General features: G+C 34.2%; 1 protein-coding gene across 1 annotated transcript; it reads left to right on the top strand.

Moving 5' to 3' along the window:
• The first annotated feature begins 8,251 nt into the window (after nt 1-8,251).
• UBB (ubiquitin B) lies at nt 8,252-47,881 on the top strand. The gene is made up of 3 exons (XM_031968598.1): nt 8,252-8,419; nt 41,591-41,652; nt 46,869-47,881. The coding sequence occupies exons 1-3, from the start codon at nt 8,252-8,254 to the stop codon at nt 47,791-47,793; spliced, it is 1,155 nt and encodes a 384-aa protein (XP_031824458.1). The 3' UTR covers nt 47,794-47,881.
• The last annotated feature ends 24,208 nt before the right edge of the window (nt 47,882-72,089 follow it).

Below are 72,089 nucleotides of genomic sequence, written 5' to 3' on the forward strand. Positions count from 1 at the left end.
ATATTCTTTGAGACAGAAAAAAGAAAAAAACTTAAGGTTAAAATATTTCTTTCACTGGATATCATCACCCCAGACACCTCATAGAAAGATTTTATTCTTTCATTGATACTTTCTTTTCTTCAATATGGCTAAAAGGAAAATCCAAAATTTATCATTTTTATCTCAATTAATTGAGCTTGACTTAATACATTCTGTGCTTTAATGCTCCTGACAAAACCATGACATGTTATTTATTCTTATTCCATTACTCGACAATCCTTCCACATTTTATGCCTGTATTTTTCTTTATTAAATGCTTATTTTCAATTCCAAAGTCTCTCTTTCTTCCACCTTCTTTCTCTACCATCTATAAAATAATAAACCCATCATGCATATAAAGTCATGGAAAACATAATTGCACATTAACCATGTTATGAGAAAAAAGGCAAACAGATGTACATGTATTTTAAAGCCTTTATTGATTTTTCAGCTCCTTGTTTTCCTACATTAGTCTCTTTTTTTTTTTTTAGAAACTAACTTTTCTCCCCATTAAAACTATTTATTTTCATGTCTTTCCATTTTCATTTCTTTGAATTAGAGAAATTTAATCCATGGAATACAACTTACCATACTTATAAATATTGATATATTCTCTCTCCAAATTAAACCCTAATTGAGACTCTGTACAATTTTATCTTCCTAATCCGTCTACTTGACTACTATTTCTAAGGATGCTTTGTTGCATATTCATCCATTTCTTTCCTTCTAATTGTGAAGGGCTCAACTTTTTTTTTATACATTTGCATTTAGTGGGTCAGTCTGCAACTTTGAATCAATCATCAATTGCATGTACATATGTATCAGTGAGACAGTAGAAAAAGAAATGGTTTTCCAGTCCTACCTCTGACATATTCTGATTATGTGATCCCTGTTAAGTCTCTTAACCTCCCAATGCTCTAGACAATTCTTCAGTGCTATAAGTTGTAGAAAAGGAACATTGGTAAAGGTAGGTTCCTCACATGGGAATTTCCATTCAAAGTCATAAGGCTAGTCCATGATTTCCAAATCTCTTTATGCAACCGTTGTATGTCTCATGATCTCTGTCCCATGCCATCAACTGCTTATTGGAAATTTCAAAATTTCATTTGCAGTTACAATTGAACATACACAAAAATAACTCATGTTGTTATCCTAAGTCCTCCCCATTCACTCATTCCTAATACTTTTGAGGCAGTCACTACCTTTTCTGTCATTCAAGTTTATAATCTTTGGAATGGTGTGGCCTCTAAAAGAAAGAAGGTGGTTTAAAGAGTGACTGGCTTAATTTTTCCTGGTAATCAAAATTATATTGGTGCTCCTTTAACTCTAAAAATCAAAATCATTTAAATCCTCCTTACAAGGAGATAACTAAAAAAAGTACTCATAGCAGCCTATGCATGAATTATCTTCAAATGGTTATTGGGGAGGACTTAGCAGATCCTATGCCCAGCATGTGCCTCTCATTATCCCAAAGGAGTAATTCAATGTACCTTTGAAATCTCTAGTTGAAGTACGATGAAAGTTGTTCTAGGCAAAATAGGTGTGATAAATGCTATTTGACCAGCTGTTGATTGCAAATGAAGATATCCTGTGCACATTCTAAAGTTTATAGAAAGTATTAGGAAGCAACAATGTAAGGTAATTTTGATTCTGTTCCAGTTTCTGGAGATCCCCTCCAGCTAAAGATTATGCATATTTATGACTCAGTTCAGGAATTCTAATTCTCTTTCTACTTCTATACTTTAAGTATATTTGCTTTTATCAGTGTGTGAATGCTCATTTTATAGATGTAGATTATAAATTCTCTACACATTAAGGACCATCTCCCTGAACATCTAAGACCAAAAGAATTCATCAACCTTCCAGTAACTGTGTAATAATGAGCCTTTCCACCCTTAACTAAGCTGGTAGTTCCCAGTTAATAGAGAATGCATACCAGCACTGTAATTGAAGCTTTTCCATTTTGGTAAGTCTTGCCAGAAACTCAGTTCTATTGATCACTATAATGAGTTATTGCAATAAGTCTGTAGCATGAATGTTTTCATTCACAGTTCTTATTGGACATTTACTATATGTGAGTCATTAAGATAAGTACTGTGGAGGGTACAAAGACAAATAAAACACACTGCCTACTATCAAGTAGATTAACCTCATGGGAGAGTCAGTACATGAGTGTAACTAATTATGAGGCAGAATGGAATATGAAAGGAAAATAATGAAGTATATGAAAAGTTATATGAAAGTTCAGGTGAAAGATTATGAAGAGAAACAGAGAATAATTCATAGAAGACATGGCATTTGAGTTTGGCCTTACAAGGTAAGTCATAATTAGACTAGAGTGGGGGAAGAATATTTTAGATTCAATTAGCAGCTTGAACAAAGCTGAATAGGTGGGGAGGGAGGAGGATGTATTCATGGTATTCATTTTACAATAAATCTCTCTCCAAGGAAACTATGCAGGATAGCGATAGAATAAACTGGACTCTTTTTTAAAAAAAGATTTCTACTAATTCTGAATCATAGTTCTGTCTGAAGTCACAGAATGTCTATGAGTACTTTAGATCTTCATATTGGAGCTAGACATAGATCAGGAAAATAAAAGTGAGAGAAAATGAATGCCCTAGAATCACCCTGGCTTAAGCATTAGTACCCAATAATGTATGGGTGAATAGTCAACAATCTAACCATAAAAATCAGGGGTCTATATAGTTCACAATTAATTCAACATATAAGCCATTAGTGTCAAAAAGTTGCCCTCTAATACCTCATCATGGCATGAAGTTAACTTTAAGCTATCAAAGGCTAAGCGAATAAAACATAAATCCTCCTACAATGAAAAATAGTTGATTTTGCCACATGTCCAGACACAAGAAGCAATATATTATTGGATGTCCAGTCATCTTCCCATGCAACATTTGTGGGTAAAGCAAAAACAGAAAGATTACCATGAAGATGATTGCAACTTATGTGATATTTGATGTAAAGCTAAAGAAATAGATAAATTCTTAGACATCATTTGTTGATGTCAGTCATATCTGACTCTTCATGACCTCATAAACCACAGAATTCCAGATGCTTTTATCCTCCACTATCTCCCAAAGTCTGTCTAAGTTCATGTTCATTGCTTTCATGACATTATCTACCCATTTTATTTTCTACCATCCCCTATACTTTTGTCTTCAATCTTTTCCAACATAATGGTCTTTTCTTTTTTTTCTTTTTTTAAAGATAGTAATTAAGTTTTTTATTTTCTTAAATAACTTTTTATTGAAAGAACCCATGCCAGGGTAATTTTTTACAACATTATCCCTTGCACTCACTTCTGTTCATAACGGTCTTTTCTAATTAGTTGGGTTTTTTTCTGGATTATGTGGTCACATTATTTAAGGTTCAGGTTCACTATTTTTTCTTCCAATAAGTAGTCTGAATTAACTTAGTTAAGTACTAATTGATTTGATCACCTTGTTGTCTAAGGGACTTTCAAGTTTTGTTTTGTTTTTCCAGTACTATAATTCAAAATATCAATGTATTGGTGCTAAACTTTCCTTATAGAACAATCCTCATAGCCATGCATTACTATTGGACAAAAGCATAGATTTCATTATATGGAGCTTTCTTGGCAAGGTGATATCTCTTCTTATTAGTAGACTGTCAAGATTTTCCATAGATTTCCTCTCAAGCAGTGCTTTTTCTTTTAATTTTATGGTTACAGTCATTGTCTTCAATGATTTTTTAGCTCAGGAATGTAAAATATGACACTGCTTCCATTTCTTCTCCCTCTATTTTTCAGGAAGTTATAGGACTGGCTAGTTTTATTTTTTGTAATGGGCTGAGGTTTGAAATGATGCACTGAGGTCCCAAGTACATGAGGCTAAATAGTAATTGGACTATACTCTATTAATATACATGAGTGGATAAAGAATGGTCCCTGCCCACTCTCCGTGCAAATCCTGATGTGTTGTATAGGAAATGATGATTTTGGTGGGTGGAGGCAGAGGGAGACAGGAAGAGAGGCTGGAAGAGATTGGGCCTGGGTTCGATACTCCTAGCTGCTGGTCGTGTGGCTGCTGGTCTAGCTAGCTTCTTGACTCACCTGCACACATTGCTATTGCCGATTCTCTTCCACCTCCGATCCTTCTTCACTGAGAATAAAGACTGACGATTTTCCCCTAACCTGAATTCCTGACTCCGACTGATTTTAAAGTACACAATCTTCACAATTTTTAATGTTAAGCTTCAAACCAGATTTCATACTCCCCTCTTTCACCCTCATCAAGAGACTTCTTAATTCCTCTCCATTTTCTGCCATCAAAGTGGTATCATTTGTTTATCTGAATTGTTGATATTTCTCTTTGCAAACTTAATTTTGACTTTTGATTCATCCAAATTGGCATTCCCTGTAATGTAGTTTTCATTTAATTAAATAATAAGGCGAAAGTAGTCCTCATAATCATTAACAAAGGGAAAATAGAAATCCTGGAGTATAATCTCAAGAATGACAGAATGGTATCTTTTCAAGTCTAAGACAGACAATTCCACATTAGAGTAATGGCAGTCTTTACTATAACCTCTGATGCTGAAGAGCCAAAATTGATGAGTTCTATGAAGACTTGTAACATCTTCTAGAAATAACTTTCCCCTAGGAATAAAATGTTATCATACACATCATACTGAATTGAGATACTAAAGTAGGAAATCCAAAGACAATTGGATTAACATGCAATTTTGACCTTGGAGTACAAAATGAGGTAGGACAGAGATTAGCAGAATTTTGCAAGACAGCTAGCTGGTAAGGGGCAGAGCCAAATTGGTGGAGAAAGCACACATGACTTTCTAAGCTACTCTCATAACCTCATGACCAATTATTAAATTCAGCCTCAAAAAGAGCACTTGATTGGTAAAACCCATGAGGATTGGAAGTACAACAACTCACCAGCAGAAGATAATCTCGAAGATCAGCAGGAAAGGTTTGTCCTGAGGGGTGGGAACAGACCAGCACAGGCAGGGAAGTAGGAGAGGTTAGCAAACAGAGCGGACAGGAAAGGGGGTGGCCTCTGTGGTTAGAAAATTACAGAGGTGACTCTGGCATACGCTGATTGCTCTGCCTTGGTTGCAAAACAGCAGATCAGCAGAGAAATTAAAGTCAAAGGCAGAAAGTATGGTAAAAAAAAAATGCCAGAACCTAACAGAATTTGGCTATACCCACCCAAAACTGGAAGTGAGGCATTCAGTGCAGACCGTAACACAGCTCAGCAGCCACATTCTGCAATACAGGGCTTGCTCAGGACAGTTACAAATCTGCATGGCAAGTGGGCACAGCCCAGGGCAGCCTCTAATCTGCACAGTGTAAGGCTCAGCCTGGGACAATAGAACTTCCCCAGCACTACTGTGCTTCCCAGGGCAGAGACATTTCCGGTCCATGCAGGACTATTCGCTGGTCAGTTGGTAATACCCATACCTCAACACTGGGCTTTGGCTTGGGATAGTGACACTTTCGCTACTCAGTCTCTAGCCCCAGGGCAGTAGCTAATCCACACAGCAGGGGTTTTCACTGGGCACTTCCACAGCTCAGGCCTGCGCTAACCAGGTCTGAATCACTTCCAGTGGGGACCGTTTTCCCAGAGCACTCCTATACCTCACTGCTCTTTGAAGCCTCTTTATACTTATCCCTGCTTTGCAGAGGAAGCTGGTAACTTTCTTGCCTTAAAGGCAGAACCTAAAGGCTTTAAAAAATGAGTAAAAAAATCAAAAGGATAATCAATAGCTTCTATTCAGAAAGAGAGCAGTTTTGCAACCACAAGGAGACTAATAGCATACAGTCTCCAGATAATATCCCAAAAGGGAATGTTACTGACCCCCATGACATAACACTCTCCTAGAAGAAACCATTAAAAGTCTTAAAAGAGAGTTAGAAGAAAAATGGAGAAAGGAAAGAGAAGTTATGCAAGAAAGTAACAACTTCCAGAAATGTGAATTGGAAAAGGCAAAGAATTCCCAAGAAGTGCAGGGAAACAGAATTTGTGAATTAGAAAAGGCAAAAAAAAATCCCAGGAAAGTACGATTTGTGAATTGGAAAAAGAAAATAACTCAAAAAAAAAAAATTAGTGAAATGGAAAAAAATTCCATAGAGCAAAACAACTCATTTAAAAACTCAATAGGACATATACAAAAAAAAGTTTTGAAAAAGTTAATGAAGAAAATAATTCATTAAAAAGCAGAATTGAACAAATAGAAACAAATAATTCATTGAGAAATCAAGAATCAGTCAAGCAAAACAAAAAAAAATGAAAAATTAGAAAAATGCATTAAATATCTACTTGGAAAAATGAGAAACCTGGAAAATAGATCTAGGAGAGATAATCTAAGGATTATTGGACTTCCTGAAAATTATGATGAAAAAAAGAGCCTAGATACAATTTTACAGGAAATTATCAAAGAGAACTGTCCAGATGTAATAGCATAAGAAAGTAAAATAGGCATTGAAAGAATTCATCAAACACCTTCTGAAAAAGACCCTAAAATAAAAATTCCAAGGAATATTGTGGCCAAATTTCAGAATTATCGGATTAAAAAAATATTACATGCAGCCAGAAAAAAACAATTCAAACACCGAGGTGCCACAATAAATATCACCCAGGATCTGGCTGCCTCCACATTAAAGGATGGAAGGGCCTAGAATCTGATATTCTGAAAGGCAAAAGAACTTGGAATGCAGACGAGAATAAATACCCAGCCAAGCTGAGCACTTTCTTCCAGGGAAGAAAATCACATTTAATGAAACAGAAGAATTCTATTTGATTCTAAGGACAAAGCCAGAACTAGACAAAAATTTGATCTCCAACCATAGGACTCAAGAGAAGCAGAAAAGGTACAAGGAACTCTTGAGTATTGTATGTCAGTTGTGAATATACATAAAGACTACATGTATAATTTGATTTTACTGATAAAACATAAAAAACAGAAGTAGAAATGAAAAGGAGATAGTATCACAAAAAAGGAAAAGAGGGAAACTACATCCCATAAAGAGACAAAGAAAACCTATAATATCTGATTTTAGAATTTAGAGTCTAAATAATAGTATCTAGGAATTTAGAGAGGGGGAGGAACATTGTGTGAATATTATTCTCATCAGAATTGGCTCAAAGAGAAAACAATTGACATATTTGGTTTACAAAAAAATTTATCTCACTTCATTAAAAAGTGGAAGAGGAAACGGGAAAAGGAAAAGAGTAATAAAGGAAAGGTACAAGAAAAGGGAAGAAATTCAAAAGGGGTGGGAGGGATTCTAAAAAGGGAGAGCTCTGCAAGGCAAGTAAGTGGTGGCTATAAGTTTAATACTGAGAAAGGGGGTAAGGTTGAGCAAGAAAAAGAAAAGCATAATCTGGGGATAATAAGATAGCAGGAAATACAGAATTAGTAATTTTAACCTTAAATGTGAATGAGATGAACTCTCCCATTAAGTGGAGGTGGAAAGCAGACTAGATCAAAAGTCAGAACCCTGCAATACGTTGTTTACAGGAAAAACATTTAAAGCAGGAAGATACATGCAGAGTAAAGGTAAAAGGTTGGAGCAGAATCTATTATGCTTCAGGTGAAGTCAAAAAAGCAAGGGTAGCCATCCTTATCTCAGATGAAGCAAAAACAAAAATTAATCTAATTAAAAGAGATAAAAGTGTGTAAATTTGCCCCGTTGAGAGGTAATTAGTATATGTAATGAGTAGAGGGCTGTGATGACTGTGTTAATACCTAATAGGACAAGTGAAAAGTTAGATCAGGAGAATGAAGTTATAATTACCATGAGTTCTCCTAGAAGGTTGATGGAAGGAGGTTGGGCTAGGTTAGCTAGACTTGCTAATAGTCATCAGGTGCATATTAGTGGAAGAATTATTTGGAGACCTCAAGTTAGGATAAGGATTCGGTTGTGGATGTGTTCTTGTTTGTGTTGGCTAGATAGAAAAGTATTGAGGAGGTGAGACCATGGGTGATTATTAGCACAGTGGCACCTATGAAGCCTATAGGAGATTGTATAAGGGCCACAATGATTACTAATCCTATGTGGCTGACAGAGGAGTATGTGATGAGTGATTTAAGATCTGTTTGTCATAAGCAAATAGAACTTGTTATAATTATGCCTCAGAGAGATAGGATTATAAATGGGTAATATAAACTTGATGTGGTTGGTTCTGTGAAGGCTGTGATTCGTATAATACCATAATCACCTAACTTTAGTAAAATGGCAGCTAAAACTATAGAGCCCGGCACTGGGGCCTCCACATGTACTTTAGACAGTCAAAGGTGGAGGCCATATAGTGGTATTTTTACTATGAATGCTGTTATGCAGGCATATCATAGTAAGGAGGTTGATATAGAGGTGTCTAGTGTAGATGATACTAGTGCTATGGTAAGTATGTGAAGGGAGCCTAGATTGTTGTGTAGGTAAAGTAATGCTACTAGAAGAGGGAGGGAGCCTACTAGTGTGTAAAAAAGGAAATAAAGTCCTGCATTGAGTCATTCGTTTTGGCTATCTCAGCGTGTGATGATGATGAGGGTAGGGATTAGGGTAGTTTCGAATAAGATATAGAATATAATTAGTTCAGATGAGGTGAAGGCTATAGGAAACTATCTTGATAAAGGGTAGCATAGATAATGAAGCAATATCAATACTAAACATATATGCAATAAATGGTATAGCATCTAACTTCCTAAAGGAGAAGTTAAGAGAGTTGCAAGAAGAAATAGACAGCAAAACTATAATAGTGGGAGATCTCAACCTTGCACTCTCAGATTTAGATAAATCAAACCACAAAACAAATAAGAAAGAAACTAAAGAGGTAAATAGAATGTTAGAAAAATTAGGTATGATAGATCTTTGGAGACAACTAAATGGAGACAGAAAGGAATATACTTTCTTCTCAGAAGTTCATAGAACTATACAAAAATTGCCCATATATTAGGAAATAAAGACCTCAAATTTAGATGCAGGATGGCAGAGATAGTAAATGCTTTCTTTTCAGGTCATGATGCAATAAAAACTACATTCAGCAAAAAGTTAGGGGGAAATAGACCAAAAAGTAGGAAATTAAACAATCTCATCTTAAAGAATGATTGGATGAAACAGCAAATTATAGACACAATTAATAATTTCACTCAAGATAATGACAATGATGAGACATTATACCAAAATTTGTAGGATGCAGCCAAAGCAATAATAAGAGGAAATTTTATATCCTTAGAGGCTTACTTGAATAAAACAGAGAAAGAGAAAATCAATGAGTTGGGCTTGCAATGTAAAAAGCTAGAAAAAGACCAAATTAAAAAACCCCAATCAAATACTAAACTTGAAATTCTAAAATTAAAAGGAGAATTAATGATATTGAAAGTAAAAATTAAAAAACTATTGAACTAATAAATAAAACTAAGAGTTGATTTTATGAAAAAAACCAATAAAATAGATAAGCCTTTGTTAAATCTGATTAGAAAAAGGAGAGAGGAAAATCAAATTGGTAGTCTTAAAAATGAACAGGGAGAACTTTCCACCAGGAAATTAAAGAAATAATAAGGAGTTACTTTGCCCAACTTTGTTGGGCATACTGATAAATTTGATAATGAAGTGAAATAGATGACTATCTCCAAAAAATAGGCTTTCCAGATTAACAGAGGAGGAAGTAAATTGCTTAAATAGTCCCATTTCAGAAAAAGAAATAGAAAAAGCTATTAATCGATTCCCTAAGAAAAAATCCCTAGGATCAGATGGATTTACATGTGAATTCTACCAAACATTTAAAGAACAATTAGCCCCAATGATATATAAACTATTTTTAAAAATAGGGAATGAAGGAATCCTACCAAATAACTTTTATAACACAGACATGGTACTGATACCTAAACCAGGTAGGTTGAAAACAAGAGAAAGAAAAGTATAGACCAATGTCCCTAATGAACATTGATGTTAAAATCTTAAATAAGATATTAGCAGAAAGACAACAGAAAATCGTCCCCAGGATAATAGACCATGATCAAGTAGGATTTATACCAGGAATTCAGGGCTGGTTAATATTAGAAAAACTATCAGTATAATTGGCCATATTAATAACCAAATTAACAAAAATCATATGATCATCTCAATAGATGCAGAAAAAACATTTGATAAAATCCAACATCCATTCCTATTAAAAACACTTGAGAGTATAGGAATAAATGGACTTTTCCTTAAAATAATCAGTAGCATCTATTTAAAACCATCAGTAAGCATCATAGGTAACGGGAACAAACTGCAACCATTCCCAATAGGATTGGGAGTGAAACAAGGTTGTCCACTATCACCATTATTATTCAATATTGTATTAGAAATGTGAGCTTTGGCAATAAGAGTCAAGAAAGAGATTAAAGGAAATAGAGTAGGCAAATGAGGAAACTAAATTTTGCTGATGATAGGGTGGTATACTTAAAGAACCCCAAAGATTCTACTAAAAAGTTATTAGTAATAATCCACACCTTTAGCAAAGTTGCAGGATACAAAATAAACCCACAAAAGTCAACAGCATTCCTATATATCACTAACAAAATCCAACAGTTAGAGTTACAAAGAGAAATTCCATTTAAAGTAACTACTGATAGTATAAAATATTTAGGAATCTATCTGCCAAGGGAAAATCAGAAACTTTATGAACAAAACTACAAAACACTTTCCACACAAATTAAGTCTGATCTAACCAACTGGAAAAATATTAAATACTCTTGGATAAGGTGAGCGAATATAATAAAGATGTCAATACTCCCTAAACTAATCTATTTATTTAGTGCTATACTAATCAGATTCCCCCAAAATTATTTAATGACCTAGAAAAAATAACAACGAAGTCCATATGGAAGAACAAAGGGTCAAGAATTTCAAGGGAATTAATGAAAAAAAAATCAAATGAAGGTGGTCTAGGTGTACCAGATCTAAAATTACATTATAAAGCAGCAGTTACCAAAACCATTTGGCATTGGCTAAGAAATAGACTAGTTGATCAGTGGGATAGGTTAGATTCAAAGGACAAAACAATCGATAACTTTAATACTCTAGTGTTTGACAAACCCAAAGACCCCAGCTTTGGGGATAAGAACTCACTGTTTGACAAAAATTGCTGGGAAAATTGGAAACTAGTACAGCAGAAACTAGTCATTGACCCATACTTAACACCATACACCAAGATAAGTTCAAAATGGGTTCATGACCTAGGCATAAAGAATCAGATTATAAATAAATTAGAGGAACATAGGATAGTTTACCTCTCAGACCTGTGGAAGAAGAAGGAATTTATGACCAAAGAAGAACTAGAGGTCATTATTAATCACAAAATAGAAAATCTTGATCATATCAAATTGAAAAGTTTTTGTACAAACAAAACTAATGCAGACAAGATTAGAAGGGAAGCAATAAACTGGGAAAACATTTTTACAGTCAAAGGTCTGATAAAGGACTCATTTCCAAAATATATATATAGAGAAGTGACTCTAATTTATAAGAAATCAAGCCATTCTCCAATTGATAAATGGTCAAAGGATATGAACAGACAATTCTCAGATGAAGAAATTGAAACTATTTCTAGCCATATGAAAAGATGCTCCAAGTCATTATTAATGAGAGAAATACAAATTAAGACAATTCTGAGGTACCATTACACACCTGTCAGACTGGCTAGAATGACAGGGAAAGATAATGAGGAATGTTGGAGGGGATGTAGGAAAACAGGGACACTGATACATTGTTGGTGGAGTTGTGAATACATCCAGCCATTCTGAAGAGCAATTTGGAACCATACTCAAAAAGTTATCAAACTGTGCATACTCTTTCATCCACAGTGTTACTACTGGGCTTATATCACAAAGAGATTTTAAAGAAGGGAATAGGACCTGCATGTGCAAGAATGTTTGTGGCAGCCCTCTTTGTAGTGGCCAGAAACTGGAATCCTGAGTGAATGCCCATCAATTGAGGATGGCTGAATAAATTCTGGTATATGAATATTGTGGAATATTATTGATCAATAAGAAATGACCAACAGGATGATTTCAGAAAGGCCTGGAGAGTCTTACATGAACTGATGCTGAGTGAAATGAATAGGACTAGGAGATCATTATATACTTCAACAACAATAGTATATGATGATCAATTCTGAAGGTCGTGGCCATCTTCAGGATTGAAATGAACCAAATCAGTTCCAATGGAGCAGTAATGAATTGAACCACCTATACCCAGGAAAAGAACTCTGGCAGATGACTATGAACCACTACATAAAATTCCCAATCCCTATATTTTTGTCCATCTGTATTTTTTATTTCCTTCACAGGCTAATTGTACACTATCTCAAAGTCCAATTCTTTTTGTATAGCAAAATAACTGTTTGTACATGTATACTTGTATTGTATTTAATTTATATTTTAACATATTTAACATGTATTGGTCAATCTGCCATCTGGGGAAGGAGGTGGGGAGAAGGAGGGGAAAAATTGGAACAAAAGGTTTGGCAATTGTCAATGTTGTAAAATTGCCCATGCATATAACTTGTAAATAAAAAGCTTTAATAATAAATTTTAAAAACGATACCTAGGTGGTCATAGTGAATGCTCTTCTCAAAAATCCAAATGATGACTCTATACATAAACATTACTGGATGATCAATATTGAAATCAGATTGATTCCATAGTTTTTATATAATTTTACTTTAAGACCTGTAAACTCCACATATGTGGTTGATATATATATATATATACATGTGTGTGAAATAAAATTATTTATCAATATGCTATTCATTTTTCTGAATCAATTGTCTAATAGAAGCAGATGCCATGAAACATAGCACATAATAGCTACTTAATAAATCTTAGTTAACATGGGAGCAGTTATGTGGTATAGTGGATAGAGCACCAGCCCTGAAGTCAGGAGGACCTGAGTTCAAATCTGGCCTCAGACACTTAACATTTCCTAGTGACTCTTGGGCAATTTACTTAACCCCAATTGTCTAAGAAAAAGATAAATACATAAATAAGTGAATGAATAAATGGATGAATGAATAAATAATTCTTAGTTAACTGATTTGATCTCTGATATTACATCAGCAAATTATTAGAGAACATATCAAAATCACCACAAAGTTAGAAGAAAAGATACATTAAGATAGCTCAATCTCATCCTGTTTAGACAATACATTGATGCAGAAAATTTTTAAATGTTAAAAGGAATAGTCATTAAGATAAAACTATTTCCATAGATTTACTGGGGTATAATTATCATCATAATAAAATACTTAGAAATTGTATTAGCCAAGAAGCATTTGCTCTCATTTATAAACAGAGAAATAACTTAATTAAAGAGAATATCAATTTAGATATAAAGTCTTCAAAAAACCTTCAACAAGATCACCCTCCTCAAAAAAAAAAAAAAAAAAGGAAAAATAAAGGTGGCTTGATGATGATACTGATGTTCAAAAAAAAACAAACAAGTATAGAATGGCACAGACAAGATTAGAGAGCACTTCATCTTTAAAATAATATCTAGGAACATCTAGGACTTTTCATGGTCTTTGAGCTTAATATAATCATTAATAAGATAGCCCCATCACTCCCTCAAAAAGAAAACTTTTTCCACTAGAAATGCCTTTTTGCCTGAGAAATATTTTATGTGACCCTGGGCATATAGGTATATTAAACAGGTATGTGAATCAAACATGATTGACAATAAATCATAATTTTGTGATTCCCTTTCATTCAGTTAAAAAAATTCATATGAAGTTATGGCCAACAGTTTAAGAAGCTGAAACCTACAGCATGAAATGCTATGTTACAAAGATCTCAAGAAGGGTAAAGTTTGAGAAACAATCATTAGATTTGGCAATTAAGAGGTCTTTGATAACTTTGGGGAGAGAAGTGCCATTTGAATGAAGAAGTTTAGAAGACAAGTTACAATGGGTTGAGAAGTGAATAAAAGAAAGGCAGTTGAGACAAAAAGCATAGATGCCATGTTCTAGAAACTTTCCTAAAGAAAGTGCTGAGATATATGAAGATCACATGAGCAAAGATAGAAAAAACCCGGATGTGTCAGGGGCAGTGAAAGTACCTATGAAAAGATTGAAGAATAAAGAAAAAAGGGATGATTGTGGAAGCAATCTGGCAGAGGATATAAAAGTGATTGTTTTCAGGTGTATAAGAATAGAGATTGACCTTAGTCAGGAAGGCTACCTCCCCTTTCTACTTGAAGTGATATAAAATAACAACTGCAAAATAAAATAAATGAGCAAGCAAAATTAGAAATAATAACATTTACCAAATGAAAGCCCTGTGCATAACAGATATACTAGACAACTACATATGGAGTTTCACAGTATTATGGAACATGTGGACATTTCAGAGTCCACAGCTACAAAACATTTAAAACTGGGACTTCACTCAGCATGTACAACCAAGCCAACAGTGACTTCTCAGAACCCACCATCAATGAAACCATACTTTATTATGACATCTGACTGTATAATTTATAGCAAAATTCATGTGATATTCAGTAACAAGAGGAAACTGTCCTTTTACATTGTTGCGTTTGTAATTAGAAAATACATAAAACACAAAAAAATTTCCATATATCAGAGTGTACATTGAAAACTAATATCATATTCACTGAGTTGCTGTGATGATCAAATGAAATAATATTTAAAATATTTTGCTAACCCTAAACCACTATATAAATGCCAGCAATTATTACAAGTATCACTTTGCTATTAGACATTTTTGAATTGTTTTTTCTATTCCAAAAAATCATATTACTTGGCAGAAAAAAAAACCAAAATATATTTGAGTGGTTGAAATAAATATACATATATATATATATATATATATATATATATATATATGTACATACAAGCGCGCGCACACACACACATATATATTTACTGAGGCAATTGGAATTAAGTGACTTGCCCAGGATCACACAGCTATGAAGAGTTAAGTAGTTGAGGTCAAATTTGAACTCAGGTCTTCCTTATTTCAGGGTGGTGCTCTATCCACTGTGCCACTTAGCTGCCCAAGTGAAATATTTTGAAAACAAAATATTACTATGAAGGTTTTACATTTATATAGTTCTTTTCTTCCCAAGATAAAAGTAACTTAAGACATTGGTTGACTCAATATCAATTAAGTGTACAATGCATAGCAGTCTGGGAATACATATTATTTTCTACTTCTCCCTACACTTCACAACTAACTTTAGATTGTCTTAGCCACCTTCTCCCTAAATTATTGACTTAATTGACCCATGTGAGTGTTATCTATAAGAATCAAACTCATTTTAAAATAAACCAAGGATAAATAAATTTGCTCATTGTATCTTCCCGACAAACTGTGGTCATCTGGATATATGACTCACATAATGTATGTTGAGAACATAAATTAATGTTCAGAAAGGTTGAGGTTCAGTTTTCTTCATTTGCTTTTAGTTATCTCCTTCCTCACTACCACAAAAGGTAAGCTTCATCTACAGAAAAAAACTGAGGTAATTTTCTCAGTAAATAAGCAAAGAGAGACAACATCAGTCATGTTCATAGCAATCATACAATCATACAAAGTATGTGCAGAATTTTAAATGGACTAGATTGAGAAAATGACATAAAAAAATAAAATAATGGGCCAAGTATTCTGTACTGTAGGAGAGGGGAGACAAAGTATGTGTTCTCCACAATTCCTGTACAATTGCTCTGCCTTCCTGCCAGGTGATCATTAAGAGAGAATAGTTAAAAGGGGAAAATGTAATGAGTTACATTACAAATTTATAAATCAACTTTAGCCATTGTAAAAATAAGAAGGTATCTATTAATGCTTTCCATTCAGAAGCTTATGACCATAAACTATATATTAATATAGAGACAGAAAAACAAAAAGAAATGAGACAGAGACAGATAGAGACAGAGATATACACAAAGGCAGAGAGAGTTCCTTTTGACTCTCCCTGATTTATAGGTAATGTACTAAATCACAAAGAGGTAAATATATTTTCCTGTGGTCATTTGAAAAAAAAAAAAAGAATTAGAATGCCATGACTGGATTCAAGGTTTCCTAAGTTCAGACCCTAGTAAGTCACATGATTTTCTAATAATAGTAAGACAGAAAATGTTTTCAGATATATAATTGAAGGTGCATATATGCACTGAAATAAGTGGTATATCTTTGCAATACAATAAGGAAACCCAGAGTGGAAAAAATGTTTTTCCTTCAATTACTTCTGCTCTGTCTGAATTTTCAGTCATGAGACAAAAAAAAAAAAAAAGAAAAAGAAAAAACCCTAGAATTTTTATCAGATAATATGATCATCTCAGCAAAGACATTTCCACCATTTTACTGACATATCTTGGTCTTGTCCATATTTTCTATCTGCAAAAAAATGTATATAAATCCCTGAAATAAAATTGTCTCGAAAATGACATTATTTGTAAACATAACCTGACACTTCTGAATCCATATCCCATTATGTTACTTATAGTACCACATATTTTGAGATCTCCTTCAGGTTTATCCCTACATTTACAAAATAAATGAAAAATGTAGGCCTTTTTTGGTGCAGAAAGGTGACATGCACGTAACCCATCTATCTTTAAGGGAATTTCACCAGTCATTCCTTCCTGTCTGTTGCTTCTATATCTCTCTGCCTTGCCATATATTGAATTAGCCTCTAAGCAAGGAACTGCTGATTGTTGAATTAAAATCTGGGGTGGGAGAGAAGTAAATTTGTGTGTGGTTTACACAGCAATATATTCAGCAGCATACTGTAAGACATTATGACTTAAAATAATGCTGGGGATGTGAGCCACAAAGAATTTAAAGCAGACTCAGAGGAAACTCATAATCATAAAGTCATCCTTAGACAAGGATAATAAAAACACCGTTACAGTAAACAGACTTAGTTCTCAACAACACAGGATAAATCACAAGGTAAAAAAATGGAAAGAGTAGACTACAGACATCATTCATGCAAGATGCAGAGGGATATTCTAGCAATGAGGTTATAGAAATGTTGCAATATGAGAATCAGTGTTCTTTACAAATCCTTATAAAATCCTTTTCTCTTGAACATTAAATAAACTTTAGGGAAGGAAAGCAAAACACTATATTTATATTGTGTCTTAAACGAAAAAATGCTCTTAGAAAAATTTATCCTTCTGATCATCTGGTTGAAGACAAAGTTTGTTTATCTTTAAACTCTTGGATTTAATCCATTTGTAACATGCAATCCATACAATATTAAGGTCCAGTGTCCTGCTCAAAAACTTTTAGTGATTGCCTATTGCCACTTATATAAAGTCCCAACTCCAAAACCTGGAGTTCATGGATCTTTACAAGTTGACATCTATCTCTCTAAATAGTTTTCTCACATCATTTCCTTCCCCTGTTTCTGCTCAAATATAACAACTTTTTATAGGAAGGCCATGTCCCTTTCTCATTCACGGGTAGGTCTGTGAAATTGCCAGGACCTCAAAAGGAGAGTAGTTTTGAACTCTATAGAGCATGCTGGAGTTAGTACTTTTGATTTACGTAGGTAGTCAACAAGTTTTACCAAAAGTAAAGTGAGACAGAAGATTGAGGTGGTTCTGTTCTAGAACTGAACTTATATAGAATGGGAAATAGTGGCTATAGAGGAATACAGGTGGTAAAGATATTTTCTTAGGCATGTAAATAACATAAGTGAGTGCCTTGAGGGAAGGCCTAGTAATATTTTGCTTGATTCAAGCTATTCTGGGGAAAATCTATATGTGCCCATCCATGTTTAATAACTATTTGGAGAGTTGAATTGAATTAAGCTATATTCTGAAATAGGAACCATCTATTTGATGAATGGTGTTGTAAATTTTTTTTTAAAAAATACAAATTGATTGTAGAAGATAAATATGATATTGCCTTGTTGTCCAAATGCAACAACTACGACAACAACAAAATGACACTCCAAGATGTTATTCCTATGAATGAATGCTCTTGCCAAATAATATTTACTTTGTTATTTCTGTTTACAAAGAAATCAGAAATTTCCTCCCTGAAGTTTTATTTTAGGACATCCACCCTCCTCATTATATTGCAGATTTCAATTGTATGGGAATAGTTTAGCAGAGGTGTTAAGTTTACTCCCCAGGCAGCAAAGCTCCTAAGTGATATCCAAAGCAGAAAAGAAAAATTATGATTGGGAAATGATCAATAAAATAAATAAAAATATAATGCAGCACAGATTATATTATTTCTTATTATGTGGGTCTGCATGGATTCATTTTTATTTGTTTGACACATCATATATTATATTATCATATAATGACAACAAGATTCAGAATAATGTGAAAATAAGGAGCAAGTATCTACTCAAAATGTATGAATATTTTGTAATCTAACCAAATTAAAAGGTCCTTACAAAATTTTCTCTTCACTTGAAAATTATTCTCCTCAGTTTTGTATATAAGCTATTAACCTAAAATTTTAGTTAATTGATCCTACTGAGTTTCAAAGTCACAGTTTTAAGTACTCAAAATACTAATAACCTATATAGCAAAAGCCATTAATTCTAATATATAGTGGAAGAAATTGAGAGGAATCATTGAAGTGTTGCCCAGGGGAGATTATTGTAAAGGTCACTCAAGAAAATATATGTCTTAAAAATATCACAGGATTCTAACAAACAAGATCCATTTTCAACAATATACCAATGAATGTCATCAAAGACATAACTCTGCTATCTCTAAAAACTCAGATCTCTACCATAACACTCATTGGTTTGCCTTTGAGGGATTTTTCTTTTCTTATTAGGACAAAGTAGAATCTCTGTCTTTTTTCAAGATTTAGGTCACAAATTTTCTTCCACAGGTGGCATTTCTCAGTCACCTCAGTTAGTACCTTTCCTTCTAAGGTTACCTTGCATTTCCTTGATATATATCCTGACCTTGTATATTTATGTGATATCATCTCCTTGATTCAAATTTATGTTCCTTGAAGAGAGGGATTATTGGAATTTTTTTAAATGTGTGTATGTCTCAGAGTTTACCACAGTGTTTGGCACTCTGCATAATAACTGCAGACTGAATTGACTGAAAGTAATCTGATCTAAGGTGCCCTTTTGCTCAAAAACATGAAAAATAAATGGACTACACATGTATCAAGATCATTGAGATTTATAATTCTATGATTTCTAATAATGAAAAATAAACAAATGTCTTTCAGAAAGTGCTCTAGCAACATAGTAGCAAAATTAAATGTCATTGTTCACTTAAATTCTCTCTTCCATTTGGCACAGAGTTGGTGTGGTCGCGATGTTATTAGATGGATATTGGAAATAAATAAGTCACTGCCATCAATAACCAAAAGAAAAAAGCTGGGACAGATGTGTAATATATTGATTGACACTCAGGATCCAAAAAGATCTCACAGACTAGAACAGATTGAATCTGATAAAATGAAAATTGATGTGAATAAGCATAGACTTATTCTTTCGTCTTAAAATTAACTTGACAAGGACTAAATAGAGATGTATAGGTGACAAAAGCTGTTATAGGCAAGATCAAAGAATCTGAATGGACTAAAAGCTCATTATAAGTCAGTATTGTGAGAAATAAAGGAAGAAAATGTCCATTTAGATAATGAAAAGCAATAGGGTGTTCAGAGGATGGTGATGACTTCCTTGTATGATGCCAGATAGACTACATGTTTTAATTTTGTGCTAGATTCTAAGAAGGATACTGTTTTGTTACTTATTTGTTAGTAGTTGGTTTATTTGTTTATTTTACAAAGAGTATTTATGCCATAAGTCCTTTCTTTTAAACACTGCATATCTTGATATTCAATATGCCATCCCATAAATCATTAATCCCTCCTTAGTAACTAAGTTGACAATTAAGTGAAAGTATCTAACAAAATGAACTCTCCTAATACTTCATATAACTTTTATCCCATTATCTGTAATCTGTCTAGTGAGGGTAATGAATTCTGCTTCATTATTTGATCATCTGAATTGGGTTATCTTTTAATTTCTTTCATTTATATTTTTTGTTCATTTTCTACATTTTTTTACTTCAGTTTACTTCACTCTATATTAATCCATTTTATTCTTTCCATTTTTTTCTAAAGTTGTTCTATTGATCATATCCTTATAGGGTAACCATAATCCATCACATTTATAAAGCACAATTTACTCCTTATTAATGGGAAACTAGTCCCTATGGAGAAGCATCCAACCTATTGCCATTTCTAGTTATTTCCACAGAAAGTGCTACACTGATATCTTGAGATACACATTGAGACTTTTTTTCTGTTTTAGACCTCTTTGGCTTATGTGCCCAAAAGTGCAAAGAACTGGCATATTAACAAATGGGTATAAAGACAGATTTAGCAGTTTACTTTTCATTGTATTTGGGGAAAAACAGATATGCAAATAAAACCATATAAAATATATTTAAAGTAAATTCAAAGAAATTTCAGTCATTGAAGGAGAGACAATCTCAACTGAGGGTCAATATAGGAGGTGGCTCTATGTAAGAGGCTTAATTTTTAAGAAAATGAATTCTAAAAGGGATAGTCTTCACTATTGAGGAAGTTAAAGCTAAAGGAAATTAAGTGCTTCCTCATGATTATATAATAGGTGTCAAAGGAAGAAAATAAAGTCAAATCTTTCAGACACCATCAAGTATTGTAAGTCATTACATTGTCTTAGCTCTGCAAGATCTACTAAGCACCTACTTTATAAAGAGCACTATTTAAAGGATTAGAGGAAATACAAATTTTAGATATAATGTGACCTCATGGAAGTTATATTCCACAATGTTAAAGAGAAAAATCATATGTGCAGATGATTATAGCAAAATCTGAATTTAGGTAACTAAAGGATGCTTTATTCAAAGTAGATCCCTTGGGAAAATATACATTTATTTCAATAACATTACAGTTGCTTAAAATATTTTCAGACTTGTTCTTTAGGTTTACCTTCCAAGTTAGCATCATATTCAAATCAACATCTCTACTCTGCTAAGATGTATTTGAATTTCTAAAATAGCCAGGAGTCATTCAGAGACAAGTCTGGTCAAAAGTATAGCTATCAATCTAGATAATATCTATGTGGGTTGGAAAAAAAAAAGAAGTATGACTATATAGTAATGAGACTTAATTTCTTGTATGACTCTAAGTCTCAAAATGATTAGCATTCAATCAAAGCAAATCAAGTGAAATTTAATGAACACTGTATAACATCTGCTGTAAACAAGTCACTGTGCTAGGATACCAAGACAGAGTTTATATAAATGTCCCTTTCCAAGTGGAACAAGATGGTAAGAGCCATGACTTCTGAAAAGATAATTATAATTAATAATAGCACATCATAAGTACATTAGAGAAATATCAAATGATGATGGTAACAATGATAATAAAAATGCTACAGATCAAACTTAAATTTTACTTTAATTTCTGTGAAACATTTTTACATATATCTTGTTTGATAATGTAATAGTTTTCTATAAAGCATTAGAGAAAAAGTGAGATTGTATAACATAATGAATAGAACACCCAGAATGGAGTCAGGATAAACCTAGAACACACTACAGAAAATTACTAATCATGTGACTCTGGGCAAACCCTGTCTTGTCATGGGTTTCCTCATCTTTAAAATAAAGAGGTTGGAAATGACATCTTAGGGACTTTCCAGCTCTAAATCTATGATAATAAAAACATTTGTGGTCTCCAAAGTTGAATGCCTGGTAAGATGCCGATCTCTTGAATATAAAGTCTTAAAAGTTGATGAAATAAAAATCATTTATACCTTATAAAAATAAACCTAAACGCATATAAATTCTAATTCTTTTGAGATTGAGTCTCAATCAGTTAACAATTTATTCTTCCCCATCACTCTCATATACCCCTCATTCTTTCTGGGAGCTTTGACAATATATATTGCAAGGGTTCTATACTTAAAAAAAAAACTACCTAATATATCAGAGAAAACACATAAAAGCATCCCTATTTTTTTCCTTTGAGATCAAAGAATTTCCCTTTATGTCATAAGTAAAAAGCAGAGTTTACTTGATTCTCTTAATAATTATATATTTTATATCTACAATTTTCAATTTTCAAGTTTATGCAATCATTCTATCTCCAAATATATTTATACAACCTTGAAAACACATGAAAACATATAAATGCAGATTTAGATGTAGCATATGTATTTAAGTAAGTGTGTGTGAATAAAAAAAAAGACCTCTATCTAAACTCACTTATGAGAAACTGGCCACTGAAGGTGTGCCAAGGCACTTCAGTCCTAATATTTTTGTTTTGTTCTTGTAGCTTTCATCTTATTCCCCAAAGTAATAACTAACTCAATCTCTTTCTTGTTTTTAAAAAGCTTACTATTCAATCCTCATCATGCTTGAAAATCCTTCCTATTCCCCATTTTTTCAGGTTTTCCCCATTGTCAGGCTAAAAGTGCAGTACATTTGGAAGCTAACGTACAGATTTCTAGAATTATTTGGATAGCCTGATATTATATAACAACAGCTGTCATTAGTTATAGAGTTGAATAGCCTAGTAATTAAAAATCCCATACTAAATTCTTATCACATATATAGGTAAGGACTGAACAAAATGCTATTGAGGCCCCTTCAGAAGTAGTTTCTGTGCAGTGTGTCTTATGGAAAGAATCTAGACTTGTATTTGGGCAAACTATATCATGATTTGTAATTCTTTTACAAAATTGCTGTAGCATCTAAATTACCATAATGTAAAAGACATAATCTTATGATCTATTTTCCAATATAAGAGCTGAAAGTGAGCAACAATCTAAGAACAGACTTTAAATTGGAAATAAGTATTTGAAATTGATCATTAATAAATGTTCCTTTATATTGCCTTGCACATTGTGGATAGTCAATAACTATTAAGAAAGTATATTAAACAAGTCCATGGAGACACCAAGATGTGACTTGATATTTATGTAATGGGACCCCAGAGAAAAGATAACTGAAAGTAATAGTTTATACTACTTAGACTAATGTTATAAATAGCAGAAGCTGATTCATCTTAAAATTATGGAGTTCAAGATAAAAGGAGCTTTAGCTGTCATATAATGCAATGTTTTACAGATGAGGAAACTGAGGCCTGTAGTGAATAAGCAATTTAGCAAAATATATACGTAGTAGACCTAGAGTTCAAATCTGGGTACTCTAAATCCAAAATTATTTCCACTGCCTCTGAAAATTACAGATCACAAACTATTATAATTCTTCAACCATCTCAATTTGTGAAGGGATATACATTCAAGTTTATATTCATGTTATTTATAATCTCTTGCTTGGCAAATTCAGTGGCCTCTCTGTCCTCAGTGTCTTTGATCTCTCTGCAAATTCCTTAATATGCTCTTTTTTCTTTTTCTTTTATTTCTTTTATTTATTCTCTTTTTATTTTAGGATACTTCTCTCTCCCTGCTCTTCTCCTACCTATCTGATCACTGCTCTGTATCCCTTGCTGGATCCTCTTCTTTTTACATAACATTATAGAAATATTTTATTCCATAAATAAAAATAAAAAAAATAGGTGTTCAAGTGTGAAGTACTACTGGAAATATATCCTAATCATTATACTGTTAGAACTCTGTCCATGGGTATTATTTTCTATGCTTTTTATCTAATTTTCTGTGGATATGTTTTTTTTTTCTGATTTTCCTCAAAAGAATATAAACTTCCTGATGTCAGACCTAGTTTTGCTTTTGTCTATTTCTAGAACTTAGCTTAGGGCCTGACACTTAATAAATACTCTTGAATCAAATGAAATTTAAAATTTCAGTTCATAGTCACAGAACAGAACAAAGTTCATTGAATTCCTTGGAAATTAAATGTAAACCAACAAGACCCAAGTAAATTATATTCATATACTTGGGAGAAGCTAAAATTAGGGGGAAATCAGAGTAATAATAATGACACTTTATATATCAGTTGATACTTATAATCACTCTCTGAGGGAGACAGGAAAAGGATGACTGCTTTATTTTCCATATTAGAAAACTGAGGCAAATAGGATCAAATAACTTTTTAAGAGTCACATAGCTATTAAGTGTCCAGATATGACCTAAGAAGATGTCTTACTGACAATAAGCCTCAGTTTCCTCACCTGTAAAATGATAATAACCTGTAAAAAAGAAAAAGATAAACCACTACAGTATCTTTGCCAAGAAAATGCCAAATAGAGTCACAGAGAATCAGACATAACCAAAAATGATGATAACAATAACAACAATACTTTTCTTAAAATGGAATAATGGAAACAGCAGAGAATAGGAGGCCAGGAAATCTGGAGTTGAGTTTTGATTTGTGATCTCAGTTAAACTCTTTCACCTCTCTAGAATTCATCTGACTCTTTATAAAATAATGGGGTTGAACTAGATTATAAGATCTATTACAATCCTAATGTTCTATGACTTTTCTTCTCTAACCAACCCCATGTCAATGTAATTTAACTGTTGCAGGAAAAGACAGCTTGCTTAAATTCTGATCTGGGAAATTTAAAAAAAAACTTATTCAGATCCACATGATCTAGTTCTTTAAAAAATCAAACTGTGGAGCACCTCCATTTCTGAATAACTAAATAGATCTTTCATAAATTTATTTTGTTTATACTGTTTCAGAGCTTAGGTGAAGATTAACTGACAATCTCCTTGAAACAACAACATCAACAAAAAGAAAAAAACGGGCACAATTTGTATTCTCTTTACTATTTGGGCATTGGAACATTATATATCTGACTGCTATATTAAATTCTGGATCCAAGAATGGTATTCAGATCTGCATTCTATATCATGTGATTAGCATTTATCCTATGGATAGTCCTTTGTTCATAGTGAGATTTACTCATAAATCTATTTCAAGGTTTCCAAAAGGAGCATTATTTGTGTCATGGAGCTCTGTTATCTGTAACAGAATAAATTAATTCAATTTATTAAGCATTTTTAGCACCTACTATGTGGCAGGCATTGTACTAAGCATTAAAAAGTATTTTAGTCCTATGAAACTAGATCCTCTCAAATAGTAAAGAGATAGAAATCAGGAAAATCAGATATATATTTATATTCACAGAGATAGATATCAGCCTAAACTTCCTAAGAAATTAAGTCTGTCCAAAAGGAAATAGGCTACCTAGAGATAATAAGTTCTTATCACAAGAAGTCTTCCATTGGAATCTATTTATTGATTGTTTGTAGAAAGTATTCCTATTCAGTTGGGTGTGAAGCCAGATGATCTCTGAGTTCTCTTCCAACTTGCAGAAACTAGAAGTCTAAGACTACATTAGACAATATCAGAACACATCCCTTAACTATTTCAGTTAGACAACACATAATTGCATTGAAATAATGTCTTAAGTGTTGATAATCTATTGATCTTGAAATCTAATGCAGCTTCCTAAAGGGTTTGCAGAAGAATGCTGAAGATAGAAGAATCTAACAAAGTGCAGCATTCTAAGGAACACAGAAAGATGGTTGGTAATGAAGTTAAATATGTCTAATATTCTCTCTTTAAGCCAATCAGATGAGACTAACATTCACACAAAGCCCATCCCCTTCTCTTCTTTCCCTCAATTGTAATAGGTCTTTTTGTCTCTCCGTGAGATGTAATTTTCCCCCATTTTAACTCCAGTTTCTTCTTCTTCCAGTAGAATTCCCTTTCCTCCTCTAGTTTCTTTTTTACATCATCACAATAAAATCAAATTATACATGCAACTTTAAATATATCCAGATCAGAAATACAGGTCCCAAGAGTTAAACATATCATCTTCCCATATAGGGATATAAGCTTTTTAACTTTTAAAAGAAAGTTTTTTCTTTCCTTTTTATCATATAAGCTTCTTGTGTTCTACATTTGAAGATCATATTTTCTGTTCAGCTCTGGTCTTTTTCATCAGAAATGAATGAAATTCACCTGCTTCATTGAATGACCATCTTTTTCCCTGAAAGGTAATGCTTAATTTTCTGGGCAGATGATTCTTTGCTATAATCTAAGTTTCTTTGCCTTTTGGAATATCCAATTCCAGACCCATCAATATTTTAAAGTGGAAGCTTCTAGGTCCTGGGTAATCCTTATTGTGGCTCCTCTATATTTGATTTATTTCTTTCTGGCTGCTTGCCGTATTTTTTCCCTTGATTTTATAATTCTGAAATTTAGCTATGATATTCCTTGAAGTTTTCATTTTGGGTTGTCTTTCATGAGGTTATCAGTGAATTCTTTCAATGGCTATTTTACCCTCTGGTTCTAGGTGCAAGAAAACATCTAGAGATATAAATCCTCCCTAAGAACTGTTTTGGCTGCATCCCATAAATTTTGGCATGTTGTCTCATTGTTGTCATTCTCTTGCATGAAATTATTGATTGTGTCTATGATTTGTTGTTACCAACTCATTCTTTAGGATTAGATTATTTCATTTCCAATAAATTTTTGGTTTGTTTTTCCCTAGCCTTTTATTGCATGTAAATTCAAAAATGTATTTACTATTTCTGCCTTTCTGCATTTAATTTTGAGATTTTTATGCCCTAATACATGGTCAATTTTTGTGTGGGTTCCATGTACCACTGAGAAAAATATTCTTACTGTCCCTATTCAATTTTCTCCCAAATGTTTATCATAACCTAAAATTTCTAAAATAATATTTACCTTCTTAATTATTTTTTATTTTATGGTTTGATTTATATAGTTATGAGAAGAGACAGTTTTGAGGTTCCCAAATAGTTTAGTTTTGCTATTTATTCTTTTTTTTATAATAACTTTTTATTGACAGAACCCATGCCAGGGTAATTTTTTTACAACATTATCCCTTACATTCACTTCTGTTCCGATTTTTCCTCTCTCCCTCCATCCCCTCCCCTAGATGGCAAGCAGTCCTATATATGTTAAATAGGCCGCAGTATATCCTAGATACAATATATGTGTGCAGAACCGAACAGTTCTCTTGTTGCACAGGGAGAATTGCATTCAGAAGGTAGAAATAACTCCGGGAAAAAAAAACAAAAATGCAAACAGTTTACATTCATTTTCCAGTGTTCTTTCTTTGAGTGTAACTGCTTCTGTCCATCATTGATCAATTGGAACTGAGTTAGGTCTCTTTGTCAAAGAAATCCACTTCTATCAGAATACATCTTCATACAGTATCGTTGTTGAAGTATATAATGATCTCCTGGTTCTGCTCATTTCATTTAGCATCAGTTCATGTTAGTCTTTCCAAGCCTCTCTGTATTCATCTTGCTGGTCATTTCTTACAGAACAATAATATTCCATAACATTCATATACCACAATTTACCCAACCATTCTCCAATTGATGGGCATCCATTCATTTTCCAGTTTCTAGCCACTACAAACAGGGCTGCCACAAACATTTTGGCACATACAGGGGCCTTTCCCTTCTTTAGTATCTCTTTGGGGTATAAGCCCAGTAGTAGCGCTGCTGGATCAAAGGGTATGCACAGTTTGATAACTTTTGGGGCATAATTCCAGATAGCTCTCCACTGTCTACTTATTCTTGCAACTCTCTTAATTTCTCTAGGAATTTTGATGCTATACTACTTGATGCATACATATTTAGTATTGGTATTTCATTATCTATGGTACCTTTTAGAAAGATGTAATTTCCTTCCTTTTCTCTCTCTCTCTTTTTTTTTTTTTTTTTTGCTTTTGCTTGATTTTTACTTCAGCTGAAGCATAATAGATTCTTTTCCAGTCCTTTTGCTTTTAATTTATATGTATACTCTGCTTTAAATGTTTAGTTTGTTTCTTTTTTCTGGTTAGTTGATTCTTGGCTACAGTCCAAGCTCCCCTGCCCACTAGAACATTATATTCCAGGCTCTTTGATCCTTTAAAATGGAAGCTGCTAGATTCTGACTGTAACCCTGATTATGGCTCCTCAATATTTGCCTTTTTTTTCTGGCTGCTTGCAGTATTTTACCCTTCATCTGATAATTCTGCAATTTAACTACAATATTCCTTGGAGTTATCATTTTCGGATCTATTTCAGGAAATGATAAGTGGCTATTTTACCCTCTAGTTCTAGGATATCAGGGAAGTTTTCCTTGATGATTTCTTGAAAGATGTTATCTAAGCTCTTTTTAATTTCATCATGGTTTTCAGGCAGTCCAATAATTCTTAAATTGTCTCTCCTGGATCTGTTTTTCAAGTGAATTGTTTGGTTGGTAAGATATTATATATTTTCTTCTATTTTTTTTCATATTTTGGGTTTTTTTTAACTGATTCTTGATGTTTCATTGAATCATTCACTTCCATATACTAAATTCTAATGTTTAGTGAATTATTTTCTTCACTTAGCTTTTTTACCTTCTTTTGAATTTGGCCAATTGAACTTTTAAATGAGTTGTTTTGTTCATTGGATTTTTTTTCCATTGTACCAATTCTCTTTTTAGAGAATTGCTCTCTTTTTCATTTCACAATTCTGTTTCTCAAGGAGTTGCTTTCTTTTTTTCTGTTTCACCAAATCTATTTTTAAGTAGTGGTTTTCTTTAGTCAATTTCTGCTTCCTTTTCCAAAGCTCTCATTTCCTTTCCTCATATTCTTCTAACTTTATTTTAAGATCCTTTTTGAATTCTTCCAAGAGAGCTTTTTGAGCTGGATACCAACTCATATCAGCCATTGTGGCTTCATCTGATAATGTTTTGCCTTTAGTATCCTTAGGTTTTGAGATATGTTCTTCCCTGTCTCCATAATAGCTATTTATGGCCAGAGCTCTTTTTATTCTTTTCTCATTTTAAAAGGTTTTGGTCTGCTCTTATGGCAAACACAAAATTGTTTAATGCTTCCTCTACAGGGTGACAGGGGTTTCCCATTGCTCTGGGGCCAATGCTGTGGACTTTTTTCTCATGCTGGATGGGTGTGGCCAAGTCCCACTTTTCATGCTGGGGTTTAGAGGTTCAGTATTTCCCTTCTGTAGTTGTGTTAGAGGTCTCACAAGTAGTCTCTTAAGTGACTGCTATTTGAATCAGAACAGAGTATCTAATGCTGCACCATTTTGGGGAAGATCCTCCCATTAGATATCCCAGTGGGCAGAGGCATCTCCTCCCTGGGTTTCCCTGTGCTGGGCCAAGTCCCCCTCTGCTCAATTGAGACAAACCTCTCCTGAAGTTCTTCCAAAATATCTTTGTTGGAAATTTGTCACACTCCAAATATTTGTGGTTTCTGTCACTCAAAAACCTGTTCAGATGCTTTATCTGGTATTGATTCTGAGCAAAGCCAGAAAGAATTCAGGTAAAAACCTGTCTACTCTCCTCCATCTTGATTCTACCCCAAAAAGATCTTAAAAGAGAGAAGAAAAACAGGGAAAGTAAATGAGAACTTTGCAGGAGAGTTTGGAAAAGAAAGCAAATTGCTTGATGAAAACAACTCTTTAAAAAACAGAATTAGTTAAATAGAAAAAGAAAACAATTCCTTAAAAAAATAGAATTGATGAAACAGAAAAAAAAAATCTAAGAATAAGATAGAAGTTTCAGAAGACATACTGGTAAAAGAGGGAAGAGGAAGATTATTGTTGCTGTTGCCACTATTATTAAAAATCTTAAGCATTTATGTAAAGACAGTCATATTATAGGCACTGAACTAATAATTAAAAGTATTGGAGAGGCTCTAGGCTAAACTGGATAGAAATTAGAGTGCAAAGAGCAACACCATGAGGAAGAAATTTTCTGTTCAGCACATGACTGAGAAAGCACACAGATTAAAGGAGAAGAAAATAATAATTTTCTAGGGATTGAGAAAAGAAATAAGCACCAAATGATGATATTGATGAATTAGCTGGAGAACATAATGAATCTTTAAGAGAAGATGGGAAGGAAGTGTCAGAGTAGTTAGAATATTGGCCTCATTTTAATTTGGAGAATCATTTGGCTTCAGAAACTGAGTTTAAGTTTCACTTTCAATATTTCCTAGCTTTGGGACCATATACAAATGTCAGAATCTCTCTGAGATTCAGGTAACCAAACTCAATAATCAAGCTTTAATGGCTGAAGTATTTCATGCGACTATTAGGAAATAGTGTGTATAAACGTTCTTTCAAACCTTTGTGGGGGGGATGTATTCTTTACTTTTACTGATATGCAGTAGCTACTCATATATAATTCACATATTCTCCATGGCTTTTTGAAAGTCTGTAATTTGCTATTGATGTACTTGTTATATATACACTGAGAAAATACTAATTAGTCTAATCTAAACTAGACTAAATTAGTCTAAGATTAGTCTATCACTCTATGAACACACTGCCATTATCACTCTCACATTCTGTTTGTCTCTTATTACAGTGACATAATCCATTAAATGCCAATGTTTGCTGCAAGTGTTCATCCATGTACTTTTATCATATTCAAGTTAATTGAAGACAATATTAGTAATGAAAAGTCATGAGACACACAAGTCTTCTGTCATGACTACTGCTGTTGCTATTTTCAACTAGATTTCTTTCAAAGACCCTCTGCAATATTTGATAGCCTGTGACTACCTTAGCATTAAGTTCACACAGAATTACATGAGTGTCCTCTTTTGACATGTTAATGGTGATAATCTCTATATCTTTTCTTAGACCTCTTCAGGATTTGCCATGATGAGGACATAAACTAATGATGGTTTTATGACACTTTCCTACAAGTGGCAATCCCACTGTCATGAGCCTTTCATTCACTCCATTGGTGAGACATAAAAGTTGTTGACTATATTTGCCGACTTTTATTTAATTACAAAACTGATACCAGCTTTACTACTCTTCTCATCACAGTAACCACTCTAGAAAAACACATATCCAGCTCTGTCTTTGGTAAGTTGGTCTTTTCCAGCTTTCATTTAGAGTTATTTAGATGTGATACTTGCTGAGTTCTTTTGCAACAAAAGCTATTCCATTTCAAGTATACTGAATTTTGTATTCCATAAGTATGTACACATTCCATATACTAATGGTGAATGGAATTATTTTTGCAAAAATTTTTGTAAATTTTTCTTTTTGGTATTTTGCCTACCAAGTAGGATCTCTGATAACCACAATGAGCAACCCAAGGTTAAATTAGATAAAGTAGACAATTTTAGTTAATGTTTTCTAGCCCCTTTCTTATACCAGTAGTGTGGTCCTAGGGAAAAAAAAGATCTGCCTAGATATCTGAGAGACTGCTGAATCCCACTGCTCCTTTGGTTTACTAAGAAGACAACCCTATGCTCTGGATCATGTATGTGCAGGTTGTGACTACAGCTCTTACAGTATCTGCATGTACTGCTTTATCACTTGCCTGTCACTACAAGACTTTGAGTAGGAGTAAAATAATAAATAATGGAATAGTAAGCAGCAAAATGACAAAATGGTATAAGTGATATCTTTCATTCACTTACAATTTGATGTAAATGAGGCAGAATTCTGCTAAGTCATCAGCTATACTCTCTTGCAGAAACATCAAATTCTAATGGTAAGAGAAAAATAAAAATAACTGGCAATGGCTCAGGATACAGTAGATGATTTTGGCATCTTTGATGTCTGACCAAGTTCTTAGCATTCTATAGTGCCTGCTTTAACTGCCTTTGTGGCCCATTGGGGAAAAAAATATTTGTTCACATCCCTCTTTCCACCGAGAACATCTTTACATGCTTGGGGTAGACACCCTGAACTCACTGATGGGCTTGAAGCTTAGTAGTTTAGCCCATCTGCTAAGATGGTTTTAATGGAGTGTGGTCATCATGCATGCTACAGCTTCTTACAGGTGAGAGTTAGGTGACCTCTAGCCACCAAAGCCAAAAAGCATCGCTTAATAAAGGGCTTGTCAACCCTTGGACCAGAGGTACTGGTATTCCCTGAATATCTTGTAAACCCCAGATAGATGCATAGATAACAAGCAGATAGATTGATTGATAGATAGATGATTATTAAGCATTGATCATATACCATGCATTCTGCTAAATGCTGGAAATACAAATATATGTAAAAATAAAGTTCCCCAGCTTTATATTCTAATGGGGGACGGGGGGAGATACACAAAAAGGAAATGAAAAGAGTGAAAAGATGAAGGAGACCCAAAAGGTATCAATAATGGGACAAAATCTAGAAGTAGTCTAGATAGTTATGGATTGATTTAGGATTAGAATGATCATGGCTGGCATGGGTACCTCCTTAAATGGTCATTAAAGAATATACTCACCAATCTGAGAAGACTGAAAAAGTGAAGACATTAATATCATGAAGAAGGTCACTAGGGAAGAACTCCAGGGGACCAGGGATTATGGAAACAGCCTTTCCATAGTGTCTAGTATTTGAAACTTTTAAATTTACATGCAAAATCAATACTTGGGGCAATTCCATTCCAGGATGATAATTTACATAGAATAATGGCAAAAGATATAAAGTTCAACAAAAAAGCAATTTTAGGGGTATCAACTAGTGAGTTGCTATATCACTATAAATTCAAGACTAAATCCAAGTACTTTGCAAAGAGTGACTTCTCTAGGAATATTTTCTGGATTATTCCAGGCAATAATAATCTTCCTTCTATAACATCTGATTCCAAATCAACTGTTTGAGCTTTAATTTCTCATTACTCCCAATAGTTAGTTATTTTTCAACCAAACTAAACTATTTCTTAAAATTATCATTTCATACATTTTGCAAAATATCTCACTTTCCTGTTATCTTGATAACTTGTCAGAATTCTTATCCTTCTTTAAGATTTGGCTTAGGAACTATGTTTTCTGGGACCCTCTCTCAAATCCCCAAATGCTAGTGTCCTCTCTCTTCAGCAATTTCCTTGTTTTATACAAATTCCTTATCTATATCTATTCACATGTATATAGATGTATATGTATGAATGGGTGGGTGCAAATATAGCTTATAAAATATATATTTGCAATCATAGGAATATCACATCATAGAAGAGGTAAAAAGAGCCTCAGAAATTAACTAGTATAACCCTATTATATCTTATATTTTCTAATATAATATAAGCCTCTTAAGGGCATGGTTCAGTTTTGGTTTTATCTTTAGCACTCCTCTGTGGTCACTCTTCTCAAAATGACAGTTCCACTTATAATTTGGTAGTCCTATAAGGAGTGACTCCTACTTTTTCTTCTCAAGTGCTTTTAGGTGCTGTACTTCTAGGATTCTTACAAGCCTCCATAGATGCTCTCTCCATTGATATACATATAGCTATAAATATAGATATAGATATCATGGGGCAAAGGAGTAATTTTCAACTTTACTGTAGGCATTTTTTTCACCCCTTATGTAGTCACCATACAGTTTTCTTTGACAAACCATCAATCTGAGGTCCCAGAATCCATATATTTCTAGAGTACAGAGCCAAAACTTCTGCCCACCATGAGAAGTCCTTGCCAAGAAGGTTCTCATGATCTTTAGTTACCTCTCTGAATCTGTTGCAGGTTCTTCTCGTCATCAATCGTGGTTAATTGCATTAGACACTTTTACTTGCACTGTTGTCCAACTCTTAAATTTACCAGGTTCCTGAACACTTCCACTAAAATATAGTCATTCAATTTAAGTTCAGGAATGAAAAAAAGTAAAAAATGTAGAGATGGCTATGTGCATACTGTTTCCACAATCAGATGAAAGACGTGATAATCTTATCACAGTTCTTATCACAAAAGTTTGTATTATGGGATAATGAGAAGTTTTCTAGTTCTTTCCTGAAAGCAGAACTGAAGACTTTCAGGTTGTTTGATATAGATTTGAATGTGCATTAAAAAAAAAAAAAAAAGAAAAAAAAAGGAATGCTTACCTGTCCCTTCCGTTTTCTCTGCCTTGTGGTTTCAAAGTCGGAAGATTTCTGAGATTGAAACCAGGAAACCAAACAGGGAATATCTAGGCATGATTCAAGATCTGACTCCATAGGTCCACTATCATTGAATATATCTGTTTCCCTAGTAATTACTATGGTTACTTGATCATAGTACATAGTCAATAAATGCTATTAAAACTGAATTCTGCTGTGATGATTCCTATAGCTTTCTTGAGAAAATATAAGCTTCTGTCCAAAACCACATAAAACTTAGCCTCTGAACAGTCTGATGGAATGAAACCACTTTCCAATTCAAAATAGATTGGAAAAATTCAAGAAAGTTCAGTCTCATTGGGGTGAAAGGGGTGTCCAGCCATATTAGACAGTCTGGGAAAGCTGGTGAGAGGATCTTAATCACAACAGATCAGCAACTAAAACCCTTGGAACTGGCTCAGTTGCAGAGCAAAGACAGTAAAGCTGTGGCCAGTCCCAGTACAGAAGGCAAATTCTGGGAAACCAGACTGTTTCTAGAAAGAGAAAATAAAGCTACCCCTTGCAAACCCAAGGGGGCCCTGTGCTCAAAGTCAAGGTTCAGAGCTGCACAGGAATATTAGGACAGCACTTCTTTTACCCCAAGAGCAGAACTTGACCAGAAAAATACCAAAGAGGAAATATGGGGGGGGGGCAAAGGGGGAAGGAGAAAATAAGTAAGAAACAGAAAAGAACCTTGTCCAGAGAATACTACTATGATGACAGGGAAGACCAAAACAGCCATTCAGATCAGGACAAAATGTCCACAAAAAAATCTCAAACAGTGATTGGTCTCAAGCCCAAAAAGGCTTCTTGGAAATGTTTTTTAAAGAACTTTAAAAAGCAAAGAAGAGAAGTAGAAGAAAAATGAGAAAAGAAATAAGAGGTATGAAAAAGAGAGTCAACAGTTTGGAAAAGGAAGGCAATTCCTTGAAAAATGCAATTGACTAAATGCAAAAAAAAAAATCGACTCAATAAAAGAATACCTTCAGGAGAGGTATGTATGAGGTAGTCAACAGCTTGGGAAAAAAAGGGAAAAAATTGTCTGAGGAAAACAAATCCTTAAAAAGTAGATTTAACCAATGGGAAAAAAGATACAAAAACTAACTAAAGAAAAGCATACATTAAAAACTAGAAAGGGGCAAGTGGAAGCTGACTCTGTGAGACAACAAAAATCAGTCAAACAAACTAAAAGGAATGAGGAGAAATGGAAGAAAATGTGAAATATCTCATTGGAAAAACAGCTGAGCTCAAAAATAAATCCAGAAGGGACAATTTTAAAATATTGGCCTACTTGCAGGCCATGACCAAAAAGAGAGCCTGGATAGCATTCTTTAAAAGATCATTAAAGAAAAGTGCAACAATATTCTAGAAACAGAGGGGGAAATACCATTGAAAGAATCCATCAATCACCTTCAGAAAGAGATCTCACAAGGAAAACCCCAAGGAGCATTGGGTCCAAAACTCCAAAACTATAATCTCAAGTTAAAAATACTGCAAGCTGCCAGACAAAAACAATTCAAATATGAAAAAGCAATAGTCATAATTAACTGAGATCTGGCAGCTTCAACAAAAAAGGATCAGAGGTCCTGGAATAGCATATTTCAGAAGGCAAAGGATCTAGGGTTACAACTAAGAATTAACTACCCAGTGAAACACAGTATAAATATTCCAGAGGAAGCAATTGATCTTCAATGAAGTAAGAAACTTTCAATCATTTCTTAAAACCAGAACTAAACAGAAAAATGTATCTACAAACACAGGACTCAAGTGAAGCATAGAAAATTAAACAGGGGGAAAGTATATGTTATTTAAAGTACAAAATACTTTTTAAAGTAAAAATACTTTAAGGATGTTCAATAAAACATCCCTAGATGGGAAAAGCAATATCTGTAACTCTTGAGAATTGTGTTTGTCACAGGGGCAGACAGAAGGGGGCATTACATGGCCTGAGCTATGGTTGTAAATGGACTCTGATGGGATGACATCAAAGAAAAAGACATTAAGATGGGGTGGGAGGTCTGTATTGGAAAAAGAGGAAAGGAGAAATTTAATGGGACAATTAGATAACATGAAAAGACACAAAAGATCTATTACACTTAAGGGAGGTAGAATAAGCTTTGACTCATCAGTTTTGACCCTAAGAAAGAATAACTTAATCATTCACTTGGGAATAGAAATTTATCTGACTCCATAAAGAAGTAGAAGGAAAAAGAGGAAGTAAAAGGGAGACAATATAGAAGGGAAAGCAGAAAAACTAGGGAAAAGGTAAGAGAAAGGGGAAGTGGTGATAGAAAATAAGGTATAGTGGATTAAAACTACAAAAAAATCACTACTAAGTGAACTGTGATAGAGTTAGGAAATAAGGTAGTTACTGGACTCAGTAAAAAAAATACTTTAAAGGACAGGTTGAAAGAGAGAAAAAAAAGTGTATACAGGGGAGAAAATAACATGAGGAGGGGGAGATTACAGAGCTGGTAATTATAACTGTGAATGTGATTGGAATAAGATCTCCCAGAAAAAGGAAGCAAACAAGAGTGGATTAAAAAAATAGAATCCTACAATCTGTTTTTAACAAGAAACACATTTGACATAGAGAGAAACATATAGCGTAAAGATAAAAGGCTGGAACAGAATTTGTTATGCTTCAGCTGAAGTTAAAAAAAAAAGCAGGGATAGAAATTCTGATATCAGATAAAGCAAAAGTAAAAATAGATCTTATAAAAAGACATAAGGAAGACATAAGTACATTTTGATAAAGTGTACCATAAACAACAAAATAGTAACAATACTAAATTTAATGGACCAAGTAGCAAAGCAGTTACAGGAAGAAATATACAGCAAAACTATACAAGTAAGGGGACATCAACTTTCTCCTCACAGAATCAGACAAATCTAACCACAAAATAAACAAGAAAGAAACTAGGGAGGTTAATAGGATTGTAGAAAACATAAATGACAGACCTGTGGAGAAAATTGAATAGGAATACACCTTTTTCTCAGCAATACATGGCACCTACACAAAAACTGACCATGTATTAGGGCATAAAAACTTCACACTCAAATGCATAAAGGCAGAAATAGTAAGTGTTTTCATTTCAGACCACTATGTAATAAAAATTATATTCAATAAAACCCAGATAAACTAAAAATTAATTGGAAATAAAATAATCTAATTCTAAAGAATGAATGGGTGAAACAACAAATCATAGAAATAATCCTTAATTTCATTCAAGAGAATGACAATGAGACAACAAATCAAAACCTATGAGATTCAGTCAAAGCAATTCTTAGGGGAAATTTTTTCTCTAAATAGATACATGAATAAAATAGATTAAAAGGATATCAAGGAATTGAGCATGCAATTTAAAAAATCTAGAAGAATAACAAATCAAAAACCCCCATTAAATATCAAATTAGAAATTCTGAAATAAAGAGATTTTAAAAATTGAAACTGAGGAAACTATTGAACTAATTAATAAAACTAATATATGATTTTATGGGGGAAAAAAGCCAACATCCTTTGATTTATTTGATTGGAAAAAGGAAAGGAAAAAAAAAACAAATCGCCAGGATCAAAAATGAAAAAGGTAAACTTACCACCGGTAAAAAAGAAATTAGGAGTTACTTTGCCCAACTGTATGGTAGTTGTTATGGAGCGCTGGTAGGAATACTAAAAGATTAGCAAATTAGGCTCCAGCAATACTATTGATCAGTATTATATTGTTCAGTGTGAGAATAATTAAAGAAATAGATCAAATGGAATAGGGTTGGAAACTAGATTTACTTTCAATTGCATATAATGCTATCAAAACATAAGAGAAAGAGTCATGGATCAAAACCCAAAATACTTTCAATAGAGTATCACATGAAAATTTTAGCCAGATCTCACAAATTATAAATAAACAAGAACTCCATATTTCTTTTGTCAACAGTTTCTTTAGTTCTAAATCATAAATTATGGTATTGCAATCAGTTTAGTGTAACAAAATAATAATAACAATAATAATAATAATAATAACAATAATAATCTTTAAGGAAAGACCAGATAAAATCAAAAAGATACTTAAATTTAAGGAAAGAAAAGTTTAAGAATCTGAGGTCATTGAAAATATTCACTTAATAAAAACTTGAGAAATTATATCTAGTAATAAAAACATAATAAAATAGCACCATTGTCTCAAATGATTTTGAAAAAGAGATGAGCATATTGAGAATGGATGTCTTTAAAAAAAAAACATTTTTTATATTGATGGCACAAATTTAACTAGTCGACGATTTATGCCAAAACAGTCATTTTAAAAACTGTTTTCTACTATGTCCATCATGGAAAAAGTGATTCTATCACAATTTTTGGCATATGTATAAAAACATTTCAAGGCCTGAATACAGCATTCTATGTGGTAACCTTACCACTGTAATAATCAAGGGAGAAAAAGTGGAACCATACAGATATGCCCTTAAGAAAAGACAAGCTACCATGGCAAAAATCACCAGAAAAATATTAAATATGCATAGGCAGTCATTGGATGATTATATCAATATTTAGATGACAGACAAAGTTTGAAAGTAGAATAACATATTTCCTAATTAAAGACAATCTAAAAGAAATAGGCAAAAAGGAATATGGAAAACAGTATATGTCAGAAATTTTAGATTCTCTTAGTAATTGAAAACAACAATCAAAATTTTAAAACAATGTCAGGAGGAAAAGTAGAGCAAAGAAGAAAATAAATAATTAGCTAGCAATCAGAAATTTCTACAGAGACTTAAGAAGTAAAGAAATCAGAGAAGAGAGAGTGAGACATCAAACCGGCAAAAAAGGATGTACAAAAATTCTGGTCATCTATATAACAAGGCATACAATACAATGAAAACTCAAATTGGATCAAATAGAAAACAAAAACTTAGACAGCCTATTTATAGCGAATAAAAGTTACACCAAGAATGAAAACTCGATCCATCACATTCTCTCCTAAATAAATAGAACAAGGTATGACTTCCAACTAGAAGAGAAAGTCAAACCAACACATCTTCTCTGTACTTTCTTCCTTCTCAAATAACTATATATGTACTTATTTGATACATTTTGCATGCCCCTATAGCCAGTAGAATTCTCTGAAATCTGTGATTGTTTTAAATTCTGTCCTTGAATCCCCAATGGCTAACACAGTTCTCAGCATAAAGTTTTTGTTTTATACCAGATCTATGATTTCACTAAAAACAGGAATTCAAGATAAGGGAATGTCCTCTGCTTCTTAATATCAGCATCTTCTCTGAAGTTAGTTTCAAAAGTGTTACCTGAAAATTTGAGACCTTATGTGGCTTGCTCGGGGTTATGCAGTCAGTATATGACAATGGCAATATTTGGATATAGGGTCTTCTGACTTGGAGATTCACTCTCCATCCATCATAACAGTATGCCTCTTACAATATTATATGCATTATATGTATTATATGCATGGAAAATAAATTTGACATTCCATCACCAAAATTCCTACAGTTATCAATACAATATATTCAGTAAATAAAAAAGTTAATTTGGAATTAGAGAAAAAGAAAAGCTGGTTAATTGACTACACTTGACTTTTCTAAAGGATATTTTAGTATTACATAAACCAGAGCTGCGAAACTCCAAGTACCTCCTGACAGTTTTAGCTTAGCTCTAATTTCTGATAATAAGTAATGTGTTACAATGCTGAAGAATTAGAGGTTTTCACAGATGCAGTTAGAAGTTTGGGGTGGAGGACATTATATTATCATAGGACAAGGTTAAAACTCACCAGAAGTAAATGATGAATGATTTACTGTTGATTCTAGGCTGCAAGATTAATGTGCAATTGACCAATAATCCATTCTCTCATTTATATCTTAGATATTTACTTTGAGATAGAGGAAGATAAGTAGAAATTATTGGAAACATACTCCAAACTCAGTGGTTCAGTCATTTTTCCCCAAGTCAGGTTTGAGTTCTTAAATTATTCAATTAAAATAATATAATATTTAAACATAAAAGAGATGCAAAGAACAGTGTAATTGGCACCAAAATAAACTTGAAAATTAAAACAAATATTCTGTAAATAATTTGGGATCTCATTTATTTTAATTTAGTAAGAAATACCTATAACTTGACATGATATAAAAGCAATATTGTTTCCTCTAAAATGCTTATGTGAATCTCACAAATAAGATTAGAGAAAACAAAAAATTCAAGTGAAAAAAATTACTTTTTTCACCTGTTTGATGAAACAGTTAGTGGTAAAAATGGAAAGAGCAGTGGTCTTGGAGTCAGAGTACTATTCACCAAAAATTGCTAATTTATGACCTTGAATAAACTGCTTACCATCCCTGGGTCTTCAATTTCTACATCTGTAAAAATGAGGAATTTGAATGTTATATGGCTTCTAAAGTTCATTTTACTTCTAAACCTCTGGCCTTTAAGTCAAGGCGTATTATTCCAACTCATCACCAGTATTTTATTTTTAAATATCCACAAAGTATTTTAAAATTGGGCTATTATATTTTTGAGTGGCTGCATGGGAATGAGGAACACAGATTGGAGAAAAAAACCGAATCTCAACTTGATCAAAAGACTACTTCTTACAAATAGTCAAAATAAGGAATGTCTTCACAGAAGATTTAGTATATATGTTTTTGGTACTCCAAGTGTAAGTCTTCAGAATCCCATGTAATATTGGAAAATTTTCATAAAACCAATGCATAGAATGATGTTCATTTTCAACTTCTCAAAATATATTGTGAATCATGTGATGGCAGAGATCACAAATAATATGTCTTTGCCACTGCCAGACAAACTTGACAATCAAAATTCGTTTGTATATTAAAATTATTTAGAATTATATAACATTCTTAAGGACCCAAAGAGTTCCAAATATTGCACATGTGATATAGAGAATGAATGAACCCTCTTTATACTATAAGGCCCTGTGTTTCTGGAAGTTACCCCAGAAGGATATGTTGAAGGTGTTTCTGAAGCTTCTGTTCTAAAGAAAGACTCCATGCAAAGTGGCACATGGAAATACTAAATTTCACTTATTACTACAAAATGCTTAAATAAAAAAAATACCAAATATCCATATTTAAAAAATCATTGAGATTCTTCCATCAAGTTCTGCTTCATTAAAATGCTATTATAGTTACTGATGAAACCAAACATATTTCTAGTGCTTTAAGTGATAAGAGAAATAAAAAGGAAATAAATAGAAACAAAAATGAGGCATCTACTGAAAAAAGGAATTTTTAGATTAAAAATTAGAATATTATTGGGGGTAAAAACAGTTTTTTGGATTACTGCAATATGTATGTCACTAACAGTGACACAAGTTGAACTCAGTGACAATAATAAATTTTGGATGTTATGAAAGTCAGCAGTTTTCTATACATAATCTGCTCCTACCAAGACAGAATCCAAAAATGAAAGTTTAATTATTTCAAAAGTGACATTGTAGGGGGCAGAGTCAAGATGGTGGAATAAAGGTAGGAACTCACCCAATATCTCCCCTATAGTGCTCCAAATTCCTTTAAATAATGACTTTAAACAAATTTTAAAGCATCAGAACACCCAAAAAGACAGAGTAGAATATTTTCTAGCTGAAGCCAACTTAGAAGGTCAATAGAAAAGATTTGTGATGCCAGGGTGGGAGTCCAGCATGCAGTTCACATGGAGGCCAAGCCCTGGCCTCAGGCCCAGCCTCAACCTCTGAATCAGTGACAATACTGGTGACTTCCAAATCTTTCAGTCCAGAGACACCAAAAAGGACTTGGAAGGTCAGCAGAAAAGGTCTGTGGAATCAGAATCAGGGTAGGAACTCAGTGCTCAATTCCAGTGCATGCTATCAAGAACAATCCTGGACACAATGTCAGCAAGATGGGACTTCTGAATCTGAATCAGTGATGGTACCTAGACCTCTTGGCCTGGGAACACCAGGGAAGATTGGGAGTCAGAGAAGAAGATCTATGGCAATGGAGTGGAAATCCAGGACGCAATCTTGCACAACCATGGCCTCAGTTCCTGGACTTTAGTCAGGAAAATAGGACTCTGTTTCTGTAGCTGTAGTAGTATACTGTAGCATACTAGAATTTAAAGCCACAGAGGCAGGATCACTCTTAATAGTTCAAGGGCAGAAAATAGGGCTTGTGGTCAGATCCTTAGAAGGACATATGAAAATAACTGCACAAAATCCCTGAAGAGAGGGTCAGGTTACTCCTCACCCTAGAAACAGAACCTTACTCTAACAAAGAGTTAAAAGTCAAGGAATAAGTTGGGAAAATTAGCCAACAACAAAAAATGTTTCTGAGCATAAGATGATGACAATGAAGGTAAAAACACACATTCGGAAGATAACAAAGTCAAAGATTCTACATCCAAATCTTCCAAGAAAAGTAGAATTTGGCTCATGGCATGGAAGAGCTCAAAAGGGATTTTGAAAATCAAGTAAGAGAGATAGAGGAAAAATTAAGTAAATAATTGAGAGAGGTACAAAAGGAAATATAAAAAGCTAATGAGAAGAATGCCATAAAAAGTAAAAATTGGCCAATTGGAAAAGGAGGTACAAAAGCTAACTGAGGAAAACAATTCCTTACAAAAATAGAATTAAGGGAGGATTCTGGGAAGATGGTGGAGTAAACTGGTAAATTTCAAGTTCTCCCAATTTACCCCACAAAAAGATTTAATTTATGCCTCAACGTAAACTGGTGAAAAACCAAGATGACTTGGGACAGAATAGGGATCCTCCTGATACAAACTAAAAATATCTGAAAAAAGATTCAGGGCCAGGATTAACCTGTCTGAAATGCAAATATCTCTAGGCTAGCTCCACAAGAACAAGAAGATTATGAAAAAAGAATTAAACAATTAGAAATGGAGGTCCAACATCTCAAAGATGAAAATAACTCTGAAAATTAGAATCAGGCAAGAGGAAACCAGTGAAACTATGAGAAACCAAGAAATAACAAAACAGATTATAAAAAATAAGAAATAGAATATGAAGCATAAAGAAACAACAGATCTATAGAACAGATCAAGAAGAGAAAATATAAGAATAAATGGACTGCTAGAAAGTTGGGACAAAAAAGAGGACAATAATGTACGAAATAACCCTAGAAAATTGTCTTGCAGTGATAGAACCTGAGGAGAAAGTAGAAATAGAAAAAATCCATAGAAAGCCACCTCAAAGAGATCTTTTGTGGAAAACACATAGGAATATCATTGCCAAATTTTAAAAACATTCAGATCAAAGAGAAAATTTTGCAAGAAGAAAGAATAAAACAATTCAAATACACTGGAGCTACAATTAGAATTGTACAAGATTTATCAGCAGCTACAATTAAAGAGTGCAGGTCTTGGAATCATATCTACAGACAAGTAAAATAACTAGCTCTGTGACCAAAAATATCATATAAAGAAAAATAATCTATAATTTTCAATGAGAAAAAACAGACATTCAACAAACTTGAAAATTTTCAGGACTTTCCATTAACCAAAACTGAACTTAACAAAAAATTTAAAATATAAAATTCAATGTTAAGGACCAAGCCAAAGTGTGAAACTCAGAAAGCCTGTAAAGAATTAAAAGGGACTGTACCATTTAGTGGTGGTCAGCTTTCCAAAAGCCCCCACACTTGTGAATCATAACATAGTTGAAGGAATTTCAAATCAGTCTTCATAGGCACAGATGTTGCTAGTGAATTGGGAATGAAATAAATCTGAGGCAAGAGAGAAGAGAAGTCAGAAAATGCAACTGCTTCTTAGTCTTCTTGTATTGTTGTCATCTTCACACATGATGGGATCTATTCTGCTAATCAGAATTATATCCCCAGCAGCAACTAGCAGGTGGTTCCCATAACAATTCAATATCAAAGAACAATTTTAAGGAACTCAACATGGACAAACTGTTTAAACATGAATAAATGTTTTATATTTTTTACATGGGAAATGTATCCTTTATGTTTTAAGATTCACATCAACAATAAGGTAAGTTCAAAAGAAAGATTGGCAGAATAAAGGTAAAAATAGTAATCATGTTATACATATGAGATGCAGAGCAAAAAAAAGATACAGAAGTACTAGAGGAGGGAGGAGGACTCATAGTTCTGAAAACCTACTCACATCATAAATGCTTTTAATAGGCAGCAGTACACAAAGGATATAGCACTCACTAAAATCTATAAAGAAATAAGGGCAGGATAGGTGGATGGAGAAGCAAAGAATGAGAGAAGAAGACAAAGGAGGGATCCCTGAGTGGGGGGAGATTACATAATAGTAACCAAATTATGGAGCAGAATTCAATGAAAGAGTCAACAGGAATAGGAAAGACATGTGTTTGTGGGGTAATTGTGTGTGTGATTGTGTATATATATATATATATATATATATATATATATATATACAAATACATAAATATATCTTAACAGTAGCTTGCTTGAAGGTGGGGGAATAAAAGGGAGATATATGTGTATCTATGTGTGTGTGTATTTGTGTATATATAGACATATATAAAGTAAAAAGGGTGCATAATAGAGAACAAAAGAACAATTTACAAGGAAGTAGAGACACTCATGAACATAATTTCTTCTACACACACACACACACACATATAAATTGTGGTTATATATTTTGAATTCTCCCTGATATTCTCTTTTGTTTTGTTTCATTTTGTTTTGTATTGATTTTCTGTTTTCTTTTTTCTTATTCTGTTTTTTCAAATAAAATAAATTTGGAAAAAAACTTCAAATAAAATAAATTTGGAAAGATAGAATTAAGTAAATGGCAGCTAATGACTTTGTCATAAATCAAGATATAATAAAACAAAACAAAAAAAAAGAAAAATAGAAAAAAAAAGGTGAAATATTGGAAAAAATAATTGACCTGGAATATAGATCCAGGAGAAATAATTTAAAAATATAGGTTCACCTGAAAATAATGATCAAAAAATAAGAGCCTGCAAATGATATTTCAAGAAATTATCCAAGAAAATTGTACTGATAATTTAGAACCAGAAAACAAAATAGAAATTGAAAGAATCCACTGATCACTTCCTAAAAGAGATACCAAAATGAAAAGATCCAGGAATATCATAGCCAAATTCCAGAACTCCAAATTCAAGGAGAAAATTTTGCAAGGATCCAGAAAAAAACTAATCCAATTATAGTGGAACTACAGTCAGAATAACATGACATTTAACAGCTTCTATAATAATGTATCAGAGGACTTGGAATATGATTCTCTAGAGAGCAATAAAACAACCAAGAATCACCCAAATAGCAAAACTTAGTATAATTCTTCAAAGGAAAAGGTGGAGATTCAATGAAAAGAGAATTTTCAAACATTCATGATGAAAAATTAAAAACCACCAGCATTTCTATATATTACTGTAAAAGCCCAGCAGCAAGAGATAAAAAGAGAAATTTGAATTAAAATAACTGTAGACAAAATAAAATATTTGGGTGTCTTTCTGGGAAGATAAAAAACAGCTCACATGAATGAATTCAGATCTAAACAGTTGAAAAAATATCAATTGTTCATGGGCAGGATGAGCTAATTAATAAAAATGACAAATCAAACTAAATTGGTCTACTTGTTCAGTGCTATACTACTCAAACTTCCAAAAAATATTTTATAAAGCTAGAAAAAATAATAACTAAATTCATCTGAAAGAACAAATGGTCAAGATATCAAGGGAATTAATGAAAATAAAAATACAAAAGATGGTGATCTAGCACTACCGGACTAAAACTAATATAAAGCATCTGTCAACAATACCATTTAGTACTGGCCAGGAAATAAGAGTGTGGTTTAGTGGAACAGGTGAGATACACATGACATAATAATCAATGACTACTGATTAATCAATGACTATGTTGATTATTGTCAGTGATTCCAGCTTCTGGTATAAGAACTCACTATTTCACAAAAATTACTGGGAAAACTGGAAAATAACATGTCAGAAAGTTGACATAGACCTACAACTCATATCCAATACAAATAATGTCAAAATGGATACATGATTTGAACATGAAAAAGGGTGATACCATAAGCAAATAGGAAAGCAAAGGATAACTTACCTATCAGATCTTTGGCAAAGGAAACAATTATGACTAAAAAAGAACTAGAGAACATTATGAAAGGTAAAATGGATATTTTTGATTACATTAAATTAATTTTTTTGCACAAACAAAACCAACATAAACAAGATAAAAAAGGGGAGCACAAAGCTAGGGGAAAAATTTACAGGCAGTATTTCTGATAAAGATCTCATTTCTAAAATATAGAATACAAAATATAGAATAAAATATAGAAAAGGTCAATTTTATAGAAATACAAATCCTTCCCCAATTGATAAATTGTCAAAAGTTAGGAAGAGCCAATTTTCAGTTGATGAAATTAAAGTCAACTAAAATCACCTGAAAAAAATGCTCTAAGTCACTAATTGATTGGAGACATGAAAATTAAAACAACTCTGAGATACCAACTCGCACCTCTGATTTTGGCTAACATTATAGGGAAAGATAATGATAAATGTTGGAGGAGATGTGGGAAAACTGGGATACTAATACATTGTTGGTAGAGTTGTGAAATTATCCAACCATTGTGGAGAACAATTTGGAACTGTCTATAAAACTGTGTATATACCTTTTGACTCAGCAGTGCCACTACTGTGCCTGCATCCCAAGGAAATCATAAAGGAACAAAAAGGACCCACTTGTGTAAAAATGTTTGTAGTAGCTCTTTTTGTGGTGGCAAAGAACTGCAAAATGAGTAGTTGCCCATCAATTGGTCAATGGATGAATAAGCTGTGGTATTTTTTGGTAATGGAATATTATTGTTCTATAAAATGATGAACAAACTGACTTTAGAAAGGCCTGGAAAAATTTACATGAACTGATACTGACTGAAGCAAGCAGAACCAGGAATACATTGTACACAATAACAGTAAGATGGTGTGTGATCAATTATGAAAGACTTGGTTCTTCTCAGTGGTTCAGTGATACAAAGCAATCCCAATAAACTTTGGATAGAAAACACCTTCTGTATCTAGAAAGAAACCTATGGAGATTGAATATCACCCTTGAAGTAGAACCCAGTGATACCATTGAAAATGTCAAGGCAAAGATCCAGGATAAAGAAGGCATCCCCCCAGACCAGCAGAGATTGATTTTTGCCGGAAAGCAGCTGGAAGATGGTCGCACCCTGTCTGACTACAACATCCAGAAAGAATCAACTCTTCACTTAGTCCTTCGTCTCAGAGGTGGGATGCAGATCTTTGTGAAGACCTTGACTGGTAAAACCATCACCCTTGAAGTGGAGCCCAGTGACACCATTGAGAATGTCAAGGCAAAGATCCAGGATAAAGAAGGCATCCCCCCAGATCAGCAGAGATTGATCTTTGCTGGAAAGCAGCTGGAAGATGGGCGTACCCTGTCTGACTACAACATCCAGAAGGAATCCACCCTGCACTTGGTCCTTCGTCTCAGAGGTGGGATGCAGATCTTTGTGAAAACCTTGACCGGTAAAACCATTACCCTTGAAGTGGAGCCCAGTGACACCATTGAGAATGTCAAGGCCAAAATTCAAGACAAAGAAGGCATTCCCCCAGACCAGCAGAGACTGATCTTTGCCGGAAAGCAGCTGGAAGATGGTCGCACCCTGTCTGACTACAACATCCAGAAAGAATCTACCCTGCACTTGGTCCTTCGTCTCAGAGGTGGGATGCAGATCTTTGTGAAAACCTTGACCGGTAAAACCATCACCCTTGAAGTGGAGCCCAGTGACACCATTGAGAATGTCAAGGCCAAAATTCAAGACAAAGAAGGCATTCCCCCAGACCAGCAGAGATTGATCTTTGCTGGAAAGCAGCTGGAAGATGGGCGTACCCTGTCTGACTACAACATCCAGAAAGAATCCACCCTTCACTTGGTCCTGCGCTTGAGGGGAGGTGTCTAAATTCCCTCAAGTTTCTTTCAAGCTTTTGAGTAATTTCACTGCACTTTTCTTTCAATAAAGTTGTTGCATTCCCAAAAAAAAAAAAAAATGCTATTTTCACTTCTTTTTCTACTTTTTTCTCTCATAGTTTTTCCCTATTGCTCTGATTTTTCTCTCCCAATAGGATTCACAAAGAAATGTATTTAAAAAGTTAATATGCATGTACAACCAGAAAAAATAAAACAAATAATAAAGGAAAAAATTTAAATGATGAAATTAAGAAGTGGGGAGAGGAATGTACTGGGAGAAATGGAAAGAAATAAGTGAAATGGTATAAATTATCAAACATAAAAAGAAGGAAGAATAAGTTTTTACAGTGGATGGGAAGAGGGTGAATAGAGGGTGAGTGAGTATATCTACTCTTATATTTGGCTCAAAAAGTAAATAACATATTTACTCTATATGAGTATAGAAATCTATCTTACCCTGTAGGAAAATAGGAGGGGAATGACTAATGGGAAGCAAGGAGGATGATAAAAGAGAGGGCATCCTGTGGGAGGAAGTGATCAAAACTATTTTGTGCATGAGCATAATGAAAGGAGAGAGAGAATTGAATATATGGGAGGAATATAGTTATCAATAGTAAGTGTAAAAGGAATTTTGAAGCAAGCTTATCTAAGAAGGCCTTATTTTTCAAACATAGAAGGAACTGAATCAAATTTATTTAAAAAATAAGAGCCATGATCCAATTGATAAATGATCAAAAAATCTATGCTATCAGAAAAAGGGCTATAAATTCATGGATATCCTTTGACCTAACAATACCACTAATACTTTTTTTAAAAATCTTTAAAAGGAAATGGATCTATATGTACAAAAATATTTGTAGCAGCTTTCTTCTCAAAGAAAAAGAAATGGAAATTCAAGGGATGCCCAATAATTGGGAAATGGCCGAATAAACTAGTATGTGATTGTCATGGAATATTATTGTTCAGTGGAAAATGTTGAGCAGGATGTTCTCAGAAAAACAAAACAAAACAAAACAAACAACTCTGTAACATTCTCCAAGAATTCAAGCAAACTGCAATGCACAGTGCACAAAGTAATAGCAATGTTATGGAATGACCAGTTGTAATTTCTTTGCTATTTTCAGCAATACAATGATCCACAACTATTCTGAAGGCCTTATGATGAAAAATCCTATCTATACCTAGAGAAGGAGCTGATTGTATCTGAATATAGATTGAATCATTCTTCCCTCCCTTCCTCCTTCCCTTCCTCTCTCTCTCTCTCTCTCTCTCTCTCTCTCTCTCTCTCTCTCTCTCTCTCCCTTTGCTTTTCTTAAAGTTTTATTTTAATTAGGGTGGGCAACATGACTTTTACAGAAATGGTTTGCATAACTTCACCTATGGTTTCTTAAGGGGAGCTGGACATGGCCATAAGGGTGAGAATATGGAACTCAAAATTTTTTTAAAAAGTAAAAATTGTTTTAAATGCAACTAGGGAAAGTACTGATAAAGAAATAAAAAAAGCTTTTTTAAAAAGAATGACTTTGCAATGGATCTGGGGCAAAGTAGGGGAAGGGGAGTGAAAAATATTTGAATTTTTGAAACATATATATATATGTATATATATATATCCCATTAAATAAAATATAAGCATTATTTTGAAATTAATGAATATCTTGTATCTATTCTCATAAATGATCAACATGTATTGAAAACCAATCTTGACATTGTTTTCCAAGTCCTTTCCCAGTAATCTTTCAAATACCTCATGCAAAAAGCCTTTTACAATGAATTCAATAAGTTATAAGAGGGGGGTTTGTCTAAAGTAAGACTATTCCCTATCTGAGAAACTCAGATGATAGATTCCTGCCAGAAAGTCACCCCTTTTAGGATATAGAAAGTCTCATAGTCTCTTTATGTGTGTGTGTGTTCCTCTTTGTCTGTTTTCTTTTTCTCTGTATATATTTGTCTCAATCTTTGTTTCTGTCTTGCTTTCTGCTTCTATGTCTATCTCTGTCTGCTTTTCCCAGTCTTTCTATTTGATCTTCCTTAGCCATCTCCTTCAAAAGCAGCACTTGCAAAAGGCAACCATTTTCAGCCTTACTAAGTCCTAGAGGAAAGTTTAAGGATATTTATGAACCTCAAGTTCTATTAAGAAGGGAAGGCATTTTTAGTCTCTTAGGCTGTGAAATCTCAGAATCTAGCTTTCTGTACAGAAAAAGTCAGATTCCCTGAGCAGTGCTTCCAAGTTCATGAATTCCAGGCTCAATTTTCCAGGGATCAAATTTCCAGAAAAAAATTCCCTGCTATAGAATATTATTAGGGAAAAGAAAACTACTATGTCCATAGTCCACATACAGTAGATTATACTCAGCATCCTATTTGGAGAAAAAAGTCAATAAGTGTTTTAAATATTACCAGTCTCTCCTTATACTGTGTGGGGAATGGAAGAGAAAATGCTATTTGCTATAGTCTTCAAAGTATGCAACCTTATAAGGAAGAAAAATCTAATTTTGCTTTATTAGATATTATGATTACAAATTTCTGCTATTTTAGATTTACATGGATGATCATAAATCTTTTTTTCCATTTCCTCATTTACATTTTGTCTTTTTTTCATGGTTTCTTATGTACAATGGAGGTATGGTTTTGTTTTCTTATATGATGTTGCTCACTCATTAATATATTTGATTGTTTAATCTATTCACATTTAAAATTCTGAGTTAGTTTTGTATTTTTCTCCATGGCTCTCATATGGTCACATGACTGGAAAGTTCCAGGTGGAGGAATATAGAGTCTCAGCTTCAAGAACAAAAATTTGTATTGAGCTTTTTCCCAATATTCCTTTAATCCAATTGAATATGTCTCCCATGGTATATACACCAAGTCTATACCTATATATGTATAATTATACATCTTTATGTATATATACACATATAAACAAATTTATACATATGTTTTCTCAAACTTTAAACCTCAACTCTTCAAGTTATTTTTTGTTTTGATTTTTATGGTTAAATATTTTATTTAAAATTTTGTATTATGCATTTAAAAGTATACAATTATTCATCAACAGCATAGTAATGATGGGTTAACTCTAAAATAAAAATCCTTTTAGGGAGATTAAATATTAAAGATTGATGTATTTTTCAAATTAAATTATATGTTTGAATTGTGTCAATCATAAATCACAAAATGGGAAAGAAAAAGAAACCTTAGTCATCTAGTTCACTTTTTATCCTGTTATTAACTCTGCATTTTGAAAGCACATATTTTTGATTCAGCACTGGAAAGCCACTTAGTTTCTTATCTAAAGGATAATTCTGGACAATTTAAATGTATCTTGTTGGCATATGACACTTCCCTCCCCCCAAATCTTATGATTTTCTTATGGATTTAAAAGACATTTTTAAATGTTCTTTAGTCATCAAAGGAGTACAACTAACTAATTTCTAGAAAGTTGAATTGATTGTTAAGCTGAATGTGCTACTTGTAAGTATTTTCTACAGAATCTGCAGTCTGAGCATCATAGTAACATATAGTTTGTAAGCTATCCACAAATAAAATGATGCTTCAAAAGAAAGATGACTTCAATGTCTTCGATTTTTTTCTAGTGTTGAGCTTCTCTAATGTTATCCTTCCTCTACCTTCTTTTTCTTTTAATCTTCAACACTGTGGCTGTTCATATAATGATAATGTAAGAGAAACTGTTGCCAAGTACTCTCACTTCATATACTAGTTCCTAAGTTTTATTAATACAGTACAAATTCTTTATGTTGGGTTTTTCTTATAAAAGAACAATGAAGTGGTCTTCCTCAAGAAGAGGAAAAAAGATTGGTTACAATAATCATAATATAAATATACGTATCAGCAATAATGTGCCAATTTACTGGAATAGTGCATACAATAAAGATATTAAATTGCTACAATTCCCATAATCATCAGTGCATGTGTAAAAGATTTCTTGGACAATGATCTTTAGCTATTATAAATAAAAAGAGTCGTTGTTTTTTTCTTTTCTCATTAGATGCCTGTTCCTATTATTAAAGTTAGTCTTATAATAACTACAACTTTAGTGTGGTAGGAAAGAACTAATTGTTAGACATTGTAGAGAATATCCTTGTTCAGTTACAGGTTAGGCTTCCTTTTAATTCTATGTTTCTACATTTAATTAAGAATTATTATGATTTTTCTTTAAGATGCAATATATAAAATTACATCATTAATTTTTGAATTACAAGAGTCAGTTTAGGTCAATTAGTATAACTAGGACAAAGTAAAAGGGACTATCATCTCCTCATTTCTGGGAGTTGTGCCTCTCAGTGAAGCCCAAGATCACATTAAGTATTTTGACTTTTACACTATGTTGCTGACTCATTTGAGTTTTCAAAAGAACTTTTTTTTTCCTGACTGGTTTAATATGGTGAAAGTGAGTTTTGAACTTTTGTTTTTAATTTTCCATTTTTCTCTATTTTTTCAACTCATTTTTTTAGCTTGTCAAAATCTTTTTGAATTCTGTATTAGATATCAAGTGTGTTAGTTATTCTAGTATTGATAACAATGTCAGACAAATATAACTACGGGATTTCACTCAAGATTACTTGATAGGTTAGCATTAACCCATTTATGACACTAAATGACTAATTTTTTATATTGGTTCTACCAATACTGTCTGGGCCGAGGTTTAACAAGTCTAAGCTTTTGACAATAGCAAAGATCACATCTTTTTAATTTAGCAAACAACCATGCATCAGATAATAAGCTTTTAAAAAGTGCTTTCATTGCTAGTGTTGCAATAGACTGTTAGTCATGTTTTAACAAAGAAATAGATTAAAATATTTTGTGGTGTTTTATATTGGAATGAAATGGTCAAAGATTTATAAAGTGTTTTGGCTCTTTAACTCTTATAGCATCTCTTGGAAGTATGATACTACAACTTTGAGCCTGTTTTACAGAAAAGACAGTAGGCTCAGAAAAACTAGGTGAAATGCTCAGGGTTATACAACTGGTAGTTGGCAAAAGTGGTTGACTTCAGTCCACTGAGAGACAGTATTTTATCCATCATATATTAAGATAAATCACAGCTGCTTAGGATATATCTTGCAATATTTAAAAAGAAAAGCACTAAAAGAAAAATACATGCACTATACATTAACACTGGCTCTTAGGAGCATTTGCATGGCGAACTACCTGGAAAGCAAGATTATTTGTTAAATTAGGATTTTTATGTGAATCAATCTTTCATGAATTTAGTTATGCTATGAGTTAATGTGCCCAAAGCCTGATTACAACCTTTTTTCAAGAAGATGGCAGAAGTTGCAAATATTCATGGCTGGAATATGAAACTAACAGTAACCTGACATGCATTGACTTTAAACTATCCAATTCAGTATGTGTTTTGTACTAGAAGAAATAAAACATAATTCAGTTGTTTTGTCTGTAGGCAAACAAAGATTTGTAAAATGAATGATAGAATTGTCTGAAAATGAGAAGCATTTGGTCCATGTGTCAAAAGGAAATGCCAAGTGAGTGAAAAAGAGAATTGGATAAAAAAATCTGGTTGCAGTTCCTAGCCCAATTACTGACCTCTCAAGAGTAACAATAAATACTGTGGTCTTCAAGTGAAGAAGATAACTTTATTTGTAGGCAGAGTATTTGCTTTCTCAGAGTATAAAACCTACTTTACAATCATCTGTAAACAAGAGCTCAATTTCTTCCAGCCAATCCCAAACCCACTAAGTTTGAAAAGAATTCACATACATGTTTTTTGCCATTAGGTACTAAGAATAGTATATGGTTGAACAAAAGCTTATGAAAGCTCACATTCACCTAAAGAAGAGATTCTTCTAGATCAAGTTAACATATAGAAGGTTTGAGATATCTTGTTCAGGAGAGAACCTATTTCTATTACTTAGTAACTCAAGTAATAGAAAAGAAAAAGTTAGATATTCTCCCATATTCTTAGTAGGGAAATATGGGTGCTCCATCACCAGATACTTTCAAAGGAACTTTTACTTGTCAGAAATATGGTAGATGCCTTCTTCTATAAATTTTCGTAGAGGATGTTCAAGATTTCCTCCATTGTTCAGATTCTGATATTCTGTGACTCCAACTTCATGTAGCATAACTTTTGTATTATACTGTAAGTGTACTTTGTGATGGCTATGTGCAAGTGATTAAGACTACTGGTCATAAAGTAAAATATCAGAGCATTTTATAAAGTAAGAATCTACAATTAAGCTGATTCTTATATGTGACTTCTAAAAACTGGGCCCAGCAGCGACAGCGAGAGCTTCTCAGGCAGCTCACAGCCCAGCAGACCAGAGGGGGTAGGGGTGTGATCTCAACCATCTCTGCAGGGAGAGCTTTGCTACAGGCTTGGATACTTTGCCCTGGCAGCAAGTCAGTAGCCCAGCAGAGAAGCTAAAAACACCAGGGGTGAAGAATTCAACCCCAAACAGCTGGAGTTCCTGGGGACCTGGCCACCCCTCCCCCACAGCATCTCAGCACGCTCTCAGAGTCTCAAAGCACAGGTGCAGCACAGTCCTGCTAGTGCCTCCCTGCTGCCCCGCACTCTGTAGAGGAAGCTTGGTAACATCACCCAGCCCCTCCCCCAAAAAAAGCAGATTCCATTTGGGTTTTTTTTCTTTTTTTCTTTGCTAGTTTGTCTTTGATTCTTCTCTGACAAAATGAACAAAAAATTGAAAAGGACCTTAATAATCGACAACTTTTATACAGACAGAGAGCAGACTCTAAACCCTGAAGAGACTAAAAACAGACTATCTCCAGGTAAATCCTCACAGAAGGAGATCATCTGTTCCTCAGCACAGATGAATCTCATAGAAGAAATGAAAAAGGCTCTCACAAGAGAGCTAAAAGAAAGATTAGAAAAGGAGAGGGAGGCTTGGCAAGAGAGTCTGGAGAAATTGTCCCACTCACTTAAAGATAGAATGGATAAAGAAAACAAATCCTTGAAAAATAGGATTAGTGGAACTGGAAACAGAAAATGGCTCTCTAGAAAACAAAATTGCTGAAATGGAAAAAAATTCCACAGAACAAAACAACGCAATTGGACAATTAGAAAAAGATATAAAAAAGTAAATGAAGAAAACACTTCATTGAAAATCAGAATCGAGCAAATGGAAATGCATGACTCGAGGAGACAAGAAGAATCATCAAGCAAAACCAAAAAATCAAAAATGGAGAAAAATGTAGAAATACCTCCTTGGAAAACAACAGACCTGGAAAACAGGTCTAGGAGAAAATCCGAAATTTGGACTCCCAGAAAAATATGATGAAAAAAGAGCCTGGACACTATTTTCCAGAAATTATCAAAGAGAACTGCCAGAAGTCACTAGAAACAGAGGGTAAAATAGACATTGAAAAGATTCATCGATCACCCACTGAAAGGGATCCTAAAATCAAAACACCAAGAAATATAGTGGCCAAATGCCAGAACCCTCAAACAAAGGAAAAATACTCCAAGCAGCTAGAAAAACCCAATTCAAATATAAAGGAGCCATAATAAGGATCACCCAGGATCTAGCAGCATCCACATTAAAAGATCGAAGGGCCTGGAATATGATATTCAAAAAAAAGTAAAGAACTCGGTATGCAACCAAAAATAATTTACCCAGCCAGAATGAACATCTTTTTCCAGGGAAGAAGATGGTCATTCAACAAAATAAGCGAATTTCACCTATTTTTAATGAAAAAACCAGAACTTGACAAGAAGTTTGGTCTACAAATATAGAACTCAAGAGAAACCTAAAAAGTTAAAAAGAAATCTTGGGAACTATATTTCTGCTGTAAAAATGTATAAATAATACATGTATACCTTGTTCTAGAAATTAGAGGTGGAAAGGTCATTGTACCAGAAAAAGTGTAAAGTGGGGGTACTACATCTCACGAGGAGGCAAAGGAAACCTATTATATCTGAGAGAAAGAATGGAGGGAGATGAATATATAGTAGGTATTTTACTGCCATCAGAATTGGCTTTAAGAGAAAAATTTTGACATATTCATCATGGTAAACTTCTCCCATCTCATTGAAAACTGAGAAGGAAAAGTGAAAAGGGAAGAATAAGCTAATCAGAAAGGAATACAGAAACTGAGGGAAAAGCAAGATAGGGGGTAACTCTAAGGTGGGAGAGGGATACTAAAGGAGGGGGATGAAAGCTCTTGATTCACAAGTTTAATACTGGGAAGGGGGGTAAAGGGGAAAGAAGGGAGAAAAGCATAAACAAGGGCTAACAAGATGGCAAGTAATACAGAAATGGTCATTTTGACCATAAATGTGAACGGGGTAAACTCCCCCATAAAGAGGAAACGGTTAGCAGAATGGATTAAAAGCCAGAATCCAACAATATGTTGTTTACAGGAAACACACCTGAAGCAGGGAGATACATGCAGAGTAAAGGTAAAAGGTTGGAGCAAAATCTACTATGCTTCAGGTGAAATCAAAAAAGCAGGGGTAGCCATCTTGACCTCAGATCAAGCCAAAACAAAAATTGATCTAATTAAAAGAGATAAGGAAGGGCACAATATCTTGCTAAAGGGTAGCATAGATAATGAAGCAATATCAATATTAAACATATATGCACCAAGTGGTGTAGCATCTAAATTCTTAAAAGAGAAATTAAGAGAGCTGAAGAAGAAATAGACAGCAAAACTATAATAGTGGGAGATCTCAACCTTGCACTCTCAGAATTAGATATGTCAAACCACAAAATAAATAAGAAAGAAGTCAAAGAGGTAAATAGAATACCAGAAAAGTTAGATATGATAGATCTCTGGAGAAAACGAAATGGAAACAGAAAGAAGTACACTGTCTTTTCAGCAGTTCATGGAACCTATACAAAAATTGACCATATATTAGGACATAAAAACCTCAAACTCAAATGCAGTAAGGCAGAAATAGTAAATGCATCCTTTTCAGACCACAATGCAATAAAAATGACACTCAACAAAAAGCCACGGGAAAGTAGACCAAAAAATAATTAGAAACTAAATAATCTCATACTAAAGAATGATTGGGTGAAACGGCAAATCATAGACATAATTAATAACTTCACCCAAGATAACAACAATAATGAGACATCATATCAAAATATGTGGGATGCAGCCAAAGCGATAATAAGGGAAAATTTCATATCTCTAGAGGCCTACTTGCATAAAATAGAGAAAGAGAAGGTCAACAAATTGGGCTTGCAACTAAAAATGCTAGAAAAGGAACAAATTAAAAACCCACAGTCAAACACTAAGCTTGAAATTCTAAAAATAAAAGGAGAGATCAATAAAATTGAAAGTAAAAAAGCTATTGAATTAATTAATAAAACTAAGAGTTGGTTCTATGAAAAAGCCAACAAAATAGAGAAACCCTTAGTAAATCTGATTAAAAAAAGGGAAAAGGAAAATCAAATTGTTAGTCTTATAAATGAAAAGGGAGAACTCACCACTAATGAATGAGTATGGCTAGATCAGGCACAAACTGAAGGCAGGCTAAGAGGAAATTAGAGCAATAATTAGGAATTACTTTGCCCAACTTTATGGCAATAAATTCGACAACTTAAATGAAATGGAAGAATACCTTCAAAAATATAGCTTGCCCAGATTAACAGAGGAAGAAGTAAATATCCTAAACAGTCCCATCTTAGAAAAAGAAATAAAACAAGCTATTAACCAACTTCCTAAGAAAAAATCCCCAGGACCAGATGGATTTACATGTGAATTCTACCATACATTTAAAGAACAATTAACTCCAATGCTATAAAAACTATTTGAAAAAATAGGGATTGAAGGAGTCCTACCAAACTCTTTTTGTGACACAGACATGGTACTGATACCTAAACCAGGTAGGCTGAAAACAGAGAAATAAAATTATAGACCAATCTCCCTAATGAATATCGATGCTAAAATCTTAAATAAAATATTAGCAAAAAGATTACAGAAAATCATCCCCAGGATAATACACTATGACCAAGTAGTTTTTATACCAGTAATGCAGGGCTGGTTCAATATTAGGAAAACCATTAGCATAATTGACCATATATTCAATAACCAAACTAACAAAAAACATATGATCATCTCAATAGATGCAGAAAAAGCATTTGATAAAATCCAACATCCATTCCTAATAAAAACACTTGAGAGTATAGGAATAAATGGACTTTTTCTTAAACTAGTCAGGAGCATTTATTTAAAACCATCAGTAAGCATCATATGCAATGGGGAAAACTGGAACCTTTCCCAGTAAGATCTGGAGTGAAGCAAGGTTGCCCACTATCACCATTATTATTCAATATTGTATTAGAAGCGCTAGCCTAGGCAATGAGTCGAGAAAGAGATTAAAGGAATCAGAATAGGCAATGAGAAAACCAAACTATCACTCTTTGCAGATGATATGATGGTATACTTAGAGAACCTCAGAGATTCTACTAAACAACTATTAGAAATAATTCATAACTTTAGCAAAGTTGCAGGTTATAAAATAAATCCCCATAAATCCTCAGCATTTTCATACATCACCAACAAAATCCAACAACAAGAGATACAAAGAGAAATTCCATTCAAAATAACTGTTGACAGCATAAAATATTTGGGAATGTATCTACCAAAGGAAAGTCTGGAATTATATGAGCAAAATTACAAAAAACTTTCCACACAAATAAAGTCAGACTTAAATAATTGGAAAAATATTAAGTGCTCCTGGATAGGCCTAGCAAATATAATAAAGATGCCAATAATCCCTAAATTAATCTATTTATTTAGTGCTATACCAATCAGACTTCCAAGAAAATATTTTAATGATCTAGAAAAAATAACAACAAAATTCATATGGAATAATAAAAGGTCAAGAATCTCAAAAGAATTAATGAAAAAAAAAATCAATGAAGGTGGCCTAGCTGTACCTGATCTAAAACTATATTATAAAGCAGCAGTCACCAAAACCATTTGGTATTGGCTAAGAAATAGATTAGTTGATCAGTGGAACAGGTTAGGTTCACAAGACAGAATAGTCAACTATAGCAATTTAGTGTTTGACAAACCCAAAGATCCTAACTTTTGGGATAAGAATTCATTATTTGACAAAAACTGCTGGGATAACTGGAAATTAGTATGGCAGAAATTAGGCATGGACCCATACTTAACACCGTATACCAAGATAAGATCAAAATGGGTCCATGATTTAGACATAAAGAATGAGATTATAAATAAATTGGAGGAACATAGGATAGTTTATATCTCAGACTTGTGGAGGAGGAAGAAATTTGTAACCAAAGATGAACTAGAGACCATTATTGATCACAAAATAGAAAATTTTGATTACATCAAATTAAAAAGCTTCTATACAAACAAAACTAATGCAAACAAGATTAGAAGGGAAGCAACAAACTGGGAAAACATCTTCACAGTTAAAAGTTCTGATAAAGGCCTCATTTCCAAAATATATAGAGAACTGATTCTAATTTATAAGAAACCAAGCCATTCTCCAATTGACAAATGGTCAAAGGTTATGAACAGACAATTTTCAGATGATGAAATTGAAACTCTAAATTCACGCTTATTCCTTCCCTTTTCACTTTTTCCTTCTCACTTTTCAATGAGATGGGAGAAGTTTCACCATACATTGAATATATCTAAAATTTGTTCTCTTAAAGTCAGTTCTTATGGCAGTATAATACCCACTATATTCATCCCCCTCCATTCTTTCTCTCAGATAGAATAGGTTTCCTTTGCCTCTTTGTGAGATATAGTACCCCCACTTTACCCTTTTTCTGATACAATGTCCTTTCTACCTCTAATTTCTAGAACAAGGTATACATGTATTTTTTATACATCTTTACAGCAGAAATGTAGTTCCCAAGATTTCTTTTTACCTTTTTAGGTTTTTCTTGAGTTCTATATTTGCAGATCAAACTTCTTGTTAAGTTCTGGTTTTTTCACCAAAAATAGGTGAAATTCACTTATTTCATTGAATGACCATCTTCTTCCCTGGAAGAAGATGCTCATTCTGGCTGGGTAAGTTATTTTTGGTTGCATACCGATTTCCTTAGCCTTTCGGAATATCATATTCCAGGCCCTTTGATGTTTTAATGTGGATGCTGCTAGATCTTGGGTGATCCTTATTGTGGCTCCTCTATATTTAAATTGGGTTTTCTAGCCACTTGGAGTATTTTTTCCTTTGTTTGAGGGTTCTGGCATTTGGCCACTATATTTCTTGGTGTTTTGATTTTAGGATGCCTTTCAGTGGGTGATCGATGAATCCTTTCAATGTCTATTTTACCCTCTGTTTCTATGACTTCTGGGCAGTTCTCTTTGATAATTTCCTGGAAAATAGTGTCCAGGCTCGTTTTTTCATCGTATTTTTCTGGGAGTCCAATAATTCTCAGATTGTCTCTCCTACACCTGTTTTCCAGGTCTGTTGTTTACCCCAGAAGGTATTTCACATTTTTCTCCATTGTTTGGTTTTTTTGGTTTTGCTTGACTGATTCTTCTTCTCTCCTAGAGTCATTCAATTCCATTTGTTCTATTCTGATTTTCAATGAAGTGTTTTCTTCACTCACTTTTTTAATATCTTTTTCTAATTGTCCAATTTGTTCTATGGAATGTTTTTTCCATTTTGCCAATTTTATTCTTTAGTGAGCTATTTTCTGTTTCCAGTTCACTAATCCCATTTTTCAAGGATTTGATTTCTTTATCCACTCTGTCTTTAAATGAGTGGGATGACTTCTCCAGATTCTCTTGCCAAGCCTCCCTCTCCTTTTCCCATTTTTTTTCTAGCTCTCTTATGAGAGCCTTTTTAATTTCTTCTATGAGATTCATCTATGCTGAGGAACAGATGATCTCCTCCTGTCGGGATTCACCTGGAGATAATCTGGTTTTAGTCTTCTCAGGGTTTAGAGTCTGTTCTCTGTCCATATAAAAGCTTTCAATCGTTAAAGTCCTTTTTAACTTTTTGCTCATTTTATCAGAGAAGGATCGGAGACAAACTAGCAAAGAAAAAAAAAGGGAAAAAAACCCCAAATGGAATCTGCTTTTTTGGGGGAGGGCCTGTGTAATGGGCTGTGGTTTGAGTTGATGCACTGAGGTCCCAAGTATGTGAGGCTAAATAGTAATTGGGCTATACTCTATTAATATACATGATTGGATAAAGAATAGTCCCTGCCCACTCTCCGTGCAAGTCCTGATGTGTTGTATAGGAAATGACGATTTTGGTGGGTGGAGGCAGAGAGGGAGATAGGAAGAGAAGCTGGGAGAGACTGGGCCTGGGTTCGAGATTCCGAGCTGCTGGTTGTGTGGCTGCTGGTCGAGCTAGCTTCTTGACTCAGCTGCACACATTGCTATCGCCAATTCTCTTACACCACCGATCCTTCTTCACTGAGAATAAAGACTTGACGATTTTCCCCTAACCTAAATTCCTGACTCTGACTGATTTTAAAATACGCGATCTTCACATTTGGCGCCCAACGGTGGGAACCAAGGACTGAAGAAGTCTCCGGTGACCAGGAACTTGGGTGAGTATTGTTAATAGACAAATAAGGAACTTATTTTCTTAAAAACTAAACCAGTAATCTTTTTTTTGGCTAAAATGCTAGCTAAAGATTCTCCATCCCCGCCCCTAACCCCACCCAAGAGTGGTGCTATAGAAAGCATGCTTAAGCTGATAGAAATACATGGGTTACTTATAACTTGGGAACAGATAGCGAGATTTGTGGGTATATTAAACGGCATCTCCCCTTGGTTCATAGAGGAGGAGCAGATCTCTCGAGATAACTGGTCCCGGGTTGGACAAGAGATGTCCATGCATTATGTGGTCCTCATTCAATTTCCATCGAGGCATTTTATTTATACAATATATTTCAGTTAGCACTAAGAAACCCTATCCCTAGAAGAAAGAAAAAACCCATGGCTCCTTCTACTTCTTCTCAAATTAGCCATGATATTAAGGAGGAAGACAATGAAGAGATTAATGACCATATCCCCACAGGGCATGGAGACTTAAGTGAGCAAGGGTGTGGTGACCTTCCCCCTCAGGAGGCAGCTTCAGCCCCACCCCAGGAGCAAGTGATTGACTCTCTCCACCAACTCCACCCTCAGGGATGGAGGGAAGAGGGGCAGTGGGGGGGAGGGGCAGTGACAGCACCAGCACCTCCCCCCCAGCATCCCCTGTATCCAATTTTGAATAGGCTGCAAGAGGGCTTAATGAAGGCCAAAGAAAGGGCGTGGACACCCAGGAGCTTCAGCCACTTATCTGTCCTGTAATTTCCCAGTCTAATACCTCAGGTCAACATCCGCCCCTTTTAACATAGAAGAAGTCGAAGATCCGCCCCTTTTAACATAGAAATCATTAAAGATCTTAAAAAGGCTTGCACACTTTATGGGGCTATATCAGCTTATGTTAAGATGCTGTTACAGAATTTGGCTTTCGAAGTCTTGACTCCTGATGACTGGAAATCTATAGCAAGGGTATGCCTAGAACCTGGACAAAATTACATGTGGCTTTCTGAATATAGTGAGTTCTGTAGGATACAAGCCCAACAAAATAGTCAAATGTTGTTCATGTTTGATCACCTATGACCTACTACAAGGTATAGGTCCATATGCAGACGTCAAGACAGGTTAATTATTCAGTAGCAGCATATGAGCAAATTGTTGCTAATGCTATCAAAGCGGGCTTCGATTCACAATAAAATGACAAAAGTGAGGCCTTCACAAAAATAATGCAAGGGCCAGATGAGCCCTTTGCTGACTTTGGGGAAGTTTGCAGGCTGCTATCACAAGAACTAATGGGAAAAATCCATCAACAAATGTTTTAATAAGGCAACCAAGAAAAGTTAAAAGGGAATCTAGGACTGTGGATACCCTTCAAGGAGTTCAAAGACCTGTGCCACAGTGGGTACAAATCCTTTTTAGGAAATGATGGATTCCCAAGATCCCAACATGGTAGACAAGGTCCCTTCCGCAAGGACTTCTAGAAGACCGTCAATGCTTTTATGTGGTAAAGAAAGGGATCTGAAAGCTCAATGTTGATAGAGACAGAGGAAAACAGGGTGGAGAACAAACCCAACCCCATGTCCAAAAATGCAACAGAGGCCAAGGGCCTCAGAATGAACAGGTTCGGGAAAAGGAAGAGGGGCCCAGACCCTGGGGGCATGATACCAATGGTACACCCAGAGGTGCCTGGGGAAAACCCCAATATGACCAATCAGCCAGGAAATTGATGGCAGAAAGGAACAAAAAATCAGCCAGAAGCAACCGGGGAGAAAGGGTTACAATTAGGGAGAATAGAGTTGGATGCAGCTGAACAACTGAGAACCCCCTGGAAGGTGAAATTGTTCCTCTCCAGCCTATGGATCCCTTGCCCAGGCACAGTACTTGACCATTTTACCTCCTGAGGACTAAAAAAGTTCCATCCACATACTGATGGGAAACTGAAATGTGATAATATCCCAGTCACCAATACAGGCAGACTTGTGACTTATCATCCAGGAGAAAATACAGGTTTACTCATACAAATCCCAATACAGCCTGGTGATAGTCAAGATTTACCGATTAAACAGAATTTTATGGACAGCAGTAATAACGAGACCTATTAAAGTTATATAAAATGGCCTTCCATTGGAAGGTTGTAAACTAACGGACGGGTCATTAGATGCCAGCGCCTTAAAGTTAAAGCGACAACTACATTCTGGTGTGGGAGGGATCAAAGCAGCTGAAGTTAGTCTGCCTCTATGAGATGGACTTTTGAAGGAAAACAGGAGTTTTTACTTTTTTTATTAAAAACCCATCAATCTGTAAAGGACATTTACACAATTAGGGTTAAAAAATAGTACTTGTTTTTTAAGATATTTGAACCTGCCAACCTTTCACCTTTCCTATCCAATGGAAAAACTGATTTCCCAGTGGATGAGCAGTGGGCCCTTAAAAAGATAAAATTCAGGCCTTATTAGATATAGTAAAGCAGCTTGACCAAGGAATTAAAACCTTCTCTGTCCTTGGAATTCCCAGTGTTTGTTTGAAAAAAATCTGGAAAATGGAGGATTTAACGGATCTAAGAAAAGTGAATGAACAAATGGAAATTATGGGGAACCTTCAGCCTGGACTTCATCTCCCACCAGTTCCTAGAGAATGGCCTCTTTGGGGTCAAGATATTAAGGTTGTTTCTATTCACCTCTGATAAGAAGGATATGAAAAGATTTTGTTTTTCAGGCCCAGCGTTAACTTAGCTGAGCCTTATAAAGATAGGAATGGAAGTTTTACAGGGAATGAAAACAGCCCTACTTTGTGTCAAATGTATGTTGCTGCTTTTTCTAATAAGAAAAGATTAAAAGTTATTATATTACATTAATGACATTTTGGGATGTGCAATTTAGGAACAAATGTTAGAGGCATGTCAAAAAGACCATGGAAAACTAAGGAATTAAAATTATACATGACCAGAAAAAATTCAAAAATGCTCTTTTCAATATTTGGATGAAGATACCTAAGATGCTTACAGTTAAAAATCTCCAAGAACAGACAAGCAAAACATTGAATGATTTTCAGAAATTATAGGAGATATCCAATGGATGCGACCAGGTTGGTTTGACTACCTACAGTTACAACCCGTTATATGACATTTTAAGGGGAAATTTTTAAACCACCACCCTAGCTTAAAAAGAAGCTCAAGGGCTTTGAGAGAAGTTAACGGCTTTATAATTGGTTGAAAAGTCACCAAAAACCCTTGGAGATATAGTTTTTTCCAAAGAGGCACCCACAGCAGTCCTTCATCAAGGACACAGTGTGATAGAGTGGGTGAACCTCCTGACAACCAAAAAAAGCCTTACTTCCTACCCAGTGCTTGTTAGAATTTTATTAAAGGCCACTAACAAGAGTAAATTATTGGGACAAGACCCTGACAAGATTACCTTTTATAAATACACAAATTAATGTAGAGACCATCCCAGAGTGGCAAATTTTATTAGCCATGGCTCCAAATTTTACATGGGTCTCCATTAAAGATAACTAGATTATTACATAATTGGAATGGACTCTTGGAAAAAGTTTCTAAAGTTCCTCTTCAAGGACCAACACTTCGGATGATAAACATAATATTTGTCTGTGTACTTCTGATCTAACTATAAGTGTAAACCCTTTTCAGTCCACCAGCAGAATGAATTGTATCATCATTCTAGTTTTACTTATTATCCAGGAGAATAAATATAATATCATTCGGCCTATTTAAGGTGTGGTACAAAAGAATTGCCACAGCCCAATAAAATTTCAGCCTCTATTATATATCACTCTTTTAAAAACTTCAAGAGCAAGTGAAAACATCAGGTAAGATCTATATATTACATGTCCATTCTCATGGGACTTCAGGTCCCGTATTTGATGGCAATTCAAAGGGAAACTTCTCTATGTTATCAATACCCCTTTTTCCAAAAAAGGCATCCATTCAAATATCATCAGGCTGCTACTTTACTTTACAATTTGGAATAAAAGAGAAGTAGGCATAGTTTGCCTTTAGCGCCCCTTTCCATGTCCCTGCCTCCAAGGAAGAACCCATGGTTTGAGACCCAATGAATTCAAATGGATGTACCCCTTTTAAAACTTTTTGTCTGTATTTCATTCATTTTTTTTTGGGATTCACTTTTTGCAATACCAGCAGCAAAAAAGGACACCCCGTGATCATGAATTTCACAAAAGATTTGCCATTATGGGTGCCACAAGCAAAAAAAACAGACAATGGTCCTGTTTAATTAAAAATTTTACTTTGTGCACAGGTAAGATTTTACACCCCGGGCATATTTTAATCCTCAAGGAAAAAAGTGGAGAGGAGAAACAGAGATATTAAGACACCCTCCAAAACAAAAGAAAGGGGGCCACAGGTAACCCAGAGAACCTTTAAATCTAGCTCTTTATACTATTAACATCTTTGATTTTTGACAAAATGCACTGGCTCCGCAGACAGGTTTTATAACCCACGGAAGGTCATGTCCAGTGACAGCTCCACTATCTTAGATAATCGCCATGATGTGGGAGACCCAGAAAGTGGTGAATGGAAAGGGACCAGATAGGCTAACCTTTGGGGAGAGGGTTGTTGATCTCACAGGGGAGAAGGAATGATGGGTGCCAACGAGCCATATTCCCCTTGTCTATCGCAAGAGACGGGCAGACCTTTGAAACAAAGGAGAAGGGCCCAAGAAATATCGGGTGGTGCTGTTGTGATTTGCCCCATTGAAAGGCTCAGTTTAGTTTGACTCATGGACATCAAAGATTGTTGGACTTCAAAACCCTAGGAATCATTGGATTCTCTGAGCCATAGGACTTGAAAACCCTCAGGAATCATTGGGATTTCTGAGAAATGATAAGATCAAACACTTCAAAATCTGCTGGAATATTGGTTCCCTAAACATAAAAAGACTTTTCAGGATTTCAAAAGTCAGGGGGACTTGGATTCCCTGACATGTGAAACAATGGACAATAGATTGGTTTTGGACTATCTCTTGGGATGAAGAAGGTGTATGTGTGACTGTTGTTTAATGCCCTCCTTCTGGACTTGGGATCTTTTTCCAACACCATGGATTTATATTGTTTGCTATTCCACTACTTTGTACAATTCATGTTTTTACCCATCGAGCCTGCACTGACTGAGGGGAGGTTATCCTAATAGCCTCTGCGTTATTGCTATGTGTTTTAATACCTCCCATGCTGATGGGTTTGTGCATAATAAGACCCTTCAGCCCAGAAACCCCTATAACCCCATTTCCCTTGGTGTTTTTCATTCCCCTTCCTGAGATTCAGGTGGGCTGATCATCTCCTTTTAGTGCTTTACCCCTTTCCAAAGTCAGGGAGGCGGATCACCCCTTTTCGGTGCTTTCACCTCCTTCTCTGAGGTTAGGAAGGCTGGATCACCTCCCCTTGGGCCTCTGGCCTCCCTGAGGGTCAGGGATGGATGACCACCTGTGTTCTAAAATAAAAGGGGAATGAATGGGCTGGGTTTGAGTTGATGCAAAAGGGTCCCAAGATTAGGCTAAATAGTAATTGGGTATACTTATTAATATACATGATTGGATAAAGAATGGTCCTCCCACTCTCTGTCAAGTCCTGATGTTTTGTAAGGAAATGCGATTTTGGTGGGTGGAGGCAGAGGGGAACAGGAAGAAAGCTGGGAGAAATTTGGGTTGAGACTCCAGCTGCTGGTTGTTTGCTGGTCAGGCTAGCTTCTTGACTCAGCTACATTTACCCAGTTCTTTACACTTCGATCCTTCTTCACTGAGAATAAAGACTGACGATTTTCCCTAACCTGAATTCCTGACTTGACTGATTTTAAAATCCGATCTTCACAGGCCTGGGTGGCAAGGCTTCTCTACAGACTGGGGGATGGCAGCAGGCACTACAGGACTGTGCTGCGCTCGAGACTCAGGCGTTGAGCCTTTGGGGGAGGGGTGGCCAGTCCCCAAGGAACCCAGCTGTTTGGGGTTGTATTTTTCACCCCCGGTGTTTTTAGCTTCTCTGCTGGGCTACTGACTTCTGAGGACAAATTCCAATCCTGTAGTGAGCTCTCCTCAGAGACGCTGAGATCATACCCCAACCCCTCCATCTGCTCGGCTGTGGCTGCCTGTCGAGCTCTTGCTGCAGCTGCCTGCCCTCAGCCTGTCCCGATCTAAAACCACCCGCCCTCACAAAAAAGACCTTTCTGTCGACCTCAAGGATGTCTTCTTTGGTAACTGTTTGTGGTTTTTTTTTTCATGGTTAATTCAGAGGCTTGTAATGAGATGGATTCTGAGAGAAAATGTGGAGCTTATACAGCTGTGTGCCTCCTTGCCGCCATCTTGGCCGGAAGTCCTGGACTTCTTTGGTAAAGAAAATATCTATTCAGACCTAACAAGTCTACATCTAACATGACAATCAGGCAGACATACTACCCAGCATCCAGATGGCATGCATAAGGACCTCAGAAATAAAAAAAAATTAATTTATAATCAACTTAAATGTCCTCTCTTTTTAAACTTTTTATTACTCCCCAAAATTCTACTTAGTTTACTTTGCTTAGAAGAATATTTTTTTTTAAATTTGATGTGTGTTAGAGGCTTAAGGAGAGCAATCTTCCTGCGATTCAGTGTTTTGGGTCATATCAATCTTATTAACTCAGCAACATAGGCTTTGAGCTCTGATTCTGATTTAATGGCTTAAGGTAGAGAAATATCATGTACATTTATCCTAAAACCTAGTTTGAAATTCAAAATTCTGTCAAACAAGAAGCTTATTTAAATGTAAAAAATGTTTTGGCCCCATCTTTGCAAAGTGGGGGCCTCTTATTTTGCTTAACTAGATCATTACTTGAAAATAAAAAATTATGTCAGCTGCATTGTCTCAAGTTCCCTTCCTCCCATTATTTTAGTAGCCCTTGTGATTCAACTACTATAGGAACTTTGTTCAATTAAAGAGAAGAAAAGGTCTTGGTGCACTAGGTCTTAGAAGTTTCTCAGCTATAAATTTTAAGTGCTATTTGGTTATCTGATCTTTAAAACAACTAGGTGGGGAGCTAGGTGGTACAGGGGATAGAGATCCAGCCCTGAAGTCAGGAGGACTTGAGTTCAAATCTGAACTCAGACACTTAACACTTCCTAGCTTTGTGACCCTAGACAAATTACTTAACCCCAATTGCCTCAGCAAAAATAAAATAAAACAACTAGGCATAAAATAGGTTCCTCATTTTGGAATTTGAAAAATGCTCACAGGAACCAATTGGAAACATAAGGATACATAGGTTCTATACACACACAAGTATATATGTATATATATATATATATATATATGTGTGTGTGTGTGTGTGTGTGTGTGTGTATACATACATATATATGTATATACACGTATGATATAATAAATATATATGAAATCTATGATTCTTCATCTTGCCCATATTATCTTATCAATATTTTTCATACTCTCCAAAATAAAGAACTTATATTATATATGTATATATATATAAAGTATACATAAAATATAATGCAATATCTATATAATAAAATTACATTAATGAAATTATTTATTATTCATACATGAAAGAATATTATATGTAGGTTTGAATTAATTGATGTCATATGATATATATTATATGAAGTTTATGTCACTGTGTTAGTCACAGAATAGATTTAACCCTAAAGAAAAATGACAAATTTCCTTCTCTTATAATGAAAACTGCTTTAGCCATCTATTCATAGTATTATAATAGATAATCTGATCATAGAATCATAAAACTGGAAAAGACAGCAAATTCTATATAGTGTAAGTTCATGAAAACATTGAATTCATAAATAAATCTAATTCATTTTATAAGCTTAAAAAAAAAAAAACTTGCCATGTAATGAGGAAGAGTCATTTGTCCAGATTCATAAATCTACCTAGTGGCAAAACCAAAAGTAAAATTCATGTCTCCTTATTTCAGCTTCATGGTGCTTTAATTAAACCAAAATAACCTTACCAGCCTTATCATCCATCTACTAAAATGACCTTTCTATGTGGACCGTCTTGAGATCAAAATAGATCACCCTTTGAAATAGAGAAACGTCCTTAAGTTAAAGTCAAATGCTTTTGAAAGAGAAATAAGCATGTGAATAGACAGAGGAAAAGAATGCTTACTTTCAGGTCATGTGATCAGCAAGATTGAAGACTTGACATTGTCTTCAATTGTAAGGACCTTTCAAATATTTCCAAAATAGAAATTGCCTCCATACTCAAGGACACCAAGAATCCTAAACAGTATCAATATAAAGAACTAGCAGCCGAAATGCTGGCAATCCGTGACAAGCTTACTCGGCATCCTGTCCCAACTTCTTATCAAATTCAATAGGGATTGTCAAAGCAGATTTATCCATTTGCCATAGAATATAACTCTGCCATTCTCGTCTACCAGTGCCTGGAGAAAACCAAAAAGCAGAAACTTCTAGCAGTACTACAAAAGAGTTGAACCAAATAACTAAGGAACAGAAGTAACTGGGACATTAAGTTAGTATGTGTAGCTATGAGTGCAATTCAATAAGATTGAGAGAAAGAATTTAATATCTTGTCCCAAAAGTCTTTTGAAACAGAAAATGAAGTTGATGAAATCAGTTTGACCAGTATGAAAGGAGCCCAAGATGATTATGAGATGCAGCACACTGGGAAATCATCATGAATGAAAAAGTAAGACAGTGAGCAATAGGAATTATAATGGTGGGGAGGGGATCAGGGAAGGAACCTGACATTTACCAAAGAACTTAGAAGAAAGAAGGCTCAGTTCAAAAATTTGCATGCATAAACAGGTAAAACTAAAAAGAAAGAGCTTAACAGAATGGAACATGGCTTCCATATCAGCAAAGCAAGTTTAGATATCTACAAACAAATGAAAAGCAAAAGAAAATTAATCAAGTATTAATCTAAGGAGGCAGAGGACCCTGTGGATTCCTAAAAGATCAAGAGATTACAGAAGAAATCTTCCTAAATAATTTAAAAGAAAAATAATAATTATAAATACAGAATGCATGGATTCTATAATAGAAATAATTGATGTATAAAAATAGAATCCATGGTAATAGGTCTTACCAGAGAAACAAAAGGTATAAAATAACTGTTTGCAGATGCAAATACATGGAAGTGAAGGACAATCTGGATGATGAGAAGACAAAAGCAATATATAGTGTTTGATTTTTTATAATGATCTTCATAAAGGCATATTGATTTTGATGACAAGATGAATAGAAACAATTTAAGAATTATAGATCTCCCAGAGAGACAAGTCAAAAGACCTGAGCACCATAATGAAAGAAATAACATTAAAAAAATTCCCAATTGCAAAAAAAATAAGTTGCCAAAAAATCTAAACAAAAAAAATCTACATTGCAAACTCCAAGGCACATAGCAGGATAACAAGCTCTGCCCATGACCGGGAGAAAGATCATGAAAGGAAAAGGAAAGAAAATTCAAATAATACAAGATAACAAGCACCAAAAACTTCAAAACAGAATGGAATAAAAGTGAAAGATCTTAATGACATATCCTGAAAACCTAAGATGTCCAGAATGATGTCCAGAGGCTGTGAAAAAATTCCTCAAAAGAAAACCAGACTGAAGAAACTATTTGCCTTGAAAACAACCCAAATAAAAGAAATACAAAACAGATAAACAAATGAAACAACCAAAGACAAAATAACAGAAATTATTAAGAGATTCCTTTCTAAATGTTTACAAGGAGACAAGAATTAAAGCAGAAATCAAAGAGAAGTGATAGTAGAAAAATACATCTGAAATAACAGACTAAATATCACAATAATTCACTTGTAATTGAATCAAAGTTTCTTTGTGAGACTACAGAAGGAAAGAGAATATAAAAGGGAGGTTGGCTGGGCATAAGACAATGGGGAATATGTGATATATTTTATTGAAAGCAAAGATTAATGAAGAAGGGAAAATAATTCCTGTGTCTATCAGGAAGAGTCTACAAAAGAATAGACAAAGTGGTAGGGAGGGAATGAAACAGGAAAATAAATAAGGGGAAATATTATCTATGGTAAAAAAAAAAAAAGGTCCCTCTAAAGTATATGCCCTACTATTGTTTTGTAAGAAGTGACCAACAGGATGATTTCATAGAGGCCTGGAGAGATTTACATGAATTGATGCTAAGTGAAATGAGCAGAACCAAAAATTCATTATACACAGTAACAAGAGGATATGATGATCAACTCTGATGGATGTGGCTCTCTTCAACAATGCGATGATTCAAACCAGTTCCAACTGTTCAGTAATGAAGAGAGCCATCTACACCCAGAGAGAGAACTATGGGAATTAGTGTGGACCACAACATAGTATTTTCACTCTTTCTGTTATTGTTTGTTTGCATTTTTGCTTTCCTTTTCAGGAATATTTTTTTCTTTCTAGATCCAATTTTTCTTGTGCAGCAAGATAACTTTATAAATACGTATACATATTTTATATTTAATATGTATCTTAACATATGTACCATGTAGTGGACTACCTGCCATCTAAGGGAGGGGGTGAGGGGAAGGAGGAGAAAATTTGGAAATGATTTTGCAAGGGTCAATATTGAAAAATTATGCATGCATATGTTTTGTCAATAAAAAACTATAATAAAAATTAAAATAATAAAAATTAAAATTTTTAAATAAATAAATTATTCACCTTAAGAATAAAAAAAAGAATATTCCCAAGAGAAAAGAAATATATTCTTTAATGGTAGATGGGGACCATTCAAAGCATGTAATCATCCTACCTCAAGGATAAGGCAAGCAGAGGCCTAAATTTATTAGAAAAAAGTGGGAGAGCA

Source organism: Sarcophilus harrisii, chromosome 4 (assembly GCF_902635505.1).
Source record: "Sarcophilus harrisii chromosome 4, mSarHar1.11, whole genome shotgun sequence".
Taxonomy (NCBI): domain Eukaryota; kingdom Metazoa; phylum Chordata; class Mammalia; order Dasyuromorphia; family Dasyuridae; genus Sarcophilus; species Sarcophilus harrisii.

Bases quoted from the DNA above. Each gene is read 5' to 3' on its own strand.
- UBB (XM_031968598.1), top strand. From the start codon at position 8,252: ATGGCAGCTAAAACTATAGAGCCCGGCACTGGGGCCTCCACATGTACT. The intron at 8,420-41,590 runs GTAAGTATGTGA...CAAATCTTTCAG, and splicing joins TAGATGATACTAGTGCTATG to TCCAGAGACACCAAAAAGGA. The intron at 41,653-46,868 runs GTAGGAACTCAG...AACTTTGGATAG, and splicing joins TCTGTGGAATCAGAATCAGG to AAAACACCTTCTGTATCTAG.